The sequence below is a fragment of the Helianthus annuus genome, chromosome 3 (genome assembly GCF_002127325.2).
Source record: "Helianthus annuus cultivar XRQ/B chromosome 3, HanXRQr2.0-SUNRISE, whole genome shotgun sequence".
Lineage (NCBI taxonomy): Eukaryota > Viridiplantae > Streptophyta > Magnoliopsida > Asterales > Asteraceae > Helianthus > Helianthus annuus.
Genome location: NC_035435.2, coordinates 33,633,759 through 33,705,847, shown reverse-complemented (window position 1 = coordinate 33,705,847; position 72,089 = coordinate 33,633,759). Strand labels below are relative to the sequence as shown.

General features: G+C 38.1%; 1 protein-coding gene and 1 long non-coding RNA gene across 2 annotated transcripts; one reads left to right on the top strand and one right to left on the bottom strand.

Moving 5' to 3' along the window:
- The first annotated feature begins 28,126 nt into the window (after nucleotides 1-28,126).
- Nucleotides 28,127-33,288, top strand: LOC118490629. The gene is made up of 5 exons (XR_004889635.1): nucleotides 28,127-28,573; nucleotides 30,149-30,205; nucleotides 31,113-31,253; nucleotides 32,068-32,501; nucleotides 32,762-33,288. It is a non-coding gene; the product is annotated as an uncharacterized LOC118490629 (long non-coding RNA).
- Nucleotides 33,289-38,059: 4,771 nt separating this feature from the next.
- LOC110928831 (ribonuclease J) lies at nucleotides 38,060-49,075 on the bottom strand. The gene is made up of 17 exons (XM_022171874.2): nucleotides 48,930-49,075; nucleotides 48,189-48,346; nucleotides 47,377-47,605; nucleotides 47,109-47,289; nucleotides 46,112-46,303; nucleotides 45,956-46,033; nucleotides 45,260-45,442; nucleotides 44,015-44,095; nucleotides 43,865-43,930; nucleotides 43,682-43,774; nucleotides 43,113-43,238; nucleotides 42,447-42,560; nucleotides 42,282-42,377; nucleotides 41,325-41,422; nucleotides 40,111-40,547; nucleotides 39,061-39,422; nucleotides 38,060-38,466 (listed from the first exon to the last, which is right to left on the bottom strand). The coding sequence occupies exons 2-17, from the start codon at nucleotides 48,301-48,303 to the stop codon at nucleotides 38,371-38,373; spliced, it is 2,547 nt and encodes an 848-aa protein (XP_022027566.1). The 5' UTR covers nucleotides 48,304-48,346; nucleotides 48,930-49,075; the 3' UTR covers nucleotides 38,060-38,370.
- Nucleotides 49,076-72,089: the final 23,014 nt, after the last annotated feature.

The following is a 72,089-nucleotide window of genomic DNA, read 5'->3' as shown; positions in this document are numbered from 1 at the left end:
AAAACTTGATTATTTAGGTGTAAACATAAAACCCAACTCTTTTTTGTGTTCCGTTTCAGCTAGACCTGCGAATTACGATCCAGATCTGGGTTTTCCTTATTTTCACCATTTTTACATCTTGAACAAAAATCACAATAAACACAGATCTAGAGCACATGTGATTTAGCAAACGGTTAGATTTACTAAATCGGGTACCATGGCTCTGATACCAATTGTAGGACCGTATTTCGAGACCGAAACCGTGATTATCATGTGATTTCTTCATAGACAGGAAGATTAGAGACGGATGAAATACTTACTTGTATTGAGTTTGTAACATAACATAACAAGTCGGCCCGATTAACAAGCTAACCGAACCATACCAAAGGAGTACACATCCGGGGAGAGACCAAGTGGTGATCTCTCCCTGTGAGGTCTCAAACCTCCTAAAACTTCAAGTGTTACAAATGACTAGGGGTTGCTATTTATAGCCACACCCTCTAGTCTTGCAAACACACACACGGTCAAATAAATAACCCTCTCGTTTGACCACTTCAAATGAGCGGGTCTATACATGTTCGTTAGACCGTTTCACTAACTATTACAAATTCAGCATAAAATACATCTAATCTATTCGAACAGCATCGGACACAAAATTTGCATCAACATTTTCTCAGTCAGTTTATGCATTCTCCCACTCAAGCTCACATTAAAATTGCGATAAGGCTGTTAAGATATCTAAAAAGTGCCCCTGGTAAAGGAATTCTTTTTGCAAAAGGGGACTCTTTGGGAATGAAGGCCTTCTCTGACTCAGATTGGGCTAAATGTTTGGGGACTCGAAGGTCTATTACTGGGTTTTGTGTTTTCTTAGGAAACAATCTAGTTTCATGGAAAAGTAAAAGGCAATCCACCGTTTCTCGATCCTCCGCCGAAGAAGAGTATCGTTCGATGTGTGCTGCGACATGTGAAGTTATGTGGATTTCCAATTCACTAAAGGAATTGAAAGTTGATGTCAATCTGCCCGTTCAGTTATTTTGTGATAACACGGCTGCTATATCTATAGCAGCCAACCCCGTGTTTCATGAACTCACAAAACATTTCGTAATAGATCTTTATTTTTTAAGAGAAAAAATCTCTAAAGGCATTATTCAAACGGTGGGAATTAAAACAGAGGATCAAGCTGCCGATATTCTCACAAAAGGCTTATCTACAGGTTCGCATGAAAAGGTGTGTTCTCTCCTCAACATGTATGTTTGATTGTTTCAAGTATTGAATTGAGAGGGGGTGTTCAAATATATAAAACTTTTAGATTTTTTCAATTCAATTCTCTAATATCCTTTCCTTTTTTGTCCTGTTTTTTTTGTGAGGTTCATTGGGCTCGTGTCTTGGGCTGCTCCTTGGGCTCGGCTGCTCATCTCTGGGCTCGTTTCTAGGGTTCGCTCCCCCTTTATATCTCCTTCGCTTTTCTCCAGTTGGATCATCAAACGTGCAGCCCTCTTTCTCTTGCTCTCTAGAACACTGACATAAAGCCTTGGCTTCATCATCCTGTTCGAGAGTGTCAAGACTTGTTGCTGATCATCTTGCTGTGCAGAATCATTCAGTTGAAGGATCTGCTTTGTTTTGCTATTTGTAAACGGTGATTACACCGTATTTGATTAGTATTCTTGTTTAAAGTTGTGTACTCTTGTTCTGTTTATAAATCGTATCAACTTTTCACAATAGTCAAACTATTGCATTTAACCGTTTACTCTATTTTTCCTTAAAGGCCAGTATTAATAAAACCACAAAATGTTGTAAGCAAATATTTACCAAGAAAAAAAAACAATTTATCAAGAAAAAAAAACAATTTACTTTAATTAATATCTAACCATTTAGTATATTTAATTTGTTACTGTAAACATTATCTGTTTATCTTTTTTTTATTTCTTTGTTTATCCTTTTTATTAGGTATTAAATTTACTTTTTTTAATTTTTTATTCTTTTTGTTGTTGAAGATATTTTTATTACAAATTACATCTATAAAACTTTTTAACAACATTTAAAATTTTATAAAAACAATTTAGAACCTTCTCGTATGTGTTTCATACACTCATTAGTAAAAAATGATAATCAACGTATATAGAAATAAAATTATACTCGGATCTTGCAAGTCAATAGTTTTTGTTCTCACACTTTATTAGAGAGTAACACTCTATTATGAGTATGAATTATAAAGAATTAATTAACGATTTTGTTTTCAAAAATAGTTTCACTATAAATGTATATATACCTAACAATATATAATTTCAACCCGTGTAATACACAAATGTGTAATTATATATATTAAGACTCATTTTTACTAGCCGCCCAGGTCCTCTAAGGGCTCTTGAATTCTCAGGGGACATGCCCAGGTTAAAAAAAAAAAGAAAAAAAAAACTAAGGGCCAATTTTTACTACCCGCACATGCTTTTTAATTCTCAAGAACGACCACAGGTAAAAAATACTGAGGATGTCCCTCAATTTTTCTTTTAGGTCCGCCACGGGTATCTATGTTGGGGTTGTAGTAGCATTTTTAGAATATCTTATTAGAAACCCAAAGTTTACAGCCCCAATTCTTAAAAGAATCATAATGGTCATTTGGTTTCCTATTTCCACTTTCTTCTTCTATGAAGGTACACTTAAATGTTTTGAGATGTATCCCTTTATTCATTGATCACTTTATTGTGATTTTAGTAATAAACATATAATGTTTAGCTGCCCTTTATGCCTTTTCTAGTTTAGGTTGAATCATATGTGTATATGGCATTAGTTATATTAATTCTATAGTAGAAGATAATAAATCATGTGATGTTTTGCCATGTAATTAGCAACATTATTCAAATAAACATTTTATTAAGCAAACATTAAATGACTTAAAAACTAGACATCCATATATATGGAACAATTTGTGGACAACCCATGTTGGACATAGGTGTCGATTTAGGATTAACGTTAGATGCTATGTGGGTCAACCTTAAAAAGAATAAAATACATATAAAATAAGCATATGTCTAGATGTTTATATACATAAACTAGTAAGAAAACCTAAAGGATTCAAATATTGTAGAATCCCTTCTCCTATCTAATCCTAAAACATGGGCAAGGCAGGGCTGTAAACGAATCGAACGAACACGAACAAGGTCTTGTTCGTGTTAGTTCGTTAAGGAAATAAATGTGTTCACGAACGGTTCATGAACACTTACCGAACGAGATTTTATGTTCGTGCTCGTTCATTAAGGAAATGAGTGTGTTTGCGAACGTTTCACGAACACAAATAGATTTGGCGAACGCGACGAAGGATAAATGTAGATGGCTTAGAGAGTAGCACTGGAACTTGAATCCCTTATTGTGGAACGCAGACCAACCGTATTCGCCGATATAAATAATGAGAAATGAAAGGGAAATGGTGCATAAACAAGGTGAAAGAGGGTTTCCTAGTTTAATTGTTAGGGCAATAAAATAAATAAAAGTTTAGTAATATAAAAATTATAGATAAAATATATGAAAATACAAAAATATTCAATTAAAACACAAACATACGAACATAAACAAATGCAAATGAAAGAATGTTCACGAACACCTTACCGAACGTTCACGAACACAATCGAACGAACGAGACCTCTGTTCATGTTCGTTCATTTAACTAATTTAACTAATCAAACGAAATTTCTTGTTCATGTTCGTTCATTTATTAAACGAACGGACATAAACAAACTTCCTGCCGAACGGTTCACGAACTGTTCGCTGAACGTTCAGTTCGTTTACAGCCCTAGGCAAGGGTTATGATTCTAGTAAAACTATTCCTTCACCATTGACGCAGGTTAGAAGGGGTCGGGGAGGCACCTGACCCCAATAAGGGATTCTAGTAAAAAATGCTATGCTGGGGTTGTAGTAGCATTTTTAGAATATCTTGTTAGAAACCCAAAGTTTACAGCCCCAATTCTTAAAAGAATCATAATGGTCATTTGGTTTTCTATTTCCACTTTCTTCTTCCATGAAGGTACACTTAAATGTTTTGAGATGTATCCCTTCATTCATTGATCACTTTATTGTGATTTTAGTAATAAACATATTCTTAAATATAATGTTTAGCTGCCCTTTCTGCCTTTTCTAGTTTAGGTTGAATTATATGTGTATATGGCATTAGTTATATTAACTCTATAGTAGAAGTTAATAAATCATGGTGATGTTTTGCCACATAATTAGCAACATTATTCATATAAACATTTTATTAAGCAAACATTAAATGACTTACTGTTAGGATCTGAGTTTGGATTGATTGTGATTTGTGTTTGAATTTAGATGAATAAATGAAAGAGTAGTGCAGCGGAATTAATGGAACCAAACTTTTCACAATCAAACAGAACAAATGCTATCAATCATACATTTTCTAACACTGAATCAAATGATTAAATTTATTTTTAAACTCTGATTACAATGTGTGTATGATATGCAAACTCCCCCTCAGCCTGAGCTTAGTGTTTGATCGTGCAGAAAGAAGATGGTAGAACAGTACAGAGTACTGTTCTATTTATAGGCACTTGCAAACCACTGAGCATCATAGCTGACGTCACCATGAAAATGACATCTAACCTCCTAACAAACTCTAACCTCTTATACAAACACTGCTATGCTAACTACTGATATTACATTTCAATGCATAAACTAAACATAAGCTGCTGCTGCATCCTTCCACTGCTGTTAACCCAGCAGTACTTGTCATGATCAGCAGAGCTTGAACCATGGTAGTAGATTGAGCAGCAGAGCTTTAGTTCTTCTATCAGACTTTGTCTTCGTCAGCAGTTATAGGTCAGCAGATTGCATGATCAGCAGATAGGAGGTCAGCAGATGTTGAAACCACTTTCAAGGGGAGAGACTTGCAACCAGACATCTGCTTATTTTGAATCTACTACTGTGATCCAGTTTTGGCTTTTATTATCTGTTCCTTTGGTAGGGTTCAATCCCAACAATCTCCCCCTAGAACAGATAATGCCAAAACTCTCCATTATTGTAGATTTTTATTGCCTCAACAACAGTTCCCTTATTTGCCCTTTGAATTGTAGTTCGAAGGTTAAGGCATCTGTATCATCTTCATCCCTGCTAAGTGGAAGATCAAGGAGATCCTGCAAATCTTCAAGTCTCAGGCCAAGAGCTTGTTCCCTTGTAAATTTCTTCACTTCGCCATCTGCCCTGACCATAGTCAATACGTGGTTCTGTTTGTCAGTTTTCCACTCTTGTATTTTTAAGCGAGATGGGTTTCTTGGGAGATTTTTATTAGATGAGGAGTTTGGTGAGGCTGGCCTATTCATAACTGGCTGAGCAGTATGTGCAGATTTTTCCGGTTCAAATTCTTCTTTCAACATTAACACCGTGCCCGTTTTCACAATGGCATTTCCAGTAAGAATCTCTTGAACTGTTTCAGAACCTAACTGGCTTTGTCTCCTTCTTTTGTAGATGGCAGTACCAGCAGGAGCAGTGGTTCTTTTTAGATGTGGCTTTGATGATCCTTTCGAAACCTCTGCTTTGGAGTAGTCAGGCTTTTGTGGAGCTTTTGGATCTTTCTTCCTTAGCTCTTCCAAACTCTTGTAGGTGGCCCTGACCCTCGCTTCTCCCCACTTAGACACAGAGTTCTTTGACCCATATTCAGCAATTATCAACTCCTCTTTCATTCTCTTCAGCTCTAAGGCCTTATCAGCTTCAACCCTTTTAAATTTTTCTGGGGGAGTCTGTTTGACTTTATTCTTGATCATTTCATGAATCCTGGCTACTTCCTTTTCAAGCTCCGGAATAGTCCAGTTTCTGAACATGTGTTTCTCCCCCTTGTATGTCTTGTAGGTCATGATGTTTTCAATGTAGTCTTTTCTCAAGGACTCATCTGCCTTTTCTGAGATTTGCTGACATACATTCTTTGCAAACTGTTCCAAAGCTTTGACCTGTGTAAGCAGAAACTGATAGTTTTGTTGATACTCTCTATCAGATTTCCCTTGTTTGTTTTTTATTGAGATATCCTCTGCTTGCTTGGCCTTGATTTTCAAGTATTCTTCAATATTAGTTGGCCTGGGATATCCTTCAATCGATGGCAAGCTCCTTTTGGCAGGGTCATCCTCATAGTAGAAGGACTTAATTTCTTCTCTGACTGTTACAAGTTCAAGAGGAAATTGAACACCTGCAGGAGCTAAGGGTTTGTACAGTTGAGCTGAGGAGAGAGGAATGGGTTTTGAAACTATGATAAGTGCTTGGGATTTTGAAGATTTTGGTGGTGGTGATGGAGAATCATCATCTGATATGACAACCCGTCTCCTTTTTATATTAGGGAGGGCAGATGATGTTTTGGGTGAATTAGTGGTTTGTGGTTGACGAACAGCAGTTGAAACAACTGGTGTTTCAACCACTGTTGTCATTACAGCAGATGTTTTGTCATCTGCTGTCTTCTGCATTAGGGCAGGAACAGATGGTGGTGGTAAGGCAGTGGTGGTGGTGTGTGTTGAAGTGGTGTGTGTTTGAGTGGGAGCAGTTGTTGTAACAACTGTTTGGGTGGAGGTTTGATGTTGGTGGCTTTTGGACAGTGATTTTGGAGTGTGCTTTTGAAGCCTGGATTGTAACAACTCGAACTTTCGACTTTCACTTTCGTATTTATTGCACGTTGACTTGGACCGTTGACTTTGACTTTTGTATTTAAGGTGCGTTGACTTTGACTGTGTAGTCATTTGACTTGTTAACTTGTAACTGTATACGTGGTGCCATAACGAAATGTGTTGTGTTTGCTTGTCTATGTGTTGGAAATTTAAGTTGCATAAGTTGTTTAGAAATTGAAACACTCGACGAAACAGAAGTTGATTCGCCAAATAACACACCGACGAAACAGAAGTTTGTTTCGTCAACTTCAGTTTTGACGAAATAGACTTGTTTCGCCGGCCCGTTGATTCGCCAAGCCCAGTTCGGGCCCAATACGTAACGACGGATATTTAACGAGAAACAACCTTAGTTTTAGATTCTTTGAAACGAAAACCAGAAACCCTAGAGCTCTCCCCTGTGTGACGGCTGTTTGAGGTCCCCGAAGCCATTCCTAGCATTCAACCCGTTGTTTCTCCTATCTCGGTTAGTGTAAACTGTTGTTGATTGAATCAATGCTATTTGTGTGTTGTGATCGGACTTGAATGATTGTTAGACAGGGTTCATGTTGTTGATTAGATGATGTTTTGGTTATAATTCGAAACCTAGTAATCTACTAAGGGTTTTAATAAACCGGTTGTGTATTAGAGATTCATACGATCAGATGCTTAACCCTTGAATGTTATTATGATGATCTGAGTTTTGGATGCACGATTAGTACACTGATAGAGTTCGATGATAGGGGTGTTATGTAAATCCAATTGTTATATGTTCAAACTAGGATTTCTGCTAGACATTGGCTCTTTAATGATTGTGTTATGATATTTCTATGTGCACATTGATTCTCATATGATTCCTGATGATTGATGACGGCTGTTCCAATGATTAGGGTTTTCTGTGATGAAATTGTAACTGTTGTACATCTTTGACGTAATTGATGTTGACGTAACTGACTAGTCCACGAAACAGAATACTCGGCGAAACAGAATGTGTTTCGCCAACCTGTGTTTCGCCAACTTGTATACTTTGCACAGTAACCTGACTTAACTCAGTTAGAAGTTAACTGAGATATTTAACTGCTGTTAAGTGATGTGCATGACTTATATGATAATGGATACATGCTAGCACTTCTGTGATTACCTATACGTGAACGACTTGGATATAAACTGATTATGTATACGTGCGTACCTTAGGACGTGATTGACTTACTTCGAGCACATACTTAGCATACCGAGCAAACCAAGGTGAGTTCACACAGCCAAGGCATGGGGTTCCCGGGTGGGAATGGGATTGGATGACTTATTGTATATACTCAGATGAAAGAACCTAACGATAAGATACGGCTAGACTAGTAACACTTATTGAACTGATCTTCGCACACCTGCCAAGGGTTGGCCGCGATATTATGACTGACTTCGCACACCTGCCATAGGAAGGCCGCGAACTAAATGTACTAATCTTCGCACACCGCCTGGGAGGCCGCGATACAAAATAAACCTAGTCTAGAATACTTGGGAAATTTCCCCTAATCTTCGCATACCTGCCTGGGAGGCCACGATACGAACTAATACGAATTAATACGATGCATGACTTAACGAACGAACACAAGGCTTACTTTACTATTACTATTACTGAACTGTTTACTGTGAACTCGCTCAACTAGTTGTTGACTCTCTGCTGCATGCCTTGCAGGACCTTAGGTACTTATGGAGCTTGTACAAGGAGGAGCAGGTCGTTGTGGGCATGGATCTTGAATGCTTGTTAAACGTTTATGACATTACACACTTAATACTTATGTTTGGGTTTTTACATTAATGCTTCCGCTATACTTGATTTTGTTGGTTTTGATAAACACCTTTCGTATTGATGGATAACTATTACTACTTATTTACATGTTCAATATGATTGGTGGCTTGATCCTGGTCATGTCACGCCTCCAAGCGGTGGTACTCCGCGTGTGGATTTTGGGGGTGTGACAGATTGGTATCAGAGCCATTGGTTATAGAGAACTTGGTTTTAATATGGGAAAAACGTTTTTATTAAAACCAGACTATAACCAGAACAGTGCTCTCAACGATCCACAACGACGCTTCGCTCCACGTGCAAGACTCAACACCCTAGGTCATAAGGTTTACGTTTATTACCTGCTTGCTAGAACTATATAGAACTTTGCTCGTAGTATGCTAGATTACATTGCTTACTATACGTCGTTACATGAGAATACCTATGTGCTTACACTCTTCTGTCATCGCACTACTCGCGAACTTTTCTCACTTATTCTACTTTTACTATGAAGATCATGTCTGGACGTGTGAACATGGCTCAAGCCCAGTTGACGGCACTTATCAATGAACGAGTAGCTGCGGCACTTGCAGCTGCACCAGCAGGTAGTATACCCTGCGGATGGGATACACACTAGGATCTTTGAATCCTACATTCCTAAATCAACCTTTGTATTTAATATTGTCCTATTCTATGCACAATAGGTCAAAACGCTCCACAACCTGTCTGCACATTCAAGAACTTCATGGACTGTCGTCCAAGCACTTTCAGTGGCACCGAGGGGGCAGTGGGACTCCTCCATTGGTTTGAGAAGCTCGAGTCAGTATTTGAGATGTGTGAATGCCCTGAGGCTCGCAGGGTCAAGTACGCCACTGGCACGTTGGAAGGGATTACGCTAACCTGGTGGAACACGCAAGTTCAGATCCTAGGGTTGGCAGCTGCTAACGCCACACCCTGGGAAGATTTCAAAGAACTGATCAAGCGAGAATACTGCACGCGAGATGACATCCACAAGTTGGAGGTGGAGCTGTATCATCTGAAAATGACAGGGTCAGAAATCGAAGCTTATACGAAACGATCAAACGAACTGGCTATCTTGTGTCCAACGATGGTGGACCCTCCAGTTAAGCGCATTGAGTTGTATCTCAAGGGGCTTGCGCCAGAGATTCAGAGCCACGTGACGTCGGCTAACCTCAACAACATCCAATACATTCAGCGTCTTGCTCATCGACTCACCGATCAGGCAGTGGAACAGAACAAGCTGCCAAAACGCATCAGTGCTACCACTACTGTTGTCACCATTTCTGCTACTCCCAGTGACAACAAGAGAAAATGGGAGGGGGATTCTAGCAAGCGATCAGTTTCTGTCCAGTCTCAAGCACAGCAGCGCAAGACAAATGACTACCAGAGTCCGAATCAGCAATCATCAGGCAGTCAAGGGCAGGGTGGATATCGGGGAATTCACCCATGGTGTAGTAGGTGCAACAAACACCACAGTGGAAGATGTCGCAGGGAACGTTGTCAAAGATGCCTCAAGATGGGTCATGAGGCTAAGGATTGTAGAAGCTCACGGCCAGCAAATCAGAACCAGCAACTCCCACAGCCAGCTCCACAGAACCAGCAGCAGCAGCCACAGCGTGGAAACCGGGGATGTTTCCAGTGTGGGGCTGAAGGCCACTACAAACGTGATTGCCCTCAATTGAACCAGAACCAGAATCGCAACAACAACAATAACCAGGGCAACGGGAACAACAACAACGGGGGAAACAACAACAACAATGGCAACGAAGCTCGGGGTCGTGCTTTTGTGCTGGGTCGGGGCGACGCAATGAATGATCCCAATGTGGTTATGGGTAAGTTTCTTCTCGACGATATTTATGTTACTGTCTTATTTGATTCGGGTGCTGATACAAGTTATATGTCCTTGAAAATGAGTAAAATGTTAAAACGTACACCAACACCCCTAAACACCAAACACGTCGTAGAACTAGCAAATGGCAAAAGTGTAGAAGCCGCACATGTAATCAAGGGTTGTAGCATTGTTTTAGCTGGTCAGACCTTCGCGATTGATCTTATACCCATAGTTTTGGGTAGTTTCGACGTCGTCATCAGTATGGATTGGTTATCCCAACATCACGCAGAGATTTTATGCAAGGAAAAGATCATTCGTATTCCTCGCTCTAGTCAGGAACCACTCGAAGTTCAAGGAGACAAGAGCGGTGCTGTGGTTGGCATCATCTCTTTCTTAAAGGCGCAGAAATGTTTATGAAAGGGGCACACTGCAATTCTGGCACTTGTCACTGACGCATCAGCAAAGGAAAAGAAGTTGGAGGATATTCCAGTTGTACGTGACTTTCCTCAGGTGTTTCCTGAAGATTTACCCGGTTTACCGCCTCACCGCCAAGTCGAATTCCAGATTGAGTTAGCTCCTGGAGCAGCACCAATAGCCCGCGCACCGTATCGTTTAGCTCCAACTGAATTGGAAGAACTGTCGAAGCAGCTACAAGAGCTCTTGGAAAAGGGCTTTATTCGTCCAAGCTCATCGCCTTGGGGAGCTCCAGTACTTTTCGTGAAAAAGAAGGATGGCACTTTCAGGATGTGCATCGACTACCGTGAACTGAACAAGGTGACGGTGAAGAACCGTTATCCTCTTCCGTGTATAGACGACTTATTCGACCAGTTGCAGGGTCGAGTTACTACTCCAAGATAGACTTGAGGTCAGGGTATCATCAGCTGAGAGTCCGGGATGAGGACGTCTCCAAAACCGCATTCAGAACTCGCTACGGTCACTACGAGTTCCTTGTTATGCCATTCGGGTTAACGAACGCGCCTGCTGTATTTATGGATCTGATGAACAGGGTGTGCAAGCCATACTTAGACAAGTTTGTGATTGTCTTCATCGACGACATTCTGATTTACTCCAAGAGTCAAGAGGAGCACGAACAGCACCTACGATTGATTTTGGAACTTCTTCGAAAGGAGCAATTGTACGCCAAGTTTTCCAAATGCGACTTCTGGCTTCGTGAAGTCCACTTCTTAGGCCATGTGGTGAACAGGGATGGGATTCATGTCGATCCATCCAAGGTAGATTCGATCAGGAACTGGCCTGCACCGCGTACACCAACGGAAATACGCCAATTCTTGGGTTTGGCGGGGTATTACAGACGATTCATCAAAGACTTTTCGAAGATCGCACAGCCGCTTACACTACTGACACAGAAGGGTGTCACCTACCGTTGGGGAGGTCCCCAGGAAACCGCTTTTCAGTACCTAAAGGATAGGCTTTGCAGCGCGCCTATTCTCTCATTGCCAGAGGGCACGGACGACTTTGTGGTTTATTGTGACGCATCGATGCAGGGGCTTGGTTGTGTATTGATGCAACGGGATAAAGTTATTGCCTACGCTTCACGTCAACTCAAGGTTCATGAACGAAACTACACGACGCACGATTTAGTGCTGGGAGCTGTTGTTTTTGCGCTTAAGGTATGGCGACACTACCTGTACGGTACCAAGTGCACAATTTACACCGATCACAGGAGTCTCGAGCATATCTTTAAGCAGAAGGAATTGAATATGCGTCAGCGAAGATGGGTTGAACTTTTAAACGATTACGAATGCACCATCAAGTACCATCCAGGCAAAGCCAATGTTGTGGCTGACGCTCTCAGTCGGAAAGACACTCTACCTAGACGCGTACGAGCCTTGCAGCTCACTATTCAGTCCAGTCTTCCTGCACAGATACGAACCGCTCAGATGGAAGCATTAAAACCCGAAAACGTCAAGGCTGAAGCCTTACGCTGCTCAAGGAAACGAATGGAACAAAAGGAAGACGGCGCCTACTATGTAACAGGGCGTATTTGGGTCCCACTTTATGGCGGCTTACGAGAACTTGTGATGGATGAAGCACACAAGTCTCGCTACTCGGTACATCCAGGTTCGGATAAAATGTACCATGACATCAGAACTACTTATTGGTGGCCTAGCATGAAGGCCCACATCGCTACTTACGTCGGCAAGTGTTTGACATGTGCAAAAGTCAAAGTGGAGTATCAGAAACCAGCAGGCCTACTTCAGCAACCCAAGATACCGCAATGGAAATGGGAAGAAATTTCCATGGATTTTGTTACAGGCCTACCCAGATCCCAGCGTGGGAATGATACCATATGGGTGATCGTGGATCGACTCACCAAGTCTGCACACTTCCTGGCTATAAAGGAAACGGATAAGTTCTCCACTCTCGCAGACATCTATCTCAAAGAAGTTGTTTCGAGGCACGGGGTGCCCACCTCCATCATTTCGGATCGGGATGCACGATTCACATCAGAGCTATGGCAAGCGATGCATAAATCTTTCGGCTCACGGTTAGACATGAGCACAGCGTATCACTCTCAGACGGATGGGCAGTCTGAGCGAACGATCCAAACTCTTGAAGACATGCTTCGGGCATGTGTTATTGATTTCGGCAACGGTTGGGAAAAGCATCTCCCTTTGGTGGAGTTCTCATACAATAACAGTTATCACACCAGCATACAAGCCGCTCCATTTGAGGCTTTGTACGGGCGTAAATGTCGGTCACCTCTCTGTTGGGCAGAGGTGGGGGATAGTCAGATCACGGGTCCAGAGATTGTAGTGGACGCCACAGAAAAGATTGCACAAATAAGACAACGCATGGCGGCAGCACGCGACCGTCAGAAAGCCTACGCGGATAAGCATAGGAAGCCATTGGAATTTCAGGTCGGGGACCGGATTTTACTTAAAGTCTCACCCTGGAAGGGTGTGGTACGTTTTGGCAAACGGGGCAAACTAAATCTGCGGTACGTCGGACCATTTGAAGTCATTGAGAAAATAGGCAAGGTGGCCTACAAGCTAAACCTACCAGCTGAACTCGGGGCAGTTCATAATGTCTTTCACGTGTCGAATCTGAAAAAGTGCCTGTCAGATGAGACCCTCATAGTTCCTTTTAAGGAACTCACTATCAACGAGCGGTTGCAGTTCGTCGAGGAGCCAGTTGAAATCACGGACCGGGATGTAAAGGTCCTCAAAAACAAGAGAATCCCTCTTGTTCAAGTTCGTTGGAACTCCCGTCGTGGCCCAGAGTACACCTGGGAACGCGAAGACCAGATGACAGAAAAGTATCCCCAGTTATTCGAAACCAATGCAACCACTGTTGAGTCTGAAGCTACTACCACGGAATTTCAGGACGAAATTCCAGATCAACGGGGGGAGGATGTGACACCCCAAGAAAACCAGTGAACGATGCAACCTATCTAGCTTCCTCAGTGGGTACGTACTAAATTTCGGGACGAAATTTCTTTTAAGTTGAGGATAATGTGACAACTCAAACTTTCGACTTTCACTTTCGTATTTATTGCACGTTGACTTGGACCGTTGACTTTGACTTTTATATTTAAGGTGCGTTGACTTTGACTGTGTAGTCATTTGACTTGTTAACTTGTAACTGTATACGTGGTGCCATAACGAAATGTGTTGTGTTTGCTTGTCTACGTGTTGGAAATTTAAGTTGCATAAGTTGTTTAGAAATTGAAACACTCGACGAAACAGAAGTTGATTCGCCAAAAAACACACCGACGAAACAGAAGTTTGTTTCGTCAACTTCAGTTTTGACGAAATAGACTTGTTTCGCCGGCCCGTTGATTCGCCAAGCCCAGTTCGGGCCCAATACGTAACGACGGATATTTAACGAGAAACAACCTTAGTTTTAGATTCTTTGAAACGAAAACCAGAAACCCTAGAGCTCTCCCCTGTGTGACGGCTGTTTGAGGTCCCCGAAGCCATTCCTAGCATTCAACCCGTTGTTTCTCCTATCTCGGTTAGTGTAAACTGTTGTTGATTGAATCAATGCTATTTGTGTGTTGTGATCGGACTTGAATGATTGTTAGACAGGGTTCATGTTGTTGATTAGATGATGTTTTGGTTATAATTCGAAACCTAGTAATCTACTAAGGATTTTAATAAACCGGTTGTGTATTAGAGATTCATACGATCAGATGCTTAACCCTTGAATGTTATTATGATGATCTGAGTTTTGGATGCACGATTAGTACACTGATAGAGTTCGATGATAGGGGTGTTATGTAAATCCAATTGTTATATGTTCAAACTAGGATTTCTGCTAGACATTGGCTCTTTGATGATTGTGTTATGATATTTCTATGTGCACAATGATTCTCATATGATTCCTGATGATTGATGACGGCTGTTCCAATGATTAGGGTTTTCTGTGATGAAATTGTAACTGTTGTACGTCTTTGACGTAATTGATGTTGACGTAACTGACTAGTCCACGAAACAGAATACTCGGCGAAACAGAATGTGTTTCGCCAAGGGTTAGCGACGAAATAGAAATTGTGTTTCGCCAAGGATGGTTGACGAAACAGAATGTGTTTCGCCAACCTGTGTTTCGCCAACTTGTATACTTTGCACAGTAACCTGACTTTACTCTGTTAGAAGTTAACTGAGATATTTAACTGCTGTTAAGTGATGTGCATGACTTATATGATAATGGATACATGCTAGCACTTCTGTGATTACCTATACGTGAACGACTTGGATATAAACTGATTATGTATACGTGCATACCTTAGGACGTGATTGACTTACTTCGAGCACATACTTAGCATACCGAGCAAACAAAGGTGAGTTCACACAGCCAAGGCATGGGGTTCCCGGGTGGGAATGGGATTGGATGACTTATTGTATATACTCAGATGAAAGAACCTAACGATAAGATACGGCTAGACTAGTAACACTTATTGAACTGATCTTCGCACACCTGCCAAGGGTTGGCCGCGATAATATGACTGACTTCGCACACCTGCCATAGGAAGGCCGCGAACTAAATGTACTAATCTTCGCACACCTGCCTGGGAGGCCGCGATACAAAATAAACCTAGTCTAGAATACTTGGGAAATTTCCCCTAATCTTCGCATACCTGCCTGGTAGGCCGCGATACGAACTAATACGAATTAATACGATGCATGACTTAACGAACGAACACAAGGCTTACTTTACTATTACTATTACTGAACTGTTTACTGTGAACTCGCTCAACTAGTTGTTGACTCTCTGCTGCATGCCTTGCAGTACCTTAGGTACTTATGGAGCTTGGACAAGGAGGAGCAGGTCGTTGTGGGCATGGATCTTGAATGCTTGTTAAACGTTTATGACATTACACACTTAATACTTATGTTTGGGTTTTTACATTAATGCTTCCGCTATACTTGATTTTGTTGGTTTTGATAAACACCTTTCGTATTGATGGATAACTTTTACTACTTATTTACATGTTCAATATGATTGGTGGCTTGATCCTGGTCATGTCACGCCTCCAAGCGGTGGTACTCCGCGTGTGGATTTTGGGGGTGTGACATGGATGGTGTGGATTTGGGTTTCCTTACTTTTCTAGTAAGATTTCTTTTTGGAATCGGATTTTGATCATCCTTTTCACCAGAACACCCCTGCGCATTCAGCTTCATGAAAGCTCTTTTCTCCTCATTCCACCTTGCTAGATCCATTGCCACTCTATCCTTCTTTACACTTATGACAGCGTCATCAAGTGCATTTTTGGTAACATCAACCTTTTTACTACCATCTGGCAAAGGGATATCTCTGAGAATTGCATCCTTTTCTGTGTCAAGGTATAGCCCATTATCAATCCCCTTCTTTACCCACTCCTTCATTTTCTCCCCCTTTTTGGCATTATCTGCAGGGCGGTCATCAATATAAAGTACAGTCGGAGGAGCAGTGCCAGTGGTTTTCAGCAAATGGGCCTTAAGAGCCTTGATGTCATAGTTTGTATCCCGGAACCTAGACTCCATTGCCTTTTTGAGCTCTTGAACATGTTTAGCATGTTGGTGCTCGGCCAACTGAAATTGTTGATGGAGAAAAGGTTGAAAGAGGTTCCAGAGCTCATTTGTAACATCTGCTAGTGGTGGAACAGGTGTTTGAGATGGAACAGCAGTGGATGGTACCTTTTGAATTGTTAACAACTGTTGCAACATTTCTTTAATTTCTGCAACAGATGTATCCAATTTTTCAACACGTTCCATCAATTCTTGGTACTTTAAACCATCACCCAAGTCAATGGGATCATCTGATTTCCCACTAGCAGTGGTTTTGTCAGAAGTTGAAGTAGGGAGTGTACTCCAAACATCGACAACTGATGCCCCTTTTTCTTCGTACTGGGGTCTTCTTCCTTCAACACTTGATAATCTTTTGATGTTACTAGTGGTTAGTACAAACTCACTAGCAGATAACAGAGGTGTTATAGAAGGAATTGCCTCCAAGGAAGTCTTATGGATGTAACCACTGTCCAAGTGTAAACCTATAGGTTCAACACTTGTAGTGGCTGCTTTACTTGGAATACCACCAAGAGTTACATGTAACTCAAGGGGTGTAACCTCCTCAGGTTGTGTTGGTGGGTTAGCAAAGATTGATACATCAAGCCCAGTCTCTTGTTGAGGTATTTTCTCATGAACAGGTGATTGAGAAGGACTGGTTTGTGTTAGGTTCAAATCAATTACATCCAACAGCAGTTTGGTGTTTGGTGGAATTGGGGATGTGAAAGTTGGTTTAGAAAGCGGAATTGCCCTGGGTATTGGGCTGTAGAGGATGAAAATGAGTGCTTCCAGAGCCTCATGATGTGATGACCCTGTGTGTACAACCTGTTCTTTTTGGGAAGAGACAGGAGGAGTTTCAGGTATAAGTTGAGATATTTCTACCAACTGCTGTGAGGAAGTAGCAGCAGTGGTTTGTTGTGATTTTTGTGCAACCACAGGCAGTTGCTCTGGTATCTCATCCTCCAGAGTTGCCTTTTTGATAGGTTTGGGGGGTTTTGGATTTTTCTTTTTCTGTGGTTTTTTGGTGTTTTTAGGTGTGGGTTTCAAGACAGTTGTTTGGCTGCCTTGATCACCTTGAGCAGTGGGCTCAGCAGCAGATACCTGAGGAGCAGTGTTTGCTGCTAAAATCTGCTCAGGCACCTCTGCTCGTGTTTTACAAGGTGTTGACATTCTTGAAAATGTTTCAGCATTTAAGCTGTTCATTTGAAAAGAGTCACCTTGGTTTATTACCGCAATATCATCCTTACTGAACTTTTTCTCAAAATAATAACTTAAAAATCTTGGGAACAGTAAGAATGACTTTGTTTCAACATTTTTAACCAAATCATTGAAAATTGCCTTGGAGTAGTTAAGATTTTCTTCTTGTAAAATAGCATACCCCAAGTTTTGAATTTTCATTGGTATCTCATTAAAAGAAGTGGTTTTGTTTGAAACACACATGAGAAGGGTATGAAATAAAAATCTGGTTGCAGAATGGAAGAAACCTTTTTCTAAGGTATCCCTCTTCATCATTGTGTCTGCATACCCTCTCTCAATGAAGTCAATTTTTAACTCGTTTTTAGGGAAAAAGTCTTTACCTTGCAGATCATCGAGTTGAAAGACTTCAGATATGGATTGCGGTGTTATTCGGACTGCTTTCGTCTGCAGAGTAGAGTTAATGGCTATGACATTTTTACCTTGTTTTTCAAGGATGCAATTTTTCCAAAACTCTCTCTGAGTTTGCAGGTAAATTGGTGCATCAGCGGTCAACAAAGTTTTGTACTTTGAAGCGTTGATAATGTCGAGGATGGAATCAAATGTATCGATATTGCCGGGTTTTGTGAGAAGACCCAGTAGATTGTGAGATGGTTTGTGTGGGATGTCGGTGGAGGTAGCCTTTTGAGAGACCCCTTTTGAAGCGGATGATTTCGATTTTGTCATTTTGAAGATGAAGATCGAAGATGAGATTGTGGAGAAATTTGAAGAGATGTGATGAAAACTGCTTTGAGAAGAGAATTTTTGAGAATTCAATTCGACAGTGAAACCCTGTTTGGGTGCTGAAAGGGGGTTTTATAGAGGAAGAGTGAATGCTGACGTGGCAGCAGTTACAAAAGGTCTGACCACTAAGTAATGTCCGCATGCCATCCTCTGGTGAAGTGAAGGACAGTACTTTTGAATAGTACTTTTTGTGAAAACAACTGGTGAAAGCAGTAGTTACAATGGAAATGGAGGACAGTGGATGCTTTTCACTATCAGTAGATAGATCAGCAGTGGAGACAACACTGATTATGATCATTAGTGGTTATCAAGAAAAAGGAGAACAGAGGATGACTTTCAGCAGTGGACAGACTTTTGTAGTAGCACAGACTTTTGAACCCAATCAGTGATTATGGCAAACTTTTAGGATTTTAATGAAAAATTCATTTTTAGCTATTTTTAAGGATGGATTTTAGATTTTCTGAAAACATTTTAATGCTTTTATTCATAGAAAAAAGGATTTTGCCTGTTATTCCATGTTGAGCATGCCAATCCTAGAGATCAAGCTTTCAAAGGTAGATGTGTCTAATGCTTTGGTTAGCACATCTGCCAGCTGATCCTTAGTTGGAACATGAAGCAGAGAAATCAAACCTTTTTCATAGCAATCCCTCACAAAGTGATGTCTGATGTCGATATGTTTGGTGGTTGAATGGGAAACTGGATTTTTGATGATATTTTCTGCTGCCTGGCTGTCCAACATGAGTGGTGTCTTCAAGGCAGTGATACCAAAATCCAGTAACTGATTTTGAAGCCAGAGCAGTTGGGCTGTACAGCTTGCAGCAGCTATGTATTCTGCTTCAGCAGTGGATGTGGAAACAGCTGCTTGCTTTTTGCTTTGCCAAGATACTAAGCAATTGCCTAGGAATTGGCACCCTCCTGAAGTGGACTTCCTTGTTTTATCACATCCAGCAAAGTCACTATCTGAGAAACCTGAAAGCTCAATCTTACCATCAGCTGGATACCAGATACCTAGTGTGGGAGCACCTTTGAGGTATCTGAATATCCTTTTTACAGCAATAAGGTTTGACTTTCTAGGGGATGAATGGGGTCTTGCACAGACACATGTTGCAAACATGATATCTGGTCTAGATGCAGTTAGGTACAATAAAGACCCAATCATGCTTCTATATAAGGTCTGATCAACCAAATCATCCTTTTCTTCAGACATGATCAATTTGTTGGTTGCAATGGGTGTACTACATGGCTTACAATCATCCATATCAAATTTTTTTAAAAGTTCTTTTGCATATTTGCCTTAATGGATGAAAGTGCCATTTTGCAGCTGCTTTACTTGGAGACCAAGAAAGCACTGGAGTTCACCCATTGCACTCATTTCAAACTCAGCTGTCATGAGTTGTCTGAACTCTTCACACATTTTATTACATGTGCTTCCAAAAATGATGTCATCCACATAAATCTGGACAATCATCAAATCCTTCCCTCTCCATTTTAAAAACAGTGTTTTATCAATCCTGCCTCTGGTGAAACCAATGGAAAGTAAAAAGATGGAAAGAGTTTCATACCAGGCTCTGGGTGCTTGTTTCAAGCCATACAAAGCTTTGTTTAGCTTGTAGACATGATCTGGATAAAATGGATCCTCAAAACCTGGAGGTTGACAGACATATACCTCTTCTTGAATTTTACCATAGAGGAATGCACATTTTATATCCATTTGGTACACCTTGATATTGTGGTTGACAGCAAAGGCCAGAAAGAGTCTGATTGCTTCAAGTCTTACAACAGGAGCAAATGTTTCATCATAATCTATTCCCTCTTCTTGTCTGTAGCCTTGAACCACAAGCCTGGCTTTATTCTTGACAATAATGCCCCTTTCATCAGTTTTGTTTTTGAAGACCCACTTTGTGCCAATAGGACTTACATTCTCTGGCAGTGGTACAAGCTCCCATACTTGTTGTCTTCTGAACTGTTGGAGCTCTTCTTGCATGGCCTCTACCCAGCTGTCGTCTTTCAGTGCCTCTTGGTACTTGACTGGCTGATTGAGTGATAGAAAGCCAGCAAAAAGACAAATGTTTTTGGACTGCTTTCTTGTGAGCACCCCTTCATTGATGTTGCCAATCATTTGATCTGGTGGATGAGATTTCAAGAAGATTAGCTCTCCTTGGTAGGGAATGATGGCATTTTGTGGTGAAGGCTGCAGATGTGTATCATCTGAGCTAACCACTGCTGGTGAGTTTGATGAGTGGTTTCAAAAGGTGGAGGCATTGGAGGTAAAGGTGTGAACACCTGCTGACTTTGATCCACTGTTTGAGGACTTTTGTCAGTAGTGTTTGATGAGGTGGAAGCAGTGGTTAAGGGGCTACTTTGGTCAACAACTGTTGAGGTAGCAGTGGTTGAGCTTTGACAACTGTTTTGAACAACTGATGCTCCCCCCTTTGAGGCAGACTTTTGAGGAATGATGATTTCATATCCATAGTCTGGTGATGAATCCTCTGATGGACCTGCAGTGTTAGTCTTGACGGCAGTATTTTCAAAGGTGAATTTTTCAAGATCAAACAATTCAGTAGGATTTGCAGGGATTTTCAGTGATGAAAGTTCATTGAACTTTACATTCAAGGTCTCTTCCACTGCTTTGGTCCGTGTATTAAACACTTTGTAGGCCTTAGCAGTGGATGAGTATCCCAAGTGATATCCCATATCGATTTTGGCTGCAAATTTTGAGATAGAATCATTTAAGTTCAAAATGAAGCATGGGCAACCAAAAACTTTGAAATATGAGATTAATGGCTTTATTTTATACAGAATTTCATAAGCAGTCTTTTTGTGCCTGGAGTTGATTAAAACTCTGTTTTGGACATAGCAAGCAGTGTTTACTGCCTCTGCCCAAAAAGTTAATGGCAAACCTGAATCTGCAAGCATGGTTCTAGTAGCCTCAATCAGCGTTCTGTTCTTTCTTTCAACAACTCCATTTTGCTCTGGTGTTCTAGGAATGTTGTACTGCCTTACAATTCCTTTCTTCGCACAGAAGGTATCCAACTCCTTATTTTTGAATTCTGTGCCATTGTCACTCCTGAAGACTTTTACTGGAAGGTCAAATTGCTTTTCAACCTGTATCACAAAGTCTTGCAAAATACCTGCAGTCTCATCTTTGGAGTGTAAAAAGAAGGTCCATGTAAACCTAGAGAAGTCATCAACAATAACCAAACAATATCTTTTCTTTTTGAGACTCATGACTTGCACTGGGCCAAACAAATCCATCTGCAGCATCTGCAAACACGGGGTTGTTTTGGACTCTTCAATGGACTTAAAAGAGCTCTTGTGCTGTTTTCCTTTTAAACAGGAAACACAGTGTTCAGGACATGAAAACATTTTTTGTGGTAAGCCTCTTACTAAGCCATTTTTTGAAATTTCATTGATTGTTTTGAGATTTGTGTGTCCCAGTCTTTTGTGCCATAGCTCTGTCTCTTTGTTAGAGGCAGCTGAGAACAGACAGGCATCAGCTCTGGCACACTCTCTTGACATGTCAACAACATAAACATTGCCACTTCTTTGAACAACAAGTTTTGTTGAGCCTTTCTCGATTATTGCTTCAATCTTACTAACCATTTCTGGTCCGACAATCCTACAACAATCCTTTGTGAAGAATGATCCAAACCCTTTATCACTCATTTGAGACACACTCAGGAGGTTGAATTTCAGATTATCAGTAAGATTGACATTTTCAAATTTTACATTTCCAGACTTTACAGTACCAGACCCCAAAACCTTTCCCTTACTATTATTACCAAAGGATATATCACCCCCTCCATGAATTTTGAAATCTTGAAGAAGGGCTTTACATCCTGTCATGTGCCTGGGGCCTCCACTATCTACATACCAAAGACTATCTAAGCATGCAGAAGCTCCCTGCACATGAAGTAAAGGATTAGTTCAAAAAGGTTTCCAAAGCCAACAGGGCTTTGGATGGGGTCTCAACAGTGTCTGGAATGAAGGCAGATGCATGGACAGTGGTTAGCTCAGGGGTTTATACATTTTTGGGACTGTATTTCTCTAACCACTGTTGGGGGTCTTGACCTATCATCTGTTGATAACCAAAAGGATGCCTGTTCACTTTTGGTTTAGAGGCCTTTTTGTAAGTCTCATAAACGTGTGGAATCCTTTGGTATGATGCTTTTTCCTTGCCTTTTCTGAATTGATTGGCTGGAGGTGCATCTGTCACCTGTACATCCCTTTGAACAGATGTTTGGTTCAGCTATTTTGTGACAGCAGTTTAGACAGGGATGAACAGTGGTTGTTTCTTGGTGAACTTAACAGATGATGTTGATGAACTTAAGGATGTTTTTGCAGTGTACTCTTTCTTCTTTTCATCAAAGTTTTTGAGATACATACATTCCTTAGTTTTGTGGTTATTTTTACCACAGATGGTGCAGCTGGCAGGAGGTGAAATGTTGCTTGTTTTGTTTATATCATATGCTTTTAGATGAAAACAATCTTTTGTTAGATGATTCTTCTTTTCACAGAATTCACAAAACAAGTTTTTGATCTTTTCTCTTTTCTTCCTTTTCTCAGATTCCTTTGCAACAGAGTTTTGAACCTCTGTTGGGATATCTTTGATAGGAATGACTCTTGCTTTTGGAGCTTTTACACCATTAGTGGTTGTGAAATCCATTGGTTTGAAATTTTCAAGGATATCACACTCATCAGACCATGTGGGTTTAAATTGGTATTTCTCAATTTCCTCAAAAGTTGAGGATCCCACAGATCTTTCCAGAGTAATTTTGTTACCAAGTTTGTCGGTTATTTTAACCTCTAGGCCATTTTTGTTGGTTGGTATGATTTCAGAAGAAACAGCTTGCATTGCAGCAGTGCTTGCAATGTCATCATATTTTCTATGACCTATACCAAACTTGACATTGCTTTTAAGCTGTTTCTCAAGCATAACCTCATACCCTTTGCAAGACTCCACCCACCTTTCACAGGTGATCTGGGTAGACTCTAACTCCTTTTTGCAAACTTGGTATTTTTCTACCATAGTTTGGAGTTGAGTTTTGGTTATGCTTTGTTCTTCTTTCAAACTGTTGATCTCTTTATCTTTTTCAGCCAATTTGTTTTTAAGTTCTTTCAATGACTTTTCAAATTTGACCTCATCAGACAAGATTTTATCTCTAAGGTTTTCATTCACCTCTTTAATGTTAGCAAATGTAATAATACAGTTGTCTGAACATAGTTTTTCAAGAACTTGAGGTGATACCTTAGCAGCAGCCATCATGGCACAATCACATTGATGATTATCTTCTTCATCAGCTCTCTCTTCTTTATCGCCAGCTTTCTTCGGCTCTTCTTCCTCTTTGTCTTCTTTGGACCAAAGGTCGGTTAGTGGTTCAATCAGGGTTTCTGAATTTTCTTCCAGCAGTAGTTCACCAGCAACTGAAGTAACCACTGCTTCAGCAACTTCATCCACTGTTTCAGCACTTAGTTGTTCACCTTCAGCTTCATCCCCTTCTGGTATTGACTCTAATGCCATCACACAAAATTCATCATTACAAGCATCATTAGAAGCATATAGAGAAAAATTTTCATCACTAAGCTCTTCAGGCATGCTGCTCCAATCAACAAAGCCTTGTGTGAAAAAACTTTGCTGATCTGGTTGTGTCACAGTTGGAGCAGCTGTTTGAGGTGTAGTAGGTTGCACTTGTGCCTGAGGAACAGGGGCTTGAACATACTGAATTTGTGGAACAGTGGTTTGAACATAATGCACCGGCACAGGGGTTGCAGCATAATGAGCAGTGTTAACATGTGCTGCAGGGGCATATTGGGTATAGTGCACAGTGTTTTGTTGTTGTGGTCTAGGATTTGTGCTAGGGTGAGTTATTATGGGACCAGTAGTTTGACTCCTACATTCTCTAGCAAAGTGACCTAGCCTACTACACTTGTAACACTTGATTTTCGATTTATCCAACCCCACCCTTAAATTTCCATGAAGCCCTGGAAATTTTCTCCCTGTTATTTTGTAGAACTTGCTTGTTCTTACACTAAGCAAGGCCAACTGATGCAATATGGCCATTTCCTCTAAGTCAGTGGGATCAAAATGTTGCAAATCATTCAGCTCAAAACACAAATTATCTGACATCTGGTTTTCAGTATTTGCTGTGAAAGCATAATTTGTAGAGTGAGAATCAGAGTTGACGAAGTTACCCCCAGCTGTTATGTCAATAAAATGATCATAACTCTGATCCTTACTACTACTACCAGATTCTTCCTGACCAAACAGAGTTGTGCTGCCGAATGAATAATCATCAGCAACTTTACCAGACTCTTGCAACCTCCTTTTTTGGTTCAACTCCCTTTCGTAGGTCAGGAGTCTACCATGGAGTTGGGTCAGGGTCAGATCTTTGAATTCAGCTGAATTCCTGGTGATAAAAATAATGGTGTCCCATTTTTCTGGCAATGATCTAAGGAACCTGCTATTTTGGGTTGCATTTGGAAATGTAACCTTAACAAGCCTTAGTTCACTGATGAGACAACTGAAACGTTCAAATTGTTGGGTTAGTGATTCCCCTTTGATGTGACAAAACGTTTCATACTGCTGATTCAGAATTTCCCTATTGTTTTCGATAACCTCCTCTGTTCCTCCGAACTGTTCCTTCAATGCATCCCACAATTCTTTTGCACTGTCACAATGTAACAGTCCAGCATAGATTTCGTTGGGGAGTGCAGAGGCTATGATGCTAAACGCTTTGGCATCCAGTTCAAACTTCTGAAAATCTAATTCAGTGTAATTTTCAGTTGGTTTAGGAACGGATTTTTTGGCTTCCTCTGCGCTTGGCACCATAGGAACATGAGGAACGAAAACGACAGACCTCCAACATCCAGTGTTTTGTTGAGCGAGGATGTGACGCATCCTTCGCTCCCAGATGTTGTACTCATTTCTTTTCAGCATAGGTGGTTTAAACAAAGAGCCAATGTTATTTTTATAATCTTGAGATTGCGACATCTTTCCAGTTGTTTTACAGGTACTGATTAATCAACTTTATCGGTGATTAAACCTTACTCTGTTTTTCAACACAACGAACAAACGATCAGTATCAACAATTTCGAGCTGAACTATTTACGTCAAAATGATTGTTAGATCAAGTTTGATTGTCCAAGCTCTGATACCAATTGTTAGGATCTGAGTTTGGATTGATTGTGATTTGTATTTGAATTTAGATGAATAAATGAAAGAGTAGTGCAGCGGAATTTAATGGAACCAAACTTTTCACAATCAAACAGAAGAAATGCTATCAATCATACATTTTCTAACACTGAATCAAATGATTAAATTTATTTTTAAACTCTGATTACAATGTGTGTATGATATGCAAACTCCCCCTCAGCCTGAGCTCAGTGTTTGTTCGTGCAGAAAGAAGATGGTGAATGAGCTAAACAGAACAGTATAGAGTACTGTTCTATTTATAGGCACTTGCAAACCACTAAGCATCAAAGCTGACGTCACCATGAAAGTGACATCTAACCTCCTAACAAACTCTAACCTCTGATCTATACAAACACTGCTATGCTAACTACTGATATTACATTTCAATGCATAAACTAAACATAAGTTGTTGCTGCATCCTTCCACTGTTGTTAACCCAGCAGTACTTGTCATGATCAGCAGAGCTTGAACCAAGGCAGTAGATTGAGCAGCAGAGCTTTAGTTCTATCAGACTTTGTCTTGGTCAGTAGTTATAGGTCAGCAGATTGCATGATCAGCAGATAGGAGGTTAGCAGATGTTGAAACCACTTTCAAGGGGAGAGACTTGCAACCAGACATCTGCTTATTTTGAATCTACTGCTGTGATCCAGTTTTGGCTTTTATTATCTGTTCCTTTGGTAGGGTTCAATCCCAACACTTACAAAAACTAGACATCCATATATATGGAACAATTTGTGGACAACCCATGTTGGACATAGGTGTCGATTTAGGATTAAGGGTAGATGCTATGTGGGTCAACCTTAAAAAGAATAAAATACATATAAAATAAGCATATGTCTAGATGTTTATATACATAAACTAGTAAGAAAACCTAAAGGATTCAAATATTGTAGAATCCCTTCTCCTATCTAATCCCAAAACATGGGCAAGTAGGGCTGTAAACGAATCGAACGAACACGAACAAGGTATTGTTCGTGTTCGTTCGTTAAGGAAATAAATGTGTTCACGAACGGTTAATGAACACTTACCAAACGAGATTTTATGTTCGTGTTCGTTCATTAAGGAAACGAGTTTGTTCGCGAATGGTTCACGAACACAAATAGATTTGGCGAACGCGACGAAGGATAAATGTAGATGGCTCAGAGAGTAGCACAAGCACTGGAACTTGAATCCCTTATTATGGAACGAAGGCCGACCGTATTCACCGATATAAATAATGAGAAATGAAAGGGAAATTGTGCATAAACAAGGTGAAAGAGGGTTTCCTAGTTTAATTGCTAGGGCAATAAAATAAATAAAAGTTTAGTAATATAAAAATTATAGATAAAATATATGAAAATACAAAAATATTCAATTAAAACACAAATATACGAACATAAACAAACGCAAATGAAAGAATGTTCACGAACACGTTCACGAACACCTTACCGAACGTTCACGAACACAATCGAACGAACGAGCCCTCTGTTCATGTTTGTTCATTTAACTAATCGAACGAAATTTCTTGTTCATGTTCGTTCATTTATTAAACGAACGGACATAAACAAACTTCCTGTCGAACGGTTCACGAACTGTTCGCTGAACGTTCGGTTCGTTTACAGCCCTAGGCAAGGGTTATGATTCTAGTAAAACTATTCCTTCACCATTGACGAAGGTTATAAGGGGCCGGGGGGCACCCGACCCCCCGAACTTTTCGCTCAGTAGTGTAATATATGTGGTTTTCGTATAGAATTTTTTGGATATATACGTCTTCAACCCCCTAGTTCTATAGAAATTTTTGGGTATATACGTTTTCGACCCCCGTCGGAAATCTCAAGCTTCACCACTGTCCTTCACTAACTTGATATTCATTTTCTTTGCAGGGAAGATACTCAATAGGAACTCCAAAGTTGTGCTTGTTATGTGGCTAAGTATGATCTTCATAGTAGTTCAAATTTTCACAGCTACTTTATCCTCGTGGTTAACACTAGATCAACTTCGTCCCAAAGTACTTCAAGTTTCGAAAACGTTGGCTATCCAAATGGTTCTTTTTTGAAGGATTTTATAATCAAAAAATACAATTGTTCCGGCAAGAATCTATTACCCCTAAGAACCGTTGAAGACTACAAAACCGCTTTGTCCAACGTCGTTCATGAGCTCCCATATATAGACCGCTAAGAACCGTTGAAGAATACAAACCGCTTTGTCCAACGTCATTCATGAGCTCCCATATATAGAACTCTTTCTTGCTAAGTATGGTTCTGATTACATGAAGTTTGGACTGCTACACCAGGAATTTTGAAATGCGTTTGTGAGACTCTCATCCTCTCTGTCTCTCTCCTATGGGAGGTTTTTTGAAGATTTCGAAAATTTGAAAATCAATCCCGTCTATTAGACCATGGGGTATGGTGGGGCTTGGGTTGGGGCTTGGGTTGGGGCTTGGGTTGGGCATTGGTTGACACGTGGACTTTCAAAACTCAAGGCTTCAACCCACTTTTGAAGGGGGTATGGTGGGCGTGGCTTGGCTGGCGTGGCCAAGCCACATCAGCTTTATATATATATATATATATATATATATATATATATATATATATATATATATATATTATACTAAAGCAAAATAAAGGTTGACTATTTGACAATGATGTGGCAGCTCTCTTTGGCCAGATAATTGTAAAAATGGGCGCCATTCTCCTTTCTCTCCTTTCTTATTCACTTTCACGAGCGCCTAATTCTCAGTCAATAGCTGTTTCCCTCATTCTCTCTTCTTTCCAAAATCACTTCAAAGAAACCCTAAAACCATTTGTCTGCGGTTCAAGCAACAAAGTTTTCTTTTATCTTTTGGTTTACATGATTCTCCTATCTTAATGCTTTCATTATATTTAATTTTGTAAAAGAGAAACAAGAGAGAGATGGAGCAGATGAGAGACGCAGACGGGAGATGGTCATCTTCTCCGACGACTGGTGTCAGCGATAGGGCTTTCTTAGTAGCCAGCGACGGCGGTGGTTCCAAAGTGGTTGTTGTTGTTGTCATCAGTGTTCAGCAAAGGGTGAGATCTGTCTTCCAACGGCTAGGGTTCCGCCATGAATCACTGGCGGCAACGAACATTGATTATTGACATAGTCCAGACGATATCAATTTCATGCTCTGTGACTCTGAGTTTCCAATTGAAGGTACAATTTCACATTTGAGATTTGGGGGTTTGGGTTATTGCGTCTGGATTGAGGACTGATTGATTTGTTGTTGTGTTTTTAGCTGTCGGTTCAAGATTAAGCATTGTGTTTATCGCGCTGTTATGTAGGTCTATGTTCCTATTTATTTTAAATGTTTACATTCTTTGTTAATTGATTGTAGATATCAGTGTTTTTTTTGGGGTTTGTTTGCTATTTTTGTTCAATGGAGTTTCTACTATTGTTAGGGTTTAGGTTTATATGATGTTTTGATTATGTTGACTGTTTGATTATGTTGTGCATGTTCATTTGGATGTCAATACGAAAGAGCTGTTGTTACAGATCATCCTCTTCACTTTGTCTATCCCGAAATCAGATATTATTAGAGCTGTTAGTGATTGAAGACATTGAATGTTTTAGGTTGTTGACGGATGTTGATATTAGCAAAATTGACAGTAATCGTAGGCAAAAGTTGGTCGTGTTGAATCTTTTGTTTGAGCATGTTGTTACAACTTCTTATTCGGTTCATTAGGTATGTTTATTATTAGCTTTTAATGGTCTGTTGATGGAATCGGGAGCAATATTTTTTCTCAGAACTCACTCTGAGTTGGCCAGCTTAATGAAATTTTAAGGTGCATAGTCACAATAATAAGTCAATGAGAGTACGGATGTGTATGGTTTTTTTTTTTTTTTTGCAGCATTAATTGGATCGGTTCGGTTAAGGTTCAAGATGAAACTATTGCGTTGTACCAGTTTTCGCAAATAAAAAAAATTGCTGGAAAAATTATCTTAAACAACCAATGATTAGTCTATACAAATCCAAACCTGTCAACCGATCTAAAAGAATTTATACCAGCTGAAAAACGTTGGTCTGCATTTTGATGTCTAGGTTCACTAGCCACGCACTTCCGACAATATAGCTAGCTATCTTTCCTTAGAAGGGCCATTAAATCGACTCATGTAAGGTGAGCTTAAGGGCATGAAAACCTGAAAAATATTTAACAAAAAAACAGAAATTAATACAAAAGATGGTCCCTAACCTGGTAGTAGCTATTGATCTTTATCCAGGTTGTTATTCTCAATCGAAGAATTTTTCGTAACCTAGAGTTCACCACTATTTGATTTGAAAGGGGTCTGGGCTGATGAACCATTAGGGAACTTTCATGTTCTGATGGTTACACCAGAGAAGGTTTCAGACCCAAACAGGGTCCAGGTTAAATGCGGTCCGGCCCACTGCTCTCTTTGATTGTTTTTTAAGACAAAAGTGCCCTGAACCTTTGAAATCATGTCTTTTTGGCTGCATTAAATCAATTTGATGTACGTTTTTTATGTTTGTATGTTTATTTGTGTTTGCCGGTTTTGCACTGGTAATAGTTATTAAAATGACAGAAGCGGCCTGAACCTGAGAAGTCACATTAGATGTACAATTTTTTCATTTGAGTTTTTGTCGTGTTTCAAGGGGTTAGATTATAAAGGGGACAATGATACACGTATTAATATTATCGCGCCGTTTTGCGGTGTGCTTTTTTTCATTTGTTGGGGGCTGCATCTTGACAATATGCTGGTATATTTTCGCAGTGTGCTTTTTTTCATTTGTTGGGGGCATCAAGGCGCTACCACATTTCTACCTAAGAGGTAATCCTTTCCTGTTTAATTTTTTTATGTGTGAATTAACATTGGATTAGCGAATTGGGGTTTGGATTACGAATTGAGAGTGATACTTGAACCTTTGTATTTTTTCCAAGTTTAAGGTTTTCAAGTTAAAAATTCTTTTAAGTCAAAGAGAAGACGAGATAGAGAGAGAGAGAGCGTGAAGGAGATAGGGGTGATCGTAGCTTTACCACAGTTCGTCCACCATCGTTTTTAATCACCCAGAGTTGTAAAGTGACAAAAACTTACCCTTGAGAAAGGTTATCTGGTGCAATTTTTATTACGGTTTTTTAATTGAGATTCGATTAAGTTGGTGTTCAATTTGCAGATTAGACGAGGTATGTATCCGAGCATATATTTGATAAAATTCAGTAGATCAGTAGGGAACGAGGATTATGGGTCAGAAACTCAAGAAATTTGATTTGTATTTTTTTGTTTCGCACTGATTGATTGTTGAATTGAAGGCTTGCTTTTTTATTTTCGAATATGGCAAACAAGAAGTTGAAAAGGATGCCTTTACCTGAATCTTGAGGGGTAAAAGAAGTGAACCATATTTTTTTTATTAGTTAAAATTGTTGCTTATGCCGTAACTTTGTTTCATATGTTGTTGGATGTTAAATGACAGTGGTTCAAGCAAATCAAATTCATTACGCGCCTTATATTAATGAGTAGTAAAGGATCATGTATTTTTTATTATGATTAGCTGTTTTATTTTCTTTGTTATTATTCAAAGTTGTATATATATGATTATTTTCCTTTTTATTATTATTTTATAAATATAGAGCGGCCTATTAGTGTTTAGAAAGAAAGATATATGAAACGCTCTGTGGTTGCAGTGTTATTTCAAAAGAATGAACAAAATCTGCACCGTACTCATCTTTTCCGTTTTCAGGATCTGTCAACAACATTGTCAAACGAGTCTAACCAAATTAGTTGATTGGAAAGTGAGGTATTGAAATTTGGTGTCACGCAGTTCAAGAAATGAATTGAATCCAAATATTCTCTCTGGGAGATCAAAGAATTGTAAACAAAGGTTAGTTTTTTTTCATTTCTTATGCTTTTTTAATTATAAGATATTAGCAATATTGATTGCTTTTTTCTTTCCAAGACACAAAGGAAGCCAGTGAGCTATTTTGTTATTTCTGTTTTGCCATAACACAAAGAAGAAAATAACCAAGTGGGTGATCAAGTCAGAATTAACCATTTTTAATAAATGTTTTAATTTATCTTTTATAAATTTTATCAATTTATAAAAAATTCTAATCTGATACCATTAAAATGAGTTTAAATTGATGATCATATTGGAATAGAGGTGAGGGTGGTACCGGTACCGTATAGAACTGGTACCAAAATTCGTCAAAACTGGGTACCGGTACCGAAATATTCGATACGGTTTGGTACCATTATTTGAAGGTAAAATTTGGTATTTTACCGGTACCAAAAATGCCATGGTATCGGTACTGAAAATTCGATACGGGAAATTCGGTACCGGTAACCGGTACAAAATGCTCAACCCTATATTGGAATTTATGGTAAAGTTGACCATTGCTTGACCAATTTCTAACTTACTAAAAATTCTCGGGTTAACAAGTGCATTGGTGGTTCGGTTTTTTTGTATTCAAAACTCATTTGACAAGTGTTGATAAAAATGGTTTTTATTATCGCTGTGATTATTAGCCGTGTAATAGTCATATGTTATTATGATAGAGTAGTTGACCAGTTTTTCACCATTTTCTACCTAATTAAATGAATATTTTGGCTTAACATGGGTGGGTTGGGTTTTTTGTGTTCAGATCAATTCAATAAGTGTTGATAAAAATGGTTTTTGTTATCGCTATGGTTATTAGTCGTGTAATAGTCATGAGAGACGAATACGCAAAGTTTAGAGCGAGAAGAAGTACTCGCGAAGAGAGAGAGAGAGAGAGAGATAAAGATGGAGCTAACACCGCTTCCGGTGTTCCCGGCTGCGCAAGACGATGCTTCTATCTTCGGTATGCCAACAACCCCAAATTTCTTCTCATTTATCACATGAAGATACACACACGCACACAGAGAGATGTGAGAGAGAGATGTCAGCAATTGTGGTGGATGATCTGCGGTGGTAACTGGCTGCCATCCCACGTTCCCAATGACTTTTTTGCCAGGTGATGCACCCTACATGATCTTCTTTTGTGAAGATCGATGACCAAGGGTTTTGGCGATTACACCTGATAACCATACAATCTTTCATATACCAGAATTGAGTTGAGTAATGCCATCTGAGCCACAGAGAACTATTTAGGTAACCGATTTGAATTCTTTTTTTAAATTAGTTATCTTTTGCAACATTGTTGATCTACATGTGATTGGATAGTTAGGTTACTATGAATCCAAAGCATTCAGATGAAGTTTCATACCAAATTGATTATTTAGGTTTGAATCTAACACATAACAAACTGGCTTTTACTAAACTATACATTATTCTTTACAAGTTATTTGTAAATACAATGATGCCACCTGTTGATGTTTTTAGAATGAAATAAATGATATTGTTATTTGCAGGAATGGGACATGTTATCTGAACTTATTCAGACTCAAACGAGAGTGTAACTGGGAATGAAGAGCTTAATGGCGATGCTGCCCATGAAGATGAAGACTATGACATAGTGACTATTCATTTGACTTGACGGTACTGGTCGCATAATATGGCGGAAAGGTTGGTTAGTTTATCTACACGCATTTTATGTGTTCCTGATCTATGTAAGATGTCGGGTTCCATAACACAGTACATACATAAACAAGATTAAAGAAATGCAAAACTGGATGGGAAGCTTCAAGAAGGAAGGGCCGAAATGAACAAATAGGGCATATGAGTGGGGTTTTTTTTAGTACAACGGCTGGTGGCGTTTCTCACTTTTTTCTTGTGGAGGACCCGAATCCGAGCTTGCGTCTAATCTATCAACTATTTCTCCACCAAATTCCTATGTCAACGGTCAACACTATTGAATAATATAATTTATTGTAAGACCACCCGTGTAATACACGGGTACTTGAACCTTTGTATTTTTTCCAAGTTTAAGGTTTTCAAGTTAAAAATTCTTTTTGGTGATTGAGGCTTCATCCGAAAACTGAAGTCAAATAGATGATAACTGGAGGTGGCAAGACGAGATTGGTTGGGTAATGTGTTAAACTTGAATATAGTAACATAAGTTATCAGATTCAAAAAAGTGGCAATCCAACTCAACTCCTTTACAAAGGCTATAGAATATAGAACTAACAAAAGTAGTGACGATATCTCCATTGCAACACTGAATCTTGTGCTATATCTTTACGCCAAACCGTAAAGGGAATTGGATCTGACGTACCAAATGTTGCAAGTGCTGATGAATATGAATATAAAGATCCCGTTGATTGTTCCGTCTCTAAGAATTAGGGAATTCACTTTTACTCGAAGACGAGTCAGGTTTGGTGAGTTTATTATTTATTTTTCAGTAAAATATTTAATAAGAAAATGTCCGTAAATACAAACTTTAAATCATCTTTTGAGTGTGTAAATGTGTACGTGTTATAGGTTTTCGTTATGGACCGGGTCAGAATGCTCTATAAGTTAGTTAATTTGAATTAATGTCAAAGTAAGTTTGGAATGCTCATTTAGGTTTGTAATTTTGTATTCAATTGAAGATTGATCAGTACATGTACATCTATGGTGTATAAGTTGTTGTATTTTAGCCTAGGTTAGAAACAATCATATCAAGTGATCTTGAACTTATTGCTTCTACTCCTTACATGTGGCCTGTAAAATTCTGGCCTTTTCAAAAAACACATAAGGTTTTCGGTTCTACTTGATAATCTAACCAAATAATTAGTTATTGGAAAGGCTAAACAAGTGAACTGAACTTTTTTTATGCTAAAATGTCTGGTTGCATTTTGAAGATCAATTTTTTACATGTTTTGACCCGTTAGTAATCAAGTGTGTTGAATACCCTTTGACATATTTCTTTTGCTAGAGGGTGCCCACTGATAAATAGAGATTGGTGAGGGCTCATGGGACTACTGTTGGGATTCCCATGGGGGATGGCACGGCTAACAGTGAAGTTTGCTGAAAGGTTGTTTGCTATCAAGGGTGATTTTGCTTCCCTTCATTTGATTATTATTTTTTTTTTGAACGGCAAATTAAGATTACTGACGGACCACTGGAGTATCTCCGTGCCACCAGCAGAACCACCCTTCATTTGATTCTAATTGCTCTTTTTTTTAAATCCCTATTTAAGTTGATATTAGAATGACCTTATATGCTTTCCTTTGTTACTTAATTATAACAAAGTACTTAAGCATTTGAGATTGCTTATTTTTAAAATCACAGGAGGCACCGCACTGATAAATGGAGTTGGAGCAACAAGACGAGCAGTAATTTGACAACTAAATCTATCAGAGAAGAGGTGCGTTTCAAAGGAGGCAATTTCCAACAGCCGTATGTTTCGCAATGACGATCAACAAAAGCCAGGGGCAGTCGCTATCAGAAGTTGGTTTGTACTTGAGACAACCCGTATTCATACATGGTAATTGTATGTAGCTTTATCAAGGGTTAAAAGACGAGATGGAGTCAAGCTACCGATACTTGACAACGAAGACAAACCTACGAATAAAACAACTAATGTTGTTTATAAAAAGATCTTTAATAACTTGTGATTTTTTGTTGTATTCATGTATTTCAATTATTTTGTGTACTCTATATCATTTCCGATAATATTTTAACGTATATATAATTAAAAAATTTACGGCAACAATATAAAATAGTTATTTTTCTTATTAGCCACCCGTGTAACACACGGGTACTTAGACTAGTATATATATATATAACCAAAAACTACTAAACATACAACATAATTATTAAAAAAACATGCAAAATAATTATCAAAATAAAAACCTATCATTCTTCGTCGTCTTCGTCGGTTTCGAACCCAGGAATCGTTGAAACATGTTCCACCAAATCAGCTCGAAAGTTCTGATGTATATCCCTTGACTTTATTAAAAATTCATTTGTCGCTTTATCTTCGTCTGTTACGTTACCTGGTTGGGGGTCATCATCATCATAGTAGGTTACGACCGCTCTACCTTCATCCTCCAAAATCATGTTGTGAAGAATGATACATGTGTACATCACGTTTCCAATTTGATCCTTGTCCCATAGTCGACAAGGCATTGCCAATATTCGCCACCTTTTCTTCAAAACACCGAATGCTCGCTCGACGTCTTTACGTACAGCCATCTTGACCCTGTTAAACTTTAATCTCTTTGGATCTGAGGTACCGTGTCTTGTGAACGATTTTACGAAAACCCCCCACTCTGGGTAAATCCCATCAACTAGGTAGTACCCGTACACGTACTCAACCCCGTTTATAAAGAAAGTTCCTTTGGGTCCTATACCATTTACCCGATCATTGAAAAGACGAGTGGTTTATGATGGTAATATCATTATGTGAACCTAGCATACCGAAGAACGCATGCCATATCCAAAGATCTTGGGACGCAACCGCTTCAAGCATGATGGCTGGCACCCCGTGAAATCCACTAGTGTGAGCGCCTTGCCATTGGGTAGGACAAAGTTCCCAAGGCCATTTCATACAATCTAAACTACCTAGCATCCCGGGTAGCCCATGATAATCTGCGTGATGTTCCAATATTTGTTGCATGTCACTGAAGGAGGACTTTCTCAAATATCTTTTCCTATAAAGTTCTAGAATACACGAACAAAAGTTGTGAAGAGTTTCTCTAGCTACACGTGCAGACATTTTTAAATAGTCATCCCGAACTATTGTCGTACGCTAACTGCCTAAGTGCGGCCGTGACCTTTTGCCACGTACTAAATCCTAATTGCCCGGTTACATCGGGTTTTTGTTGAAAATAAACATATTTCTCCTCAAGATCTCTAGATATTCTTAAAAATAAGTTTCTACTCATACGAAAACGACGCCTAAACATTTTTTCATCATACATAGGTTCCGCTGAGAAGTAATCGCTTACCAACAAATCGTTAGCGGTGTGCCGTTCACGAGCGATGTACCTTCTCCTCCGTTTAGGTTGTTGAGTCTCTTCCTCATCGTCTTCGTCTTCCACGATAGCTTTCACCACCGCCGCGATCGTTTGTAGAAATATTTCCGCACCATCGTCAGATGATGATGACGATTCACTATAACTTGAAGAACTCATGGCAATATTGTGTTTTATGTGTTTGATATTGTCTGAGAAAAATGTTAAATGTGGTAAGTATTTATAAAGGAAAAAAGAATTTTTTTTAAAAAAAATAGCCCCCAACGGCTAGCCCAACGGCTAGCCAACGGCTAGTTTGAGCGGGTCATTCACAAACTGCCATGTCACCTGCTCCCCCGCCCCACGCCCGGATTGAAACCCAAGCCCCAAGGGCCACGCCACCAACCCAAGCCCACCCGGGGTGGTGCCTTGGGCGTTTTCCCCCAACCCACGCCCCAACTCAAGCCCCATACCCCATGACCTTAGTGTTGATTCGCCCCCTTTTTTACCTTTAAAAGTAATAGTACCATTCTTAAATTCTCTTTTTATTTCTTCCTAACACATACTCTCCCTCATTATGAGTCATTATATATCAAATGCCATACAATGTGCATATTAGCAAACATAATTAAAGTTAGTTTTGTTCTTCTATACTCATTTCGCGATAATTTTTCTAAGTTCATATGTTTAATGTCCCAGACATCACATAGACCCTACCTTAGCTTTGTTATTGGTAGGATTTACTAGAAACAGTCTCTCTATTCCTACGAGATAGAGGTAAGGTTGTCTACATCTTACCCTTCTCAGATCCAGGGCCGGCCCAGAAGGGATGCAGGATAGGCGACGGCTCAGGGCCCAAACTCACTCAGGGCCCAAAAACTTTTTTTTTAATTTATGTATATTAAATGTGTGTATATTTTTGAAACATAAAAAAGTTACGCAAATAGGTAATTGGTCTGGTGGTTCTTCAAAGAGTTTGCATTAAATTTGTGTTAAGTTTGATTCCCGAACAAGCCTTCTCACCAGTCTACTTAATTCCCATTTCTCCTTTTAGTTTTTTCCTAATTTAATTTTCCTTTTTTTTCTATTGTTTTGTTGTTTTGTTTTGCATTTATTTGTCTATTCAATTTATGTTTTCATTTATAGTTTATAACTGAAAACTTCTATTATTTACATTTTTTTGTTTTGTTTCTTATTTAAATTAAATTTAATAAAACAATATTTGCAATGTTTTTTTTTCCTTCTATTATGCAAAAGCCAATAAACCGAACACGTTTTGAGCATGTTATGATTATATTTTTTGTGTTTTCTTTTTTCGTTTGTTATATCGAGTGTATTGAAACAAACAAAGTTTCCACTCGGTACAACACGAAGGTTTGATCCACTAGTCTGTATACAATTTTAATTTTTTTTATATATATTTTGAAAAAGTTATATTTTATCTACCCATTTTTTCATTTATTTTTATGTTTTCTAGTATATAAATATGTAATAATTCAAATATATTTATATTTCTTTATAAAAATGAGTTATTGACTTTATATTATACGGACCCCTTTTTTTTCTACTCGCACAGGGCCAAAATTTTTTTGAAAATTTCCGGAGACGGCCCTGCTCAAACCCTACCTTAGCTTTGCTATTGGTAGTATTTTCTGAGTATGATGATAATGATTTGCTTGCCTCCTAAATGATTTTGCAAATGTATGAAAAGTAAGAGCAAGATAAAGATGTGAGTTAAGGGGAAGAAGATAATGGTAATATTAATGATAATGAATACACCAGGTAAGTGAAAAAGATGGCAATGCATGTTATACAATTACACGGTTAGGGTTTGATAATCAGCGTTCACGATCGAACATAAACCAAATAAACTAGTTCGAGTGACAAAATACGTCCAATGAGTTTTGATTTCACAAAATCAGACGTTCGGTTTCAAAACATGAAACGAAGCAAACTTGGCGGAAAATACATATCATACAAGAATAAGGATATAGAAGCGACAATGATATGCTCATCAACTAATTTACTGTCTACATTGAATTACAAAATTTTATGCTTCTCAAGGCCACCACAACTTTCTTCATCATGATCGTAACATTATCTTAAGCAAATCGTAATGAATGTCACGTTATACTTTTGGATCACTTCTTGGCTATTGCATCAGGGGTCGATAAAATTTCATCCATGTCCTCGTAATATTGCCAGCTTCTTTTGCTTTCGGGTTCATTCTTACTTTCCTGTAAAAAAGCCACGTTTATCACGTGACACACTACACATCAAGAAAATAAAATACGAACTTATACGCATATATTGCATTTCATCTAGGTCAAACACGATTAGTTCTAAGTAGAGGTTGCAATTTAGACCCATTTGCTTATTTAGGGGCTGTTTGTTTACCTCTACATGCGATGTAATATGCGATAAAATGCGTTAAATAGTATACGTTGTAACTGTGTTAAATGCGATAAATGAGGCTCTTAATGATTCAGACCTCTTACTCTTACTGGTCCAGCACTTAATGGTTCAGACTGTTTGTTTCACGAGCAGATGTCTGAATGGTTCAGACATTTTCCTCCGAATGGTTAAAATTTATACAGAGTCTGAATGGTTAAGACCTCTAATCTGAATTGGTCAGACATTTGCCTCTGAACGGTTAAGCATTATACAGGCTCTTAATGGTTCAGACCTCTTACTGACCTCTTACTAGTTCGGCACTTAATGGTTCAGACATCTTACTGGTTCAGCACTTAACCATTCGGATGTTGGGAAACTGCCCCTCAGATTATGTTTTATCTCTAACGGGTCAAACTAAGATAAAGTTGATAACAAACCTCATATTTTTGAACCAGTGAAGCCCATAACGATTTGCATTGGCCAGGGCTTCGACTGAACCCTTGATCCGAAAGGTTCGAGCTTATCTCTTCCCAAAGTGCCATTCGACCCTTCACAACTTGAAATCTATTATTTAATTCCCCGCGAAACTTAATAAGTTTTTTAACTTCTTCTGGTTTCCATCTGTTTCTTTTTACCGGTTTCTTTGTATTTGAATCCTTGATGTTGTTTTCTAATTCCTCAATGGAATCGGTATTTGTGTATGCTCTCCAAAAATCATCCGATGACTCGGAATCGGAAACGGAACTAGTTGCAGTTTCTTCTTCTGATAATAATAATTCGTCATCGTTGATCACATCATCTGTACAAAACGTCAATAATAAAAAGTATTACTAATTATTTATTCCGTTTATACATTTTAACTCTCACCTAATAAAACAGAGTGTAACGTGCACAGATGTCCCTAGCTTTTCAAAAGTACATGAATGGTCCCTGTGGTTTGCACTTTGTAACACATTTATTCCACAGCCAATAAATCTAAAGGTTTCAATAGGTCCAAGTTAGGGACTAAATGTGTTACAAAGTGCAAACCATAAGGACCATCCATGTACTTTTGGAAAAATCTGGGGACTAAATGTGTTACAAAATGCAAACCACAGGGACCATCCGTGTGGTTTTGGAAAGCTAGGGACCAAATCCAACATTTTGATAAACCACAAGGACCATCTGTGTACTTTACTCTTTTCTATGGTTTCTATCAAAAAAATTTAAAGCTCAAGAAATTTTTATAAACAAAAATGAAAGCTTGAGGGGTGTAATAAAAAAACACAGTTTTAATGGTTTTTTTTTTTCTTGGCAAGAAAAAGATTATTTATCTAGAATAATAATTTGAGTAAAGTTGGTTAACCGCAAAATCAACTTAAATAAAAACGTTAATTAAAACCATAATCTTTGATTCTTTGATAATAATTTACGTTGCATGATTATTTGACTAAATAAGCAACAATGAATAAAAAGGAAATAATTTAAAACATAAGTAAACCTCGGACCTTTAGTTTCACGCGGGCCCGATAAAGGATCAAGATCTTTGCTTTCTTGTTGAATCTTCGAAGCCCGTTTCTTTTTTGGGCTTCCATCAACCGTTTTTCCCAAAGGCATCTCGAACCCACTTTGAAGACCAGACAATTTTCCATTAATTTCATCAGCAAGAACCGCAACCGGGTTCTCGATAGCGTGCGTGATGACTTCGGGCCTTTTACCGCTATATTTTCTTACCATTTTTCTTAAGACCTCTGATACGGTTCGTTCTATATGAGGTAATGGGCTTTTGATTGAACAACTTGATAATGAAGCATGTGCAGCACTATGAAGAGCGTCTAGAAGTTTCCCGTTGTCGACCCATAAGCACCGTGTAGTTATTCGTATTTTTCCTTTTAAGGTTTCTTTGAATAAACTGTCTGTTGATTGAGGCCGCATGATTTCAATGCTGAAAATAGAGACGTTTGAGAAAGTTAGTATGCATGTTAAGGGGTCAAACGAGTAAGTTAGCGTAAAAGGAAACGGGTCAAATGGGTTCAAACTTGAACTTTGCTCGGATTTTATTTGTAAATCATAAACTATTTATTTGCATAGAGACAGAGTAAAATGCCAAAATCGTCCCTGTGGATTTGTCTATTACATCCAAAATAATTTTTTTTTTGTATCTAGACACATGACGTTTTGATTCTGTTGCCATTTCCATTCAAATCACAAACACAGTAAAAATGTATCTTAAAAAAAGAAAATTAAAAAAATAAGTGTGTGTATATATAAATGTGTGTGTGTATATGAATGGGTGTGTATATGTATATGTGTGTATATATATATTATGACTATAAGTATTTTTATTGTTTTTTATTTAAAGGTAAAAAGGAAAATTAAAAAACAGAAAAATAAATAGGTAAATTGCAAAAATCGTCCCTTCGTTAGCGATACAATTTAACTAGGTTGTGATTTGGATGGAAAAATCAAATAGTCAGGTGTCGAGATACAAAAAAAAAGTTATTTTGGATGTAACAGGCAAAGCAGCCCAAACCTCATGGATGATTTTGGCATTTTACTCATTTGCATATTATTAAAAGTACAAAATTTTTAAAGATAATTGACACTGATTAATATAAATATAAAAAAGAAAATTTTGGACCAGAACATATTTTGACCAGTTATCTAACCCACCCGACCCACCCATTTTGCCACCTCTAGTGTTAAAAATTAAGATGCCGACCTGACAACTATTATTCCATCTGTTGCTATTTTCATCCTCTCATCCACACACAGTTCGGTAGATGTTCCGAATGCTTTGTCACCATCACTATACATCAACTGCAATGGTAGAATTTTATTCAGTTATATTGTATATATATACAGGTGTGAAATTCTAACCCGACCCGAAAAACGACACGAACCTGACACGAAATTCGCTGGTTTGGGTTTAGTAGAAACAGGTTCGGGCCTGTTTCAGGTTGAACCCGCAAACCCGTTTAGCTAAACGGGCCGGATTCGTGTCAACCCGGGCGGGTTGGTGGGTTGACCTGCTTAACCCGTTTATATTATATTTTATTTTTTTACAATTTATTTTGTCATACATTAAATTGGTTATATATTTTATGCCATTATTAAAACTTAAAAGAGAAACTAACATAAGATTTTATAATTAAAATGTACTCCCTCCGTCCCACTAAAAGTGTCCTATTTTGAATTTTCAACGTCTTTATTTATAAACTTTGACCTTAAATAATTTTGTTTGTGTTAGATAATACTTGATGAAAGTTATATGAATTGAGTGTGTTTTACAAGTGTTTTTATCGTGTTAATTTTCATCTAGTTTTATATAACACAAAAAATATATAATTAAAGTCAAAGTTTATAAATAAAGACTTTGAAAGTTCAAAATATGACACTTTTAATGGGACGGAGGTAGTAATTGTTTTAAATAAATTTGTGTTTTTTGTAGTAGAATTTTAAAATTAATATATTAATTTGAGAAAAGAAATCGGGTTGAACGAGTCGTGTTCGGGTCAACCAGCGAATATTCCGGTCGTGTTCAGGTTCATATGTATGACATGCTTTTCGGGTTCGGGTCGGGTTGGACCCGTCAACCTGTGGACACGACCCGTTTAGCACCACACACACATATACATATATATACACACATTACACGCATATGTAGAGAGATGAGAACCTGCAAATTCCCTTTTCCGAGGGCTACGAAACCATTAGACAAGACTCTTCGATTCCTCAAATGAGAAACACCAAGCATTTCTCCATTCTTTATGACCTATTTTTGTATAAAAGTAACATTATTAAGTCTTAAAAAACATGTTTCGAATTTACAACGATTACTTACCGTTGTGTGATGAATTCCAGTGGATTTTCCAAGTACTTCATGTTCTTTAAGGAATAAGAGTTCTCCATGGATAGGTAGAAAATGTTGCGGCTTAACAATCCTCAGCACTTCTTGCTATCAAACGAATATACTTTTCGAATTATTTCCAGTTTTCCACAACAAAAAATACACGTTTTAACATACTACATTTTCAGTTGCGCCAGAAATAAATTGTGATGATGAGACAATATATATAGGAAAGACATCATTGGAAAACTTAAAAGATATTAGAAAACTTCTAGAAAACCACTTTTAAGCAAGATACGTTTTATTTTTATTTTTTCATTCTTTCTATATGTTACACTATTATTCGTGAAAATTAAAAAGAAAATAAAAAAAAAAATATATGTAGATCGACGAGCTACATATATATAGCTCGTGAACTACATTTAGATACCTCATATATTGTACCTTCTCAAGCTATGTAGCTCGTTAGTCTACATATATTTTGTAATTTTTATTTATATTTCTACAATACTAACTTTATAATTAAGGGAAAGAAAAGGTAAAAATAAAAAAGAGATAGGTTGGTAGTAGTTTTCTCGGTTTTCAAGATTTTAGTGGTTTACGAATGAACCTAACCCTATACATATATATATATATATATATATATATGAAAAAACTTACTAATTCTTCGCGATAGGCATGACCCGATGTGTGTAATTGCTCGTTTTTCCCCATTACTATTGTCGGCCCAATTTCCGATAAACGATTCATCATTTTCATCACTCGAGACTCGTTACCAGGGATCACCTATAAATGATACAAGAATAAGTGTTATGACAAGAGATTAGATGTGAATAGGAAAGTGCTAAATAACAAAACATATGTTAATATATATATATATATAGAGGAAGGTTAACGTACATCACGTACGACAGGTAATTACGCACGTTCATTTTAAAATCACACACGTTATAACTCAAAAATCCAAAATCACGCATGTTGAAACACAATAATCACGCATATTGAAAACATTAATCACGCATGTTATATAACAAATCACGCACGTTGTTGTACGTGAAGTACGTTAAGCCGTAATGTACAATATACTTTTTCTAAATATATATATCAATATTTTTATTTTACCAATTTAGAAGGTTGTATAAAGTGAACCATTCATAAGAAAATGAGTCAAAAGTGCACTTTATTCTTCATCGATAAATAGTTAATATCATAATTGAAAGAATAATTACCTTAGCAGAGTACAAAATTGTGTCTTCTTTGTTCAACTTGAAAAAATGACTGCTTCCGTATGACGCAAGATTAAGTGCAGCACGAGGTTCTGCCTGACACAACCAAATACCGTTACAGCAATAAGGGAGTCAAGAACAACTAAATCTTATGATTTTACGGTTTTGTCATTTATTGCAACTTACTTGTGAGCCGGTAGTGACAATTACCAAATCTTTTGGCGCATAACCATCAATGTCTTCAACTTTAACCTGTAGAAAATATAATTTAAACAAATGAAAGAAAAAGTTACGGGTAGGATACAAAAAGATAACGAGGGTATGTTGGTAATTTACAAGAGTTGAAGGGTCAATTGGCGCTTTTCCATCTTTCCATGCGGCATCAAGGTATGTCCGTAACGACATCCCAACAAATACCTGAAAACAATAACTTTATAATAAATAATAATTGATACATTAAACATGATTAAAAAACAATATGTATATCCACGGATAAGGTGCTTTAGGCGGTTGTATGAGTTGAAAAATACTTCATGCGGGTCGGGCCCGTTGGCCAATTTGTCCATTTTAAACTAAATTTTGCTACATTATATAACTGATACATTAAACATGACTACAAAAACAATATTATATAATGCCTTAATTTCAAAGGTCGGTGCCGACCTTTGAAATCATCATTCGCCCATCAAGTTCTGTGAGTTGACAAAATTCACCCCTCAACCCACTAAATTGACAAAAATAACTTTCTACCTTGACAAAAATGACCCCCCTACTTTCTAACTTGACAAAAAAGGCCCCCATACTTTCTATCTTTTCTTTAACCCTCAAACCTTTGACATAAATTCGAGTTCGTTTATGCTTTAACGTATTTTTTGTTTGAAAACGAGTCGGGTCAATTATAAAATGTTAAGTTAATTACCGTTTTCGTCCCCGTGGTTTGTCAAAAATCACTATTTCAGTCCATTAGTTTAAAAATTGCGATTTCAGACCCTGTGGTTTCACTTCCGTAACCATTTCAGTCCACCTCGTAACCATTTCAGTCCCTGTACTTAACAGAATAATGGATTGAAATAGTTACGAAAGTGAAACCACAAGGACTGAAATCGCAATTTTTAAACTAATGGACTGAAATAGTGATTTTTGACAAACCACAGGGATGAAAACAGTAATTAACTCTAAAATGTTTTCTTTTTATGTACGTTTTCAGTTGGACTAAGTGTTGACGTAAATTTTGTTTGAAACAAATCGGGTCAAATGTAATATGTCTCGATTCGACGGTATAAATTTGAGTTAGTGTAAGTTTTGATGTATATTTAGTTCAGAATCAAGTCTGGTCAATTGTAGTCTATACGTTATCATGTTGCATATGACGCCAGCGCAACGGGTGACGGGTAAAAAAACTAGTTAACATAATTATGAACTATATCTTTGAATAAGACACTTTAGGAGGTTGTATAAATTGAAAATATACGGCGACTTTCAACCGAATCGGGCCCGTTTGGCCATTTTTAGCTAACTTTTTAAAACTTTACATGTTTGAAGAATAATATGAACCGTCCCATTTTAAAGTAAATGACATACCAACTTCCTGCCAGCTAAATCTGCTGCAGCTTTAACACTTCCAAGCCGATGAATATTTGACGAAAACTGAGTAGTAATAACCCTTCCTTTTGCGGCTGTAATATGCCGTAGCAGTGAATTAGCTACAACGGTTTCACTTGTTGTTCTTCCGGGTGAGAGAACATTCGTTGAATCACTCATCATCTGCAAAAAAATAAAAGAACTAGTTTTATATTTTTTCGCCTTCTTTGATCGCGTATAGAATTTCAATACCTACTTAATTCTTATAATAAAAACTTAGCTATTTATTACAAATTATTATTATTATTATTATTATGTGCAAATTACAAAAATGCAAAAACTAAGCATAGAATAGCATTATAGGCATTTGTTCAAATTATATATACTATATTTTGTCACATCAACCAACTTTGGCATTAACTAACTTTGGCCCTTCAATTTTAATAATATCATGCTTAGCCCCTCAACTTTAATAATTAACAATTTTAGCCCCTCAACTTTTATAATAAACAGCTTTAGCCCCTCAACTTTAATAATGACATGTTTAGCCCCTTAACTAAAACAACAAACAGCTTTAACTCTCAAAATTTGGTTATTTTAATCTACGATTTGAACCCGCTGCGGAGCGCAGATGGTAACTCATTAGTTACTATTAAAATTTACTAGTTTTCAGAGTTAAAGAAGTTAGGTGCTTACCAAAGTTACGCCTTCTTTCGCGAGTTGTTCTAAACCTTCACGGTCGAACACTTGTCCATCCAATGGTGACTCATCTATCTGTTGAATACGATATTTAAATATATTACATAATAATAAAACGAACACGGTATACACAAAAGAAACCGAAAAAGATACCTTCCAGTCCCCCGTATGAAGAATAACACCATCAGAACATCGAAGAACTAATCCAGAACAATCGGGAATAGAATGCGTGACACGAATAGGCTCTATTTCAAATGGTCCAGCAGTGAATTTTTTCTTCATTTTAAATGTTTTAAGCCTTGATGGCACAAATATTCCTGATTCCTTCAAACGCTTTTTAATAAGCTGCTCAAGACAAAGTGTATCAACTATTAAACAGCTAATAATATCTATTAAAGGTGGCAAAATGTGCATGTTGGTCGGGTTTTCGTAACAGGTCAAAAGGGTCTCGGTCAAACTGTTTGTACCGGTCCAATATACAACTTTTTTGGTATATGATTTATAATGTTTTATACATCAAACTACACTCTGAGTTACTTTCGGTTCAACCTGTTAACCCGATTACAACTTTATCTAATTTTTGGATTGTTTCCTGTTTGACCCATAAATCATTACCCGAAACTATAACTAAAAGGATCGAAACTGCCACTAGGGCTGAAAACGAACCGAACGTTCAACGAACAGCTCATGAACCGTTCGGCGGGAAGTTCGTTTGTTTTCGTTTGTTTAATAAATGAACGAACACGAACAAGAAATTTCATTTGTTTTGTTAAATGGACAAACATGAACACAGGCTGCGTTCATTCGTTTATGTTCGATAGTTCATTAGTGTTTTAGTTTTTATATTTTATACATTATATTTTATTTAAATACTTCAAAATTCCGACAAATAAAATATTTAATAAGTATCAATGTATTATATACTTTTTTCGTTTGTTTCCATTTGTGTTCATGAACATTAGGTTGTGTTCATGAACATTCGTTGTTAACGAACACGAACATGAACATGAAATCTCGGTTGGTAAGCATTCATCAACAGTTCGTGAACACATATATTTCCTTAACAAACGAATGCGTTCGGTTCGTTTGCAGCCCTAACTGCCACCACTAAGCTTTTTACCGGAAGTAATAAGTGAAGAAAGATTCAAACCTCCATTGTAAAGGATGACGCATATATTGGAGTACGTAAGTCCAAAGCCGGTATAACCCAAGGTAATGCACCAATGTGATCTTCATGGCCATGTGTTATCACAACCGCTTCAATTTTATGACTCCACTTCTTAATAAATGTTGTATCCGGTAAAATTTTCTGAACACCGAGTTCATCATAGCTGAAACAAATTCATGTATTTTACTAAATATCAATTCATTCTATATAGACACTGCTACAATAGACAGAGATACCTACAAAAACTTACTCTGGGAACATGACACCGGCATCAATAAGTATATAGCGATCGTAATTCCCAACAAGCATGCAGTTCATTCCAATTTCTCCTAAACCACCAATCGGAAGAACACGAAGCGGCGGTCCGTTAGACCCTTCGTAGAACATCTCCATTTTCCTCTTCACGGAATCTTCCATGCTCTTTCCCGCACCTTCTAATCTTCCAGATCGCTTCGGGCCCGCTCTAGACCCATGAGTACCTAAATTCGATCAACATAGACACACGGGCATTAAAGACAGTGAGATTATTATTATTATTATTATTATTATTATTATTCCAAAAGTTAACTGTCATTTCCGTCCTTAGGGTTTTGTCCAATTATGTCAGTCCAAGCCAAATTTCAAATTTGTACCATTTTCGTCCCTGACATTCTTGAAACATGCTAGTTCAGTCCAAAAACTTAACGTCTGTTAAAACCTGCCGTTTATTGGGGGATAAAAACGTCATTTTTCTTTTTTTTTCCTTTTTTCTTAAACCATATTAAAATCCCACCCGTTTTATTCCCCTTTTCCCTCCATTGAGAACCCTAATTCACTTTTGTACCCGTCGTTTTCATAAAAGAAAATTGGAAAATGACATTTTTACCCTTCATTAAACAACAGGTTTTAACAGACATTTGATTTTTGGACGGAACTGACATATTTCAAGAATGTCAGGGACGGATATGGTACATATTTGAACTTTGGCCTAGACTGGCATAATTGGACAAACCACAAGGACGAAAATGGCAGTTAACTCTTATACCAATTATAAAAACAAATTACTTATAATAATGTATTGACCTGAGTAGGAAGGAGGCGGCATAAAGCAAGAAACAGGTAGTAGCTTAGAAGTGTTGGGTTGCCACCAGAGCCGGTGATGACAGTACGATATAGTACTGAAAGTGGCCATTGCCATTTTTTGAGCGTCACTGAGTCGACTCAGTGGTAGCTCCAACGTTCTGAAGAAAAAAAATAGTAATAAATTAACTATCCAAAACATTCAAATTTACAATTTTCATCGATTTTTCATACTTTTGCAGGGAGACATTTATGTGAACATGAAACACGCCAATTATTATAGACTTATCACTACTTACTTAAACAACTGAACATGTAACAACTCAATACGGGTCAAACTTATTCGACTAATATAACAACTATGCACCCCCCCCCCTTTCCCAATTTTTTTTTAATTTATAAACTCCAAAGTGGGAAAAAGGACCCTTTTAAAACCGTTGTTGTTTTGTTCTGGTTGCAAAGTTAAAGTTTTGAAATTTGTTAAGAGACATTTCATCTAACACCTGGTGTGCATAAAAAAAATATTCCATACACATGCTCAATCCCAACAATACTTCAACAAATTCACCTTTCAGCATCTCCAAGCTTCAAGATTTACAACCCAAAACAAAAAATTTTAAAATCTTACAACCCCAGAACAATTTTTTCTTCAAAAATAACTAAAAAATGATGAAAAACAAGCAACAGTAACATGTGAAATTGCGTATTGAATATGCATAAATTACAACATTAAATCAAGAATACCTGCCAATGAAGTTCTTCTTGCAGAAATTGAACAAAAATCTCAGCAAAAAAAATATCCAAAAGTGATGAAGTGAAGTATCTTGTACAAATTGATTTTGTCGGGTAAGATTGTGGAAGAGATTTTTCCCGCTGGGGTTTATCCATGACAGCAGGTGTCAGCGATTATGGAGCTGTAGCTTTGGGCCTGGCCCGGTCCAGAAGTCGTTTAAGGGCTAGCCCGGTTATGTTTTGGGCTTTCGGTTGGCATTGGTTTATATAATTGGGCCTTTTTATTTCATTGTGGTTTTTAGGTTGTTGTGGTTAGATTGGTAACCCTAGCTTGTTGTTAACCAGAACATAAACCGATTTGAAACTGATATGAACTGGCGGGTTGTAATCGGTTTGTAAACCATCTTTCACCACGAAACAAACTTTTTAACGGGATTTTTGGGTTAAAAATTAAAACTTTATTTATCCTAATTCTTTAATCGACACTCAGGTAAGATCTTCTGTACTTTTTTTGTGTTTTGTAGATTGTGTCTGGTTGTTTTATGTTCATAGTAAGTCTCGTTTAGTTGTTTATGTGTTTGGGTCTTGTTCGAGTCATAGTTACTAGGGTTTTTAGTTGTTTCGATCATGTTTCGATGTTGCGACTAGGATGGTTTGGGTTATGTGTCAGTTTGGTTGCGATGGGCTGGTTTGGGGTGCAATGTGTATGTTTTGTAGGATGGTTTGGTTTGGGTTGTCGGACATGGAGCCTATGAGTTTGTGTGTGTTACTTTTGGTGATATAAAACGGACAAAACCTCTTTGCTAAGGGGAACTTTTTCGACCCGAAACATATTTTTGACACTTTGAATTTTTTAAATAGTAATTGACTCGGGACTCAAAGCTCGATTGTTCTAGGCACGTGGGTTTAATTGCGGACAATTAAAGTGCCAGCAGGAGCTAGTGTACATTGAGTCTAGTGTTTTGAGTGTTTCGAGTATTTTGAGTCGGTTTATGTCGTGTCTAGTTTATTGAGTTAATATGTCGAGTCAGTCTTAGTTTAGTTGTGTTTGATCGAGTCTTTAGGATGCTTATGAGCTTTGACAGGTTAAAGACCACTCATCCGTACTCAATCTCCATTCGGGCGAGTTTTGTTCCGAAAATACACTTTTGTAAATTGTAACCCAAAATATTTTTTTAAATTCAGTTTTAGGCTACGACCGCGAGTGAAATGCTATACAGCTTCCACATTGAAAAACTTTATAAAAATACAAAAAAAAATCTACAAAATTCAAAAAAATTAAAAATACAAAAAATAGTTTTCGATCACTAATGCGTTCTTTGTTTGCTTGTTTTGCTTAACTTTCTTTTGCAGGCATATCGGGTGCAGGAAGTTCAAGCAGAGCAAAGGGAAGCAAGCAAAGAATGGGCCCGCCCAGCGTGAGCGAGGGGATCCGACTGAATAAGTAAACTTGGTAAACCCGCAAGCTAGAAAAATAAATTATCATATGAAGGAGTGGTTACCGATGTACAGTAGTACTAGACTTAGGAATAGCCCATTGCTACAGTTTGAGCTAGATACAGATGAAGCGAAGAAGTTAGATGCGTTGATTAGGACCGAGATTTAGAGGTTAGGACGATTGACTAGGTGTTCTTGAATCAGATTGGTCAAAGAGATAGGATTGAATCATTTCTAGGGAATAAGTTTAGGGCTATGGTAGATTTGTATGATATAGTATAAGGAGCTCACATTAAAGTTTCACTCAACCTTCAAACACAAAGAAGGTACTTTTGACGAGTACAATGCAACCTCTTTTTCTTTGGGTAGGTGAGTATCTAAGATAACCATACCTCAGCTCGCAGTGATGAGTCAGTTCTATACACAAGAGGAGGTTGAGGCACCACAGTTTAGGACGAGTTTGAGGGGTGCTTATAAGAGGTAGAGTGAGTGTAGTGCGATGGCTCCTACTTTAGCCAGGTTTTGGGCTTCTATCGCCAATACACCATTCTCGGGTAACATGTTGGGGTCGGATATTGGGGACCCAGTTTACAAGTATATTCACAAATTCTTGGCTACTACATTGGTTGGAAAAAAGTCTGGGGGAACAAGGTCAACTGGATTGACCTTTTTTCTACTTAGCGTACATAGTGGAGAGGAGGCCGGTGAATCTGGCAAGTGTTTTAGGGTACTCTTTTGCGAGGGTTCGTAAGGGAGGAAACCGGGTTGCATTGGACATGGTCCCACATATTACGAGGTTAGCTGAGAGCTTAGGTGTTTTTTAGAGGTATAAGAAGGAGCATTTCAGGCAGGGGCCGGGGACGACTTATATTGGTCTTAAGGAGATTCAGATGGCTGGTATTAGGACGATGACAGAGCCGGTTATGTGGGAAGAGATTAAGGCAGGTCCTTAGGTTCAACCCAAGAGAGTTTATTAGTAACAGCAGCAGCCATGCAGGCTGGGATGCCTATATGCTATCAGAGACCTCTACACAGATCAGAGATGCCAACTCCTCAGTACCCGCTTTGACATACACACTCAGATCCGCTTAGTTTAGAGTCCTTATATGATAGGACGGATACCGGTTTTGGTCAGCCTATGCAGTTAATATCGGTGATATATCGGTGAGATATCGGTTATATCGGTCATATCGGTCCCCTAGTAAAATATCGGTGTCAAATATCGGTCAGAATATCGGTACCGATATTATCGGCGATATTGATCGATATTTGACCGATATAACCGATATTTGACCGATATAACCGATATATCACCGATATTTGACCGATATAACTGATATATCACCGATATATCACTGAATTATTATTGTTAAATTGCTATATATGTAAATTTTGCATTATATTAAAATTACCGATATCCCACCGATATCTCACCGAGATAACCTGTATCTCAAATATTGGTCCTTGACCGATATCCGATATTTTAACGCATTAACTGCATAGTGGTCAGCTTCAGCTAGTAATACAGAGATCTTCGAGACATTATTTAGACGGTCCGGAAAGGCAGGAGAATGTACTGAGGTACATGATGGGGAACCTGAACATGGGTGTTCTGAGTTTCTTTGCAGCCCCATATCAGCCTGGTCAGGATGATGAGCTAGAGTATGATATACTAGGAGATGAGGAGGAGGAGGAGGAGAGCGATGATAATGAGTAGCGTGGGGATGTACCAACAGTAGATGATGGAGTAGTATCTTTTCTTTTATTTTCTTTATGTTGTTTTTATTTTCCCCCTGGTTTGCACTTGATATTGATACTTGATACCTTTGGTTTAGGGTTGGTTGGTTTGGTTGTGTTTAGTTTGTTTGATGACATTATCCATGTATCTATCTATTATGTTTGTTTGATTGTGATGATGTTGGCTTAGGATTCACGAGAGGGAAATAGCCGCTTTCGTTCGTGTGTGAGAATGAGGTATTGTTTGCTACACACGTTCGAATTTGAGGGCATTTGTGGAATTGACTGGCACATTAACAGTCTCGCAAATTATCAGCTAAGTCTTTTCCATTGTATATTATGTATATATATTTTTAGTAGATGGAGTGGTGATGGCGGTGGTGGAGGAGGAGGTGGTTGTGGTGGTGGCTTTTTAAAAGGAGAGAGAGAGAGTAGAGAGAGGGAGAGTAAAGAGAGAGAGATGGACCAAGGGTATTTTTGTAATTTTGTACCCACTTAACTGAATTATTTAACACCCATCCATTATAGGGACTATCCGAGTAACAGTTTGTTAAACCACAGAGACTATACATGCTATTTTCAATAGGTGGGGACTAAAGATGGAAAAATGGCAAACCACATGGACTATCTAAACAATTAACTCATTAATATATGGTGAATGTAATATGTTTTATACAAAAAGTACTAGATTTTTAAATTGTAAACGTAATAATTTTTAATTATGATACGTAATGTAATGTAATAATTTTTTATTGCATATTTTTTGGTATCCAACCACGTATAATATACGTTTCTATAAGCTAGTTTAATGTATAAACAAACAACAATACATGATTTCCTAACTGTTTTTTTTTTCTATGAGAGAAATAAAGTCCGGCTGTTTACCAAGAAACCGATTTTTTTTTTCTTTTCAATGCTACAATCCAATATTATTATTTATAAGTCGCCTTCTTTTGTATTGTGTAGTGTTGAAAATATCATAGTCAATAAACTCCAAGCAAGATCGTTAACTTTATTTGGAAAAACGAATAATTCCAAGCAAAGATCTTTAACTCTATTGGGAAAAAAACGATTAATTATTTTACTTAATTTAGAGTATAAATATTGATTAATTGACGAAGCCTGCAGCTTCTCGGCAATTAAGGAAATAGAACAAAAATAAACAAATCATATGTATACCTTCATGACGTTCTAAAAAAATATGTATAGCTTCATCCAACTATTTTAGTACATGAATGGTCGACGCATGGAAAGATAGAAGAAGTATTATATTCAGTTGTATTATTTCACTTAAATATTCATATTCTTTCACTTTAATAGTTTAATATTGATATTTGTTTATCTATAATTGACATTTATATTATTTGACTTAGATTAGATTAGATATTTATCACCGGCCAATAAAAGAAATATTTAAATAATGTAACATAAGTCCACTTGTAAAATAACAAATAAATTCTAATTCAAGTGAATCCTCAAACTTGGGTTAGAAAATGATGATTATTCTACTGAGGTAGTAATAAAAGCTTTGTTGAGAGAAAAATGCTCGGATATTCTCTGTGGTTTTACTTTTTTTCACCTACAGTCCCTATCTTTCTAAAACTACTTGAATAGTTTCTAAGGTTTCAAGTTTTGTTCTCGGATAGTCCCTGACTCTAACTTCAGTTACTTTTCTCTGTTAAGTGGTTGTTAAGAGGGTGTGAAATGACAAAAATACCCTTTCCTTAAAAGGCGAAACCACAGGGACTATCCGGGCATTTTTCTCTTTTTATTTATAAACCCCACCACCACACTTCATCTTCAACCTCCACCCACCATCACTCTCCTCCACCCTCCATCGTCACCGCCACAGTCAAGATTTCACAAAATCTCTATAAAACCCTATCCTAAAATCCACGGCCACACATCATCTCTTCTCTCCTAATTCGCTTCTTTGCAACATATCAGCATACACACACAGAACCTCACTTTCTTCTTCAACATTAGAAAACCCTTAACTCTCCAACTCTTCTCTCAATCACAACACAGCACACCCTCACCTCCTCTCTCAAGCCAGCCGACAACTCAAGTACCCCCCTGCTCCTTTCTGCTCCGGCGAATCAAGGCAGCGCCACCGCAGGCGGCGGCGGTAGTATGTTCCGACGACACACCCCCCTTCTTGATGACTGCTGCGGCGGTGTGAGGTTCCGACGACGAGAAATGAGAGAGAGAGAAAGACGAGGTAGAGAAGGAGACGCTGAGAGAGAAAGTAGGGTGGTGGCAGCGGCGACGGCGAGCCGCCGTGAGTGGCAGCGGCAGTGGACGACGGTGACGGCAAGCCGCGGTGGAGGTGCTGGTTGTTGTCGTTCAGTCTTGATTCAACTCAGTCGGGTAATCCCTGTTCCGGTTCAGATTTGGTGAATGCTCGAATCAGATTCAAGGTATGCTTGGTTAAGATTCAAGATCATCATCTCCAATCAATGGCAAGCACGATCATCTTCAGTAATAATCATCATCATCATCTCCGACAGATAAACGGCCGGAGCCGAGAGAGATCGAGAGGGAGGATGAGGGTGTTGTGCGACTGGTGTGTTTGTAGGTAGGGTTTTAAGTGAGGGGTGGGGGTTTGCAGGTGGGTGTGTGTGACCGGAGCCACTGTGCAGCCATTGACTGAGCTTCAAGGAGGGTGTTGTATGAAACAGTTAATGCTGATTGGATGATTTGGATTGGGGTTTTGTTAGGGTATTGGGTTAGAAGATTCGCATAGTTGTTGGTACCTGGTGGCTTTGCAAGCTTGTTGGATTAGATCGGGAGTGGGTGGTGTGTCTGTTGTTGAGTGGCGGATGGTGGTGGTGGAGGGCGGAGGAGGGTGATGGTGGGTGGAGGTTGAAGATGAAGTGTGGTGGTGGGGTTTTATAAATAAAAAGAGAAAAATGCCTGGATAGTCCCTGTGGTTTCGCCTTTTAAGGAAAGGGTATTTTTGTCATTTCACACCCTCTTAACAACCACTTAACAGAGAAAAGTAACTAAAGTTAGAGCCAGGGACTATCCGAGAACAAAACTTGAAACCTTGGGGACTATTCAAGTAGTTTTAGAAAGATAGGGACTATAGGTGAAAAAATGTGAAACCACAGGGACTATCCGCGCATTTTTCTCCTTTGTTAACTTAGAAAGTCTTTTATAGGTCTTTATATATGTGAGGAGGTAACTTGTGTATATGTATTCCTTTAACAAATTCTATATACCTTAACTTTTGTGGCCAGCCGATTCTAACCCCACCCAATCTTTCTTTTTTTCATTTCCTCTCCTATTCTTTTCATTTTTCACAACCCCCCCCCCCCCAATTCTTTTCCATTAGTAATCAGACTATGGGTATGTTTGACAAAAGTAGCTGATAACTGGTAATTGAAAACTGATAGCTGTAGCTTTTTAGATATATTTGGTGTATGACAGAGTAGCTTTTAGATATATTTTGTGCATTAAAAAGTTCATTATCTTCATAGATTAAAATAGTCATTTTCCCTAAAAGCTTGTAGCTCATTCTAAATGCTACTAGGGGTATGTTTGGCATGCAGCTTTTAGGAGCTTCTAGCTTTAATCTTTTAAGAAAAAGCTCATACACAATAAAAAGCCTTGTTTGGTTGAAGGAGCTTGAAAATTTTAGGTTAGGAGCTTGAAGCTTTTGGTTGAACGCTTCTACTAGTAGCGTTTAGAATGAACTTTTAGGGAAAAAATAACTGTTTTAACATCTAAAGATAATGAACTTTTTAATGCACAAACTTTTTAAATTTTTAGTTATGTCCATTTTGGTCATTTTATACATTTTATTAAAAGCTCCAGTTACTCTTCCAAACATCAAATATATCTAAAAAGCTACAGCTACAAGCGACAAGCTATGGCTACCAGCTATCAGCTTCTAGCCACCATCTACTTTTGTCAAACATACCCTAGTAGGATTGTTCAACCAAAAGCTTCAAGCTCCTAACCTAAAAGCTTCAAGCTCCTTCAACCAAACAACTCTTTTTATTGAGTAGGAGTTTTTTCTTAAAAGCTTAAAGCTAGAAGCTCCTAAAAGCTCAATGCCAAACATACCCTATATCTAGTAATTAGACCCACGCGCGTTACAGTGTGGCTACATTGCAAACATCTAATGAATAAGTTCAAGCGTTATGTGATGCGTTAACCATTGAAAACACACATTTTAACATATTTGATTTAACTCAATAGCGTTACAGTTGGATCAAAATCTAAAGTAATTAGAATTTATATTTTATAATCATTAAGTATTTATATGTGACCATACTCATACATAGAAAACATACAAAACGTGTAATCGAAACACATATTCACATCAAATGTTAAAATTTTAGCCCTAGCGTGTAGCGGCGATGTCGAAACGTAGAGCTGAAAGCGTACATAAAATAAGCACAAAATTATATTGACCCGACTTGTTTTCAAAAAAGTTTATGTCGAAACATAGACTAACTCGAATATATACCAACACATAAATAAGAAGTTAAAAACACGCACGTAAAAAATAGATTTTTTAGATAAAGAAACGAAGGGTGTAAACTTGTAAATAGCATGGACTTTTGAGAGGATTGTTGTAACGCCCGGCTATTTTTGTACTTTCCATTTATAGGAAGTTTTGTTCGTAATTCTATTTTTGGAAACCTTGTATTCATGTAATCATTGCTTCCTTTGTAATCCTTATCAAATCGAGACTTGGATCATTAATGAAACTGGTATTGCGTTACTTATATGTTGTATGCAATCTAATTATGCTCGTATGTTCAACTTCGTGCATCAATCGATGTTTAATCATTATACTTGGAATCTATGTGTGAACTTGTGATCAAACTAAACTTATGCTTCGAACGTATTTTGAACAAGAACGACACTTGAATTGATACTTATACGCTTAATTATACTTGGTTTATACTCCTCATACTAATCATGTCTTAAACTATGCCTTTATGGCAAATATGGCCCTTAAATACCTTAAAAATATCAATTACACAACTCTAGGGGCCAAAATGTAATAAACGAAACTTAAATCCGGAACCACAAAGAGCTCGCGGCCCGCGTAAACTTGCCCCATCCTCTTACGCGGCCCGCGTGAGGTCCCTGATCTGCAGAAAGTTGGATGGTCGCGACCAGCTTCCATTTTTTAGCGGGATTTCGAGTTTAAACCGAGTTTAGGCTCTTGTATACACCTATAAACAACCCTAATCACCTCCCTATAAGTACCCAACCTCCCCCAAGCACTTGGACACTTTCACCACTCTCATATCTCACCAAAACACTCCCAAATTCAAGCAAGAATCTGCATTTTCGGACAGATTCATACCTCTACACTAAACTTGGTATAACTTGCTCATTTCTTGATGAAAACACTTGATTCTTCTTCCTATTTGCTTGGTTAATCATGGAGTTTGATTCCTTGACTTCTCCTTGGAGAAATCTGTAATGCCCATAAATTTAAAATCATTATTCTAGAAATAAAAAGAATAATAGTAATTATAAACCACTAGAAAACCCTAATTAAGACACCTAGGCATGTCAATCAAGCAAGTAGGTAGGCATGTCAATCAAGCAAGTAGGTAGGCATGTCAATCAAGCAGGTAGGTAGGCATGTCAATCAAGCAAGTAGGTAGGCATGTCAAGCAGGTAGGTAGGCATGTCAATCAAGCAACTAGGTAGGCATGTCAATCAAGCAGGTAGGTAGGCATGTCAATCAAGCAAGTAGGTAGGCATGTCAAGCAGGTAGGTAGGCATGTCAAGCAGGTAGGTAGGCATGTCAATCAAGCAAGTAGGTAGGCATGTCAAGCAGGTAGGTAGGCATGTCAATCAAGCAGGTAGGTAGGCATGTCAAGCAGGTAGGTAGGCATGTCAAGCAGGTAGGTAAGCATGTCCCGAAAATTAGTATAAATAGAGGACATTGGGACTTGATCTGGAAAGTTGAAACGACGCTCATAAGTTCTGTGTACATCGAATCAGTCCACAACACACACTAATTCACGAAGTGCTGCCACAATCAGGGTAATAACTCGATCGCTATTACGATTCAACGTCCGATCGATTATAACTATCCAACGATTGTCTGAGTGCTGCTCAAATTGAGCTTCTACTTTGATTATTCGTCGTGATTTCAACTTGAATATTTGAGTGTTGTTCGAATTTGGACTATGCTCTGTTATTCGGTGTAACATGTTTATCTATCAACAAACTTACACATGAACATTTTGCTTAAACACATGAACATTCCTATAACATGCTTGTATACGTGATGGCTTGATGCTTTAAACTTGGATTAATCTTATGTGTTGAATTTATCATTAACTTCGTACGAGCCAAACCATGACATATGTAGCGCTATAGGATTAACGACCCGCCTCTTTATCTTCGGTTATGTCATGAGCATATTGTGTTTCCTTGGTTTGATATGTTAGACACATACCATGTTTAAATGTTTATCTTGAATCACATGATTGCTATGAGGAATTGTTTAAAACTTATCTTTTGCTATGTATGTATCAAACTTGTATACTCGCCTTTGCTTTTGCATTGAATTGTATTTTTAAACATGTTACAGGTTGATGATGACGATGCTATGAAAAGAAGTAGCGTTGATGCCTAGATACACATATAGACGTTTAGGTTTAATATGTTGTATCAATTTTGCTTATGTTGTTATGTATTACTTTTGGAACTTGTTGTTATTTGAGTTTATGTAATGTTGACTATTTGAAGTTATGAAATGAAATTGGGATTATTAAAATATTGTCACAAATTGCGTTATGATGTCTCTAGCAATCTTCACACTTCGTCTCATCCCGATGTTTCCGCCATTGGTTGGGGTGTGACAGATTGGTATCAGAGCCATAACTATAGGGAATTAGGAAAATTGCCATGCTTTTGCCCTAATCTATAGTTCTAGGAATTTTGCCTCTTATTTGTTGTTTAAAACTTTTGTACTCTACCATGCATGCTTCCTAGCTACACTTCTTGTTATTAAATTTATATGCCTTCCCTAAGGCTAACACGAATACACTTATGCTATTTTATACTCTTGTAACATCAACGAGACAACTTTACCAAAATAGGCGTGAAACCCACAATTTGGTAAACGACTCTCACTCCACCTTTAATTTATTTTTGCATGAAATTTCACCATTAAGCTAGGAGTGATATCCACAACTTAATGGTAATTTCCATTTCAACTCTAGTGGACCCTTGTCAAAGTGTCAAAATTTCATTTTTTGGCCGACAAGTACCAACCACATTTAGGGTACGAAATCGTCAAGTTAGGGGTGAAACCCGCATCTTGTCGATTAATTCCCATTCCTTGATTTTTATTCTCGCCAAAGTCCCGAATGTTCCAATCATTTAGAGATGTGTAGTAACCGGAAGGGTAAGATACCGTTAATCGCTTCTCGACGAGAGTATCTTACTTATAGGCCAAAGCACAATATCTCTAAATCGAAAGGACTTTCGACCCACTTTGGAATTGTCGACGTTTCTCTACCCGAAACAATCCTATGTTTTATTGAGCCTCTCTTTTATGTATCTCTATTTATATGTGATTTTATACTTGAACGTTCATTCGTTTCAAAATGTTGTTTTAAACAATTCGCACGTCACCGCAATCACAAACAATAATAATTCTCGTGAACAAACTAAATTTATACCTCTTTACGCAACTTATGTGTTATACTTGTTGAATGTATGTTGGAAACTTATGCTCTATGTGAACTTTACTTGATACATGAACATTTACTTGCTTTCACATACACAAACCTTATTTTCAACTAATGATCAAGTCTCATCCTTTCCTTCTCTTTTTCAATCTTTTAGATGTCGTCTAGTTCCTCCAAGAGACGCAAGTCAAAGAAGGGTTCGACTTCCACCGCCATGTCTTAAAAAGATTGCATGAAATTTATGGCCAAGCAATTTGCTAAAGTCCTACCCGACATCGTTAGCAAGATTCAAACCGATTCACCGCATGGCTCTGTTGACTCAAAGGCAGACAAACCCAAACCAACCTTCCAGTTTAAGCAATTCATGGCTTGTAAACCCTTAGAGTTTACTGGCAAGAATGGCGCTACCGCCATGATGAACTGGTTTGATGCCATCGAGCTTACCTTCTTGCAAAGTGGTTGCCCTGACGAACTAAGAACCTTGAATGCAACTGGGGTGTTTCGTGAAAAGGCACTCGGGACGACTGAACGCAACAAAAGAGGAAACGAGGTCACACATGCTATGCCTTGGGACGATCTCAAACAGATTATGAAGGACCACTTCTGTCCTCCTCATGAACTCCAAAAATTGGAGAACGAATTTTGGAACCTCACTCAGAAGGGGAGTGACATGGATGGCCTGATTACGCGCTTTAAACAACTCAGTGTTCTCTGCCCTGGACAAGTTGAAACCGTTCCCAAAACCGTAGCCAAATTCATCCGTTGTGTTGCACCTACCCTGACAAACCACCTTGCCTCTGCTAATCCCCAAACCATTGAAGATGCTTTTCGTATAGCCACCGAACTTAACAACAACTGCGTTCTTCATGGAACCTTTGACAAGGTTTCAACAAAGAGTGCACGCCAAGCTACAATTGACTCTTCTGATGAGCCCAAACCCTCCCAACCGTCTAAGAAAAACCAAGGCAAGAAGCGGAAGGCTTCAAGCCAAAACTGTGCGGTCGTCACTCTGCCAAACCCACAACCCCTTCAAACCGTGCCTGCTTTTACCAACAATGAAACTCCACGCAAGGTTTACACTGGAACGCAACCGAAGTGTGGCAAATGCCAGTATCATCACCCTCCAAACGTTCAATGTCGAAAGTGCGACAAGTGTGGCCGAGGTGGGCATACTGCTCCATACTGCCGCTTCCCACCTCATGCCCACCAAAACCAAGCCCTTTTAGCTCCGAATCAAGTCGCCCCTGCGCGAGCATGCTATACGTGTGGTGATACCAACCATATGGCCAACGTGTGCCCTCAACGATACCAGCCACAACAACCTCGACAGCAGCAACCGCAGCCTCAACAACAACAGCAACAGGTCCAAGAACCCGCTAGAGGTCGAGCTTTCCTTCTCACCACTGCTCAGGCTCAAAACGCGAACGACGTCATTACTGGTACGTTTCTCGTTAACCATGTCTATGCTTCATGCTTATTTGATACTGGTGCCGATAAAAGTTTTGTGTCGTTAGAATTCGAGTCCTTGCTCAAGTGTAAACGCTCTAAGTTGCCAAAATCTTTCGCTGTCGAAGTCGCTAATGGTAAAACCGTCGTTGTCAATTCTGTTCTCTCCAACTGCTCGTTGATTCTAAACGATCATACGTTTTCAATCGATCTCATACCTATGCAAATGGGTAGTTTCGACGTCATAGTAGGTATGGACTGGCTTAGGCGAGTTCGTGCTGAAGTTGTCTGTTCCGAGAAGTTTATTCGCTTACCTCTTCCAAACGGTGACTCTCTACACGTCTATGGTGAAAAGCCTTCTCAAGGCCTTAAGCTTATGTCGTGTATCAAAGCAAACAAATGCTTACGCAAGGGTACCTTCGCCTTTCTCGCCCACATTGTGGAAAAGAAGGACAAAGGCCCAAGCATAAGCGACGTTCCTGTTGTACGCGACTTTCCGGATGTATTTCCCGACGATCTTCCTGGTCCGCCTCCTGCTCGTTCTGTTGATTTTCGCATCGACTTAGTGCCTGGCGCTACGCCTGTCGCTAAGTCTCCCTATCGTTTAGCACCCTCTGAGATGCAAGAGCTCTCGAGTCAATTTCAAGAGCTTCTTGACAAAGGCTTTATACGCCCTAGTACTTCTCCTTGGGGCGCTCCCATTTTGTTTGTCAAAAAGAAAGATAGATCATTTCGTATGTGTATTGACTATCGTGAGCTCAACAAGCTTACCATCAAAAACCGATACCCTCTACCTCGCATTGATGACCTCTTCGATCAATTGCAAGGCGCAACCTGCTTTTCAAAGATCGATCTTAGTTCTGGTTATCATCAACTTCGAGTACTCGAAGAAGATGTACCTAAAACCGCTTTCCGTACGCGTTATGGTCATTACGAGTTCGTGGTCATGCCCTTTGGTTTAACCAACGCACCTGCTGTTTTCATGGATTTAATGAACCGCGTGTGCAAAGCATACTTGGACCGTTTTGTGATCGTCTTCATCGACGATATTCTCATCTATTCCAAGACGCAAGAAGAGCATAAGCGACACTTGCACCTTATCCTTGAACTCCTTCGTGCTGAACGTCTATACGCCAAATTCTCCAAGTGTGAATTTTGGCTAAAAGAGGTTCAATTCCTTGGTCATACTGTCAACGAACTTGGAATTCACGTCGACCCCGCAAAAATCGAAGCTGTGAAAAATTGGATCGCACCTAAATCTCCGTCTGAAATTCGCTCGTTTCTTGGTCTTGCTGGTTATTATCGTCGCTTCATTTCCAACTTTTCAAAAATCGCTGTTCCTTTGACCTCCTTGACTAAAAAAGAGAGACCTTTTGTTTGGGGTCCCGAACAAGAGGAATATTTTCAAACGCTCAAGGATATGCTTTGCAATGCTCCTATCCTAACGCTTCCTGATGGTAACAACGATTTTGTCGTGTATTGCGACGCCTCAAACCTCGGCCTTGGTTGTGTCCTTATGCAACGCGACAAGGTTATCGCTTATGCATCGAGACAACTCAAAATTCATGAGAAAAACTATACTACCCACGACCTCGAACTTGGTGCAGTCGTTTTTGCATTGAAGATTTGGCGACACTACCTTTATGGTACTAAATGTGTGGTCTTCACCGACCATAAGAGCCTTCAACACATCTTCAACCAAAAGGAACTAAACATGCGTCAACGTCGTTGGGTGGAATTGTTAAACGACTACGATTGCGAAATCAAATACCACCCAGGTAAAGCGAATGTAGTAGCCGACGCTCTTAGTCGTAAAACTCATGTCAAAAGTATCCGTTGTTTCCAACTTGTCCACGATCTTCAAAATCGCATACGTAACGCTCAGTATACATCCGTTAATGAGGGTAACCTCTACAACGAGATGCAATGTGGTGCTGAAAATAGTCTCGTGTCCAAATCTGATGGCATTTTATACTACCTCAATCGTATCTGGATTCCCAACCGTGATGATCTTCGCAAATTCCTGATGAAGGAGGCCCATAACACGAAGTATTCTATTCACCCTGCTGCCGACAAGATGTACCATGACATGCGTACATCCTATTGGTGGCCTGGAATGAAGAAGGATATAGCCACCTTCGTTTCAAAATGTCTCACATGTTCCAAAGTGAAAGCTGAACATCAACGTCCCTCTGGCTTACTCGAACAACCAAAAATTCCTGTTTGGAAGTGGGAGAGCATTGCCATGGATTTTATCACTAAACTTCCTCACACTACTGTTGGTCATGACAGCATTTGGGTAATCGTTGATCGATTGACCAAATCAGCTCACTTCCTCCCCATTCGTGAAGATTTCAAAGTCGAGAAATTGGCTAAGGTCTACATGAAGGAGATAATCTGTCGTCATGGTATTCCCATTGACATCATTTCTGATCGTGATGCTCGTTTTACGTCTCGTCTCTGGCAAACTTTTCAATCTGCTATGGGTACTAAACTCAACCTTAGCACTGCCTTCCATCCTCAAACTGACGGTCAAACCGAGCGTACTATCCAAACCTTAGAGGATATGCTTCGTTCATGCGTAATAGATTTTGGTGGCAACTGGGATTCACATTTGCCCTTGGTCGAATTCTCGTACAATAACAGTTATCACGCGAGTATTCAAATGGCACCTTTCGAAGCATTGTTTGGTCGCAAGTGTCGTTCGCCTATCTCTTGGCACGAGATTGGTCAAGCCTAAATCACCGGTCCCGAGCTTATACAAGAGGCGACGGACAAGATTTTACAGGTTCGAGACAAATTACTGAAAGCCAGGAGCCGACAAAAGAGTTACGCTAACAAAGGACGCAAACCTATGGAATTCGAGACAGGTGACTTCGTGCTTCTCAAGGTATCCCCTTGGAAAGGCGTGGTTCGATTTGGCAAGAAAGGGAAACTCGCACCTCGCTACGTTGGTCCTTTCAAAATTCTCGAGAGGATTGGCAAGGTTGCATATAGACTGGACCTGCCCGAAGAACTTAGCAACGTACACCCTGTCTTCCATGTGTCCAACTTAAAGAAATGTCTAGCTGACGAAGGACTCCACGTTCCTCTCGAAGACTTGCAAGTCAACGAAACGCTTCACTTTGTGGAAAAACCGGTCGAAATCATGGACCAAGGAACCAAGCAATTGAGACGCAGTCGAGTTCCTATTGTCAAAGTTCGATGGGAAGGAAAACGCGGCGCTGAATTTACTTGGGAGCTCGAAAGTGAAATGAAGTCGAAATATCCTCATCTTTTCCCTACGTCTTCCTAAATTTCGGGATGAAATTTCCTAAAGGAGGGGAGACTGTAACGCCCGGCTATTTTTGTACTTTCCATTTATAGGAAGTTTCGTTCGTAATTCTATTTTTGGAAACCTTGTATTCATGTAATCATTGCTTCCTTTGTAATCCTTATCAAATCGAGACTTGGATCATTAATGAAACTGGTATTGCGTTACTTATATGTTGTATGCAATCTAATTATGCTCGTATGTTCAACTTCGTGCATCAATCGATGTTTAATCATTCTACTTGGAATCTATGTGTGAACTTGTGATCAAACTAAACTTATGCTTCGAACGTATTTTGAACAAGAACGACACTTGAATTGATACTTATACGCTTAATTATACTTGGTTTATACTCCTCATACTAATCATGTCTTAAACTATGCCTTTATGGCAAATATGGCCCTTAAATACCTTAAAAATATCAATTACACAACTCTAGGGGCCAAAATGTAATAAACGAAACTTAAATCCGGAACCACAAAGAGCTCGCGGCCCGCGTAAACTTGCCCCATCCTCTTACGCGGCCCGCGTGAGGTCCCTGATCTGCAGAAAGTTGGATGGTCGCGACCAGCTTCCATTTTATAGCGGGATTTCGAGTTTAAACCGAGTTTAGGCTCTTGTATACACCTCTAAACAACCCTAATCACCTCCCTATAAGTACCCAAGCTCCCCCAAGCACTTGGACACTTTCACCACTCTCATATCTCACCAAAACACTCCCAAATTCAAGCAAGAATCTGCATTTTCGGACAGATTCATACCTCTACACTAAACTTGGTATAACTTGCTCATTTCTTGATGAAAACACTTGATTCTTCTTCCTATTTGCTTGGTTAATCATGGAGTTTGATTCCTTGACTTCTCCTTGGAGAAATCAGACCTGGAATTGCTCCGAAATTGACCAAAAACTTTCTGTTTTGTTACAAACTTATGTAAACTTCATCCAACTTGTGTTTGACACAACTCAAGCCAATGTCCTAATGCTTACAACCCCTCTTATGGTTGGTTAAGCTTAAAAACATGGTTGAGACATCTAAATCATTCTGTTTTTAATTAGGGTTTTACCCACAAGTAGTGTTCAAGTATGAAACTTGATGAATGTGTGATGGTTGGACTAGCTTGGGCTATCCTACATAAGAATCCACTCATTACTTGATGTTTTGCTATAGTTTAGTTGTTGTTAATACCATAATACTTGTATGTTCATGACCCTCCTTGTTGTTTATAACAACAAGTGTAGTGGTGAACAATAGAGGTGCCTAAATGGAAGCTTGTTCTTCCTACCTCATGTATGAACTCTATGACACAAAGAGGTGCCTAAATGGAGACATTAATCTCCTACCTCATGCTTGAATCATAAGACTTGTAATCTATATAATATCTAAGCTATTCTATATACATATATACCTAAGTAACTAAACTTGATGATAACTTAATAGTTACTTGTCAAGAATATGTTACATCATCTATGACCATGCTCTTGTTACGACTCTAATGGACCTTTGAATCCATGAAATCATACCAACTCTTTTGAGTTCTAATAGTGTCAAGAACAAGGGTTATGTGTACAAGATGATTTTTTTTACTTATGTTATTTTCTATACAATTTAAACTCTGAAACTATAATCTTCCGTAAACGCCAAACTCACACACCTTGTTTGCCTCGTGTAGAAGGACAAGGTGCTCCGAATTAATCCATCCACCAACTCACTCGCGGGATTTCAAGTAGAAAAGCTTGCAACCACCATGAGTATACTCGTATTTCCCCTTTTTACTTTTATCACTTTTGGGGTGTAACATGTTTATCTATCAACAAACTTACACATGAACATTTTGCTTAAACACATGAACATTCCTATAACATGCTTGTATACGTGATGGCTTGATGCTTTAAACTTGGATTAATCTTATGTGTTGAATTTATCATTAACTTCGTACGAGCCAAACCGTGACATATGTAGCGCTATAGGATTAACGACCCGCCTCTTTATCTTCGGTTATGTCATGAGCATATTGCGTTTCCTTGGTTTGATATGTTAGACACATACCATGTTTAAATGTTTATCTTGAATCACATGCTTGCTATGAGGAATTGTTTAAAACTTATCTTTTGCTATGTATGTATCAAACTTGTATACTCGCCTTTGCTTTTGCATTGAATTGTATTTTTAAACATGTTACAGGTTGATGATGACGATGCTATGAAAAGAAGTAGCGTTGATGCCTAGATACACATATAGACGTTTAGGTTTAATATGTTGTATCAATTTTGCTTATGTTGTTATGTATTACTTTTGGAACTTGTTGTTATTTGTGTTTATGTAATGTTGACTATTTGAAGTTATGAAATGAAATTGGGATTATTAAAATATTGTCACAAATAGCGTTATGATGTCTCTAGCAATCTTCACACTTCGTCTCATCCCGATGTTTCCGCCATTGGTTGGGGTGTGACAATTGTAGAATGGGTAATAGTAGAAGGTGAAAAATGCATTTTTCATAAGTTAAAGGGTTATATGGTGGGTGAAAAAGGAGATGTCATTTGTGTAAATAGTGAAAAAAAGGAGGTGCCATTTGCGCAAATGGCACCGACTTTTATAAATAAGATTATTAGAATATTATGATATATCTTATTTGTGGTGGTCGGTTTCTACAATATCAAGCCTCACTTTTTTGTTTCAATGAAGCGATCTTATTTTTTGGGTTTTCTTTTCAGTTACTATATCGAGTGTCGTTTCCATACAAATACAGTGACCAACTGAGCAGATGCCGATTGAATTCCTTCGCCGAACCCTCCACAACATGCAGGCATCACCAGCTAGTTTCACTGATGAAGTAAGAGATATGGACTTTCATATATTTTAAAATTTCTCAATAAAATTTAGTAATTATAATAAACTCACATTTGTTGTCGTTGTAACCGTCGATCCACCTACTCTGCCACACACACATACACACACACACACTCTCTCTCTCTCTCTCTCTCTCCCTCTCACCGGATTGCCTTGTCTCTATATCTAGACTTTCCTTTCTATCTCTCTTATCCAATGTTGTAGAAGGCGCTAGGCGCTAGTCGGGCGGTGAGGTACCGCCTAGGGATTAATCGGGATTAATCGAAATGGGAATTTTTTTATGTAATTTTCAAATTTATATATATATATATATATGGATACACAATAATATAAAAATAATACTTCAAAATTCACATAATACCTCAAGTTTCAAATAGTATGGTTCAAACATAAGCAATTAAACTTGGATGACGGCGGAGCTAGTGGTGTGCGGCGGAGCTGGTGGTGTGTGCCGAAGGGGAGGTCGGAGAAGAAGGAGCTTGTGTCGGCTGTAAATGTAGGTCTGCAACTAAAATTTGGGTTGTAAAAGGTGAATAGCCTTTAAACCATGGGCTAGGTCTAAAAATTTGGGTTAATTGAGTCAAAAAACCTAGGCCCGATTAGTCCGACTTTTGACCGACTAGGACTGCCTTGGACCGATTTTGACCTGGACCGATTTTTTGGACCGATTTGCTCATATTTAGGCGATGACCAGCCGATTAGCGCCTAGGCGTCGATTAATCGGCTGCCTAGGCCGACTTTTGCTGCTCTTATCTCTTTTGAGCGAAACCAAAGAAACAAACGAATGCGCGTGTCAAAAAGTTGATGTACACTAAGCCTCAAGCCTGCATGGAACCACAGAAACAAAGGAATGCACGTGTCTAAAAGCTAATGTACACTATGCCTCAAGCCTGTCACACAAGATGCTTGGCTATCTAATTACCATTCAAATCATTTATTTGAGAATGCATGAAACCACATAAACAAAGAAATGTAAGTGTCAAAAAGCTAATATACACTATGCCTCAAGCCTGCCACACAAGATGCTTGGTTGTTTAGTTACTATTTAAATCATTAATTTTTAATATATAATATAATATAATATAATGTAATGTAATGTAATGTAATGTAATGTAATGTAATGTAATGTAATGTAATGTAATGTAATGTAATGTAATGTAATGTAATGTAATGTAATATAATGTAATATAATATAATATGGGGCAGAATAGGAAAACGCCTATAATTGCGAAAACGGTGAGAACGTCTCTCATTTGTTGGATCAAAGCAATGTATGAATTAGATTGGCGCGGTGGCGTTTTCGTAGATAATATCAACTTTATTACGTGGACGCGCTTCACTAAGGGTAAAAGAGTCTTTTTTTTACTGCTCTAATACAAAACGCCAAACCCATAAGTAAAATGCCATTAAAATCCCCGCCTTAAACTACAAGCCATACACATCAGTCCCTTCCAGATGAAACGACATATTTATCTAAAACGCCATTCATACAAAACGCCAAACTTAATAATGAAACACCTTGCAGCTTTAACAAATAGAGGTGAACAAACAGTAACTGAAACTTTATTACTAACATTTATTATTAAAAAATCTCTCCTAAACTACGTGCCATAAACATCATTATTAAACGACGTTACCATCCTTTCCATTGATCATACTAAAAGATGCAATCTTTAACCAAAACGCCAAATTAAAAACAAACCCTGAAAGAGGACAAATGGCAAACATCGTTTTATGGAGAATCAAACCTAGAATCAATAGATTCGTAATCCTCTTTGACAACAGAAGAAGAGTGTTTGTGAAAACATCAAAGCCATAATGAACTTGGACGAAGAAGTACAGAGGGGGATCCTAGCACTTGGCGTTCCTTTTGATAACCTCTGTGAGCAAACACAGAGGATATACGAAAATTAACCAGAAAATTTGGATCGAACAATGTAAATGCAAATGCAAATGTGGACCCAGTCATCCAATCATGGCGTTTGATGAAGACACTGACATAATGATTATTGTATGTGACAACGGGAAGCAGGAAGACTACGCGGTTGAAAACATCATGACAAAACAGAATCTTGGGTTCCTAGAGGAGTTAAACAACACAACACGTTTGAACACAAACATGACCCTAAAATTGGCATTGTTGCATGATATGTTCATATAGAGGTTTCAAAATCTTCAAGGAGAAGAGACCGATGAAAGTGAAGATTTGGATGAAGAATCCGAAGAAGAAGACGAGGGGAGCGATGGATATTTCTCAGACGAAATCCCTTCTGACGAGGAGTTTTAATTTTTTTCTTTCCTTTTTTGTGTGTCATTTTCTGTGCTTTGTTATGTACTTTTCCGCTAATAAAATACTTTATTTCTCTAATTAGATAACAAACGGCAAAATGCCACAAACGCCAAACACCAAAAGTTAACTAGTTGTATTTTGCCTTCTTTATCTAAAATGCCATAACATTATTTTGCCTTACAAAAGTAAATTAGTTGTATTTTGCCTTCTTTATCTAAAACGCCATTCATATAAAAACACCAAACTTAATGATGGGACGCCTTACAGCTTTAACAGATAAAAGCTGAACAAACAGTAACTAAAACGCCGAAAACTTTATTACTAACATTTATTATAAAAAATTCCCGCCTAAACTACGCGCCAAAAAATCTATATAAACAACGTCTTAGGACCTTTCATTGATCACACAAAAAAGAAACGCCATATTTTATTGAATACCATCCAATTTATAATGCCAAAAAGTTCAAAAACCACAGATGCCAAACGCCATTTCTTGGAGATTCGGTTTTGTTCTCAATAAGGTTTCACTGAATGGGTTGGACAACATTCTTAAAATGAGGATTAATTCAATAACATTTTGCTGAATGAGATGGACAAAATCTTCAAGAAAAAGAGACTGATTACAGTGAAGATTTGGATGAGAAGTAAAGACCGATAGCAGTGAAGAGTGGGATGAAGATAACGATGAAGAGCAAGATGAAGACGAAGAAACGAGGGTTTAACAACAACAAAAACTGACGAATCATAGATCAACCAAGCGAAAAACCCACTCACATTCACACCTAGAAAAATCATCCACACATACGACGTCGATCTACGTCTCCAACCATCCACACAACCACTTCAACAATCAACAACCACAGATCACACCAAAAACAAATGCCATATTTTATTGAATGATCAGCTTCATCTAGAGCCGGGCGTCCAGCCGTTTAGGAATCGACATATATCTAAGGAATTCAAAGGTTCCGGGGACAAAATTTTCAAGAAGAAGAGACTGATGACAATGAAGATTTGGATGAGAAGAAGAGACTGATTACAGTGAAGATTTGGATGAGAAATTGGATGAGGAGTTTTAATTTTTTTCTTTTTTTTTTTTGTGTCATTTTCTGTGGTTTGTTGTGTACTTTTCCGCTAATAAAATGATTTATTTCTCTAATTAGTTATAAAACGCCAAAATGTCACAAACGCCAAACACCAAAACTAGAGATAATTACACAAATGGGTCCTATGGTTTATACCTAATTTCGCCTTTGGGTACTAACTTTATTTTTCAACAGATTTAGGTTCTATGGTTTCAATTTTGTAACACCTTTGGGTACTAACACCAAAATTAGTTAATTAATGACTAAAATACCCTTGCATTTTTTTAAGTTTATAAATGTAACACATTTGGGTACTAACACCTAATTTTATTTAAGTTTAAATCAATTTTACAAAATCTATTTATTTTTTTTATTTTCATCTTTTTATTATATCTCTTAATTAACATAAAGTCTATTTATTTTTTTATTTTCATATTTTTATTAAATTTCTTATTTAACATAAAATCTACTTGTTACACCAGTATTTTTTTAAATAGATTTTTTAAATAAAATCTACTAGCTATATAGTTTTATGTAAATTAATTTTCTTACTAGTTTTAAATAATGTAAACCTTACTTGTTTTCAATTTTAGATATATATGATTGATAATAATAATAAATATCTTTCATGTAAAAAAAAATAAGCCATTTTTAACTTGTTTTTTTTTTGTTCATTTACATTTTACTATTTTAGAAAGATATTTAATTTACATAAAATCTACTAGCTATATAGTTTTATGTAAATTAAATATTTTTTTTACAAAAAAACGAGTTAAAAAAAGGTTTAAATTTTTTTAGTTTTATCTAAAATACCTAGCTATATAGTTTTATCTAAAATACCTAGCTATATAGTTTTATGTAAATTAAATATCTTTCTAAAATAGTAAAATGTAAATGAAAAAAAACGAGTTAAAAAAGGCTTAAATTTTTTTACATGAAAGATATTTATTATTATCAATCATTTCAATCCAAAATTGAAAACGAGTAAGGTTTATATTATTTAAAACGAGTAAGAAATTTAATTTACATAAAGTGATAAAACTATATAGCTAGTAGATTTTATTTAAAATATCTATTTAAAAAAAATACTGGTGTAACAAATAGATTTTATGTTAAATAAGAAATTTAATAAAAATATGAAAATAAAAAAATAAATAGAGTTTATGTTAATTAAGAGATATAATAAAAAGATGAAAATAAAAAAATAAATAGATTTTGTAAAATTAATTTAAACTTAAATAAAATTAGGTGTTAGTACCCAAATGTGTTACATTGATAAACTTAAAAAAATGCAAGGGTATTTTAATCATTAATTAACTAATTTTGGTGTTAG

Excerpts from the sequence above, each read along its gene's own strand:
- LOC110928831 (XM_022171874.2), bottom strand. The coding sequence starts at position 48,303 with ATGGCAATGGCCACTTTCAGTACTATATCGTACTGTCATCACCGGCTC. Across the intron at positions 46,304-47,108 it reads CGTCATCCTTTACAATGGAG|CTTATTAAAAAGCGTTTGAA; the intron begins GTTTGAATCTTT and ends TGTCTTGAGCAG. Across the intron at positions 42,561-43,112 it reads ATGCCTATCGCGAAGAATTA|CAAGAAGTGCTGAGGATTGT; the intron begins GTAAGTTTTTTC and ends TTCGTTTGATAG.